At 40.7% G+C, this 72089-nt stretch overlaps 1 long non-coding RNA gene across 3 annotated transcripts; it reads left to right on the plus strand.

Annotated features, from left to right (window-relative positions):
* Positions 1 to 31338: 31338 nt before the first annotated feature.
* Positions 31339 to 43651, plus strand: LOC131821975 (uncharacterized). Of its 3 annotated transcripts, XR_009350037.1 has the most exons (4): positions 31339 to 31482; positions 36130 to 36202; positions 41586 to 41835; positions 43516 to 43651. It is a non-coding gene; the product is annotated as an uncharacterized LOC131821975 (long non-coding RNA). The 3 variants fall into 3 exon arrangements; XR_009350036.1 differs by lacking the exon at positions 43516 to 43651 and having other exon boundaries at positions 41586 to 42082; XR_009350038.1 differs by lacking the exons at positions 41586 to 41835; positions 43516 to 43651 and adding an exon at positions 40293 to 41461.
* The last annotated feature ends 28438 nt before the right edge of the window (positions 43652 to 72089 follow it).

Here is a 72089-nt window from a genome sequence, read left to right on the forward strand (position 1 = left end):
TGTGGTTCTTTCTGACTTCTCATGAAGATGGAATTATTTCTGAGGTTGGTTGTCAGGAACCGCATATCAAATCGAGCTATCTTGCTAGCAAATAAATAAATAAATAAATAAAAGCTCAAGTGTTGGTATAAAGCTATTATGCTTTTCAAAACCCCGAACTATAATTCATGTATCGTGGTCATTCTTTATCATCTCAAACAGGAGAGAGGTGGCAGAAACGCACTTTCAGGTTAATTTTTTTTACAAGGAAGATTGACTTATGAACCTACTTTGTTATTCCCTTTCATTCAATTTCCCTGTACCTCCTTTTCTATGAATTGTAACGGTAACCCATCATTATTTTTATTGTTGGCACATGCTTTGTGAACCATAAAGTGTACGCTATAAATGGGAGTGCTTTTCTTTTTTTGCAGTTTACGAAAAACTAATTTTTTTAATTTATTTTTTATTTATTTTCAGCATAACAGTATTCATTCTTTTTGCACCACACCCAGTGCTCCATGCAAGCAGTGCCCTCTCTAATACCCACCACCTGGTACCCCAACCTCCCAAACCCCCGCCCCTTCAAAACCCTCAGATTGTTTTTCAGAGTCCATAGTCCCTCATGGTTCACCTCCCCTTCCAATTTCCCCCACCTCCCTTCTCCTCTCTAACTCCCCATGTCCACGAAAAACTAATTTAAAAACATTCATCCACCAGAGTACCCAAAGGGCTCCCATATAATCTATCTGTCGTTACATTATATCATTCTGCTTTCGCTTCTATTGCTGTCCAAACAATGTTTTAAAACATTCTTTAAAATGGGCCTTTTTAACAAGATTTTTACAAAAGATTTTATTTATTCATTTGTCAGAAAGATAGCACAAGCAGAGGGAGAGGCAGGCAGAGTGGGAAGCAGGCTCCTGGTAAGCAAGAAGCCTGATGGGGGACTCGATCCCAGGATGCTGGGATTATGACCTGAGCTGGAGGTAGACAATTAACCAACTGAGCCATCCATGTGTCCCTGAAATGGGCATTTTTGACATTTCCTGATAGCACCTACACACTCATGAATCTCAGACTCATGATATATGGGACTAGTGGACTTGACAATCATGGAGTCAAGCATGCTGGATTTGACTCACGGACCTGTCACTGTGAATTTGGGTGGCTTACTAAACTTGCTACATATAAACCCAAGCATGTAAGAATTTGCAGGATTGTGACAGTGGTATAATGTATAATGTGACAGTTCAGTGGTATAATGTATACATAAAAATACCTAAACCAGTGTCTCTCACAAAGTAGGTACAAATATACCAGCTCCCTTCCTGCCTTCCTTCTGTCCTTGGAATTCCGTCCCTTGGGAGAAGTTCCTACTGCCTTTGTTACAAGAAATGAATGATATTTACTACACTGTTGGTGCATAGCATGGATCAATACATTGAGTGATAGTATTAACATACTTCTTGAACTGCCCATTGCCCCCCAAGCACCAAATAAAATGTCATGCTCTGGGGAAACCAAAGGGAGAGGTCCCCAACTTTCAGGAGTTATGGACAGGAGAGAGATGCAAATACTGTGTCAGTGTAGAACCAGGGAAACTAATGTTTAAACCAGGAAGAGAATGTGTGTGGAAGAAAGGCACTGATGATGTATAAAGCCATTTGGCTGGGTGGTGACTACCCTCAGGCTGACAATTTGCCATGAAAGCTTCCAGGCAAATTTGAGATGTTTATTAGTGACAATATGGCTATAGCCTTAAGGGGAAGAAAAAAACCAAAAACCAAAAACCAAAACACACATACACACAAACTGTTGGTCTTGTGTCTTTTCACAAATAATGACAGTTATCAGAAATTTTATCTTTAAATGGGGAAAACAGCAACTGAAAATGTATTTCATTTGATTCATCACAGAATATGGTGTTTTTGTTCATTTCACACCATTTTTGTTAAGTTTTATTTAAATTAATGCAATCTGAGATAAAATGTTAATATTCCTGAGGGTATGGACATTGTATACAAATGAACCCACCTAAGTGGGCTTCTGGATAGGGTCTGATCTATTTATAAAATTAGCTGGAGCTAAGTGGTTTGTTCCAGAACAAGACAACACCTTCCCTCCGCTGCATTTGCTTGCTGCAGCCTAAGTTCACTTGTCTCCTTAAATTTTGTCCACAGTGTGTTAAAGCAGTCATAGGGGACCTGGGTGGTTTTGCTGTCTGCCTTCTCATAACAATGCCCCAGTTTTCTCCTGGAGAATCAACGTTCCCGCTTTCAGTCCATGCAGTTAGGTGGCGGCAACTTCACCCTGGCTCCTGACTCTAGCAGTTGGCATGTCACCCACTAATGGCCTTTGAGAACATCACTGAGTGAGCCGTGAGTTTAGTCGATGCACGAGACCTTTGCTGGGTCGGTGAGGAGGTGGGTCTCTGAATAACTAGCCCGAGATCCACTTGTGTGTGGTGGAACAAATGAGCAGAGTGATGTGTTGGCCAGGGTGCCCATCCTAGAGAGCCCTGAATGCCAGACAAAAGCGTTTGAGACTATTTTTTTCAGGCAAGAGGAAGCTAGTTTTGAAAAGCAGCACATGAAAATTGGTGTTTTTGGAGGATTAGTCGGGCAGCTGTGTGTAGGACAGGGTGGAGGGAGGAGAGAACGCAATCCCTGAGTGCATTTAATCTTTATGATGCACTGTAATTTATTATGAAGTTGAATTTGCATCCTTATCCAAACGTGAGGGAAACTCCTGTCCAAAACTGTAAATGTTTTTTGGTTGCCTTTTTTTTTTAAGATTGTATTTATTTATATGCCACAGAGAGAGATCACGAGCAGGCAGAGAGGCAGGCAGAAAGAGAGAGAGAGAAGCAGGCTCCCGGCTGAGCAGAGAGACTGATGCAGGGCTCAATCCCAGGACCCTGAGATCATGACCTGAGCCAAAGGCAGAGGCTTAACCCACTGAGCCACCCCGGTGCCCCTGGTTGCCTTTTTAAGCATTCCTTGTCTCACATGAAGTGATTACAAATTTGCAGATGTGCATTAAAATGATGTATTCCAAAATGTTAACAGAGGAATTAAAAAACTTATTAAGTAAAATATTATCATTTTTGTTGATTTGAAGCCTATTTGACAAGGGACATAGCATTCTGGTGCATATATGTAAACATGAATAATTATTTTTTTAAAAAATATTTATTTATTTATTTGACAGAGATCACAAGTAGGCAGAGACAGGCAGAAAGAGGGAGGGGGAAGCAGGTTCCCCACTGAGCAGATAACCTGATGTGGGGCTTGATCCCAGAACCCTGGGATCATGACCTGAGTCGAAGGCAGAGACCCACTGAGCCACCCAGGTGCCCCTGGACTTGCTATATTAAAACCTGAACCCCAACTATCTAAAGTCAGCCAGAGGAGATTTTGTTGTTTCTGCTGTTAGAAGAGAATAGAGAAGAAAACCCGGTGTTATCAGTGACAAGCTAAAGCTTATATGGTAAGCACCCCACAGTTTAGTTTCCTGTGTTGTGTACCCCCAGAATGTGGAACACAGGCTCAGGTTGCTGACTTGGATATCTACAATGTCATCCATCATTAAATAAGTTATTTTAACAACCTGTCCTTTAGAATTTATTCGGAGCTAAGACAATAAGGTAGGCTTAGATCCAAGTGAGTCAACTGAGAAACTATTAGAACATAAGTGAGTTCATTTTGGAGGAGAGAGAAAGCTCAACAAATGGAACCCCAACAGCTTTCTTATAGACCAGCAATAACCAAGGGGGGAGGGGAAACAATCCCATTTATAGTAGCCAATAAAGGGGCTCCTGGGTGGCTCAGTGGGTTAGGCCTCTGTCTTCAGCTCAGGTCATGGTCTCAGGGTCATGGTCTCCGGGCCCTGGGATTGAGCCCTGCATCAGGCTCTCTGCTCAGCGGGGAGCCTGCTTCTCCCTCTCCCTCTTTCTCTGCCTATTTGTGATTTCTCTCTCCATTAAATAAATAAGATTTATTTAAAAAATTATACAGTAGCAAATAAAGCTATAAATTTACTGGAGATAAATTCAATAACATTGTTTAAAAATTGCAAGAACTGAGATGCCTGGGTGGTGCAGTTGGTAAGCGCCTGACTCTTGGTTTTTGGCACCAGTCGTGATCTTGGGGGCGTGAGATTGACCCCCACAAAGGGCTCTGTGCTCAGCACGGAGTCTGCTTGGGACTCTTTCTCCCTCTGCCTCTGCCTTTAAAATAATAAGTAAATCTTTTTAAAAAAAATTGCATGAACTACAGAGCTTTCCTGAAAGCCATAAAAAGGAAATCTGACTAAAGAGAAAGCTATACCAGGTTAATGGGCAAGAAGCATCAATACTGGGGCCCCGGGGTGGCTCAGTATATTAAGCATCTGCCTTTGGCTCAGGTCATGATCCCAGTGCCCTGAGATCTAGCCCGGGAGCAGGCACCTGGCTCAGTCTGCTTCTCCCTCTCCCTCTTACCCCCAACCCCCAACTCATGCTCTCTCTCTCTCAAACAAATAAATAAAAATCTTAAAAAAAAGAGGCTTCAATATTATAAAGACACTCATGATTCCCTAATGAATCTATCGAGTTAATAAAACACAATCAAGCTAATAAGATTTTCTTAGAACATGAAACTGCTTGCAAATGTATATGAGAGGGTGAATAAAAAAATTTTGAGGAAGAATAACAAAAAGGGGGGATTTGCCCTACAAGATACCAAGATATTATAAAGCAACAGTAAATAAAACAGTTGGTGTGAAAAAAAGATTAATGGGAGCAGAAAAAATTTCAAGCACAGACTCTTGTATCTTTTGGGAATTTGCTGTATGACAGATATTTAAATGGTGAGGGGCACCTGGGTGGTTCAGCTGGTTAAGGGACAAACTCTTGGTTTCTCCTCAGGTATTGACCTCATGGGTCTGTGTGGTAAGCCCCACCTCAGGCTCTGTGCTCAGCAAGGATTCTGCCTGGGTTTCTCTCTTTCTGCTCCTTGTCCCACTCACATGCATGCAGGTACACGCTCTCTCTCTCTCAAATAAATAAATATATTTTTTAAAAAAGCGGTGAGAAGATGGATAGTCCAAAAATAGTATTGGAATATTTGGATTGAGATGAACAATGCAATTTATATCCCTACCTCACCTTATACACAAAAGTAAGTTTCAAACAGATTAAACATCTAACTGTAAAGCATTTAATCTTAAAATTACTAAGAAAGACTAAAATTACTAAGAAGGAGAGAATGTCTTAATAACTTCAGGAGCAGGAAAGGCTTTCTTTTTTTTTAAAAAAAAATATTTATTTATTTATTTATTTTTTTGCGAGAGAGAGAAAGAAGGGTGGGTGGGGAGAGGGAGGGAGAGTCTTAACCAGACTCTGTACTGAGTGTTGAGCCCAACGTGGGGCTGGATCTCTTGACCCTGAGACCAAAGCAAGAGTCAGTTGCTTAACTGACTGAGCCACCCTAGTGCCCCAGAAAGGCTTTCTTAAGGCCAAAAAATAAGCAGACATAAAGTCTAACTGAATATAAATTCAAATTCTGCACCAGAAAACAATAAAAAATTATAAAATAGGGATGTTTCTAGGAAAAAGTTTCTATGGCTGGGGTTGAAGAGGTTGCTGCCTGTTTTCTCTTCAAGGGTTTTGATGGATTCCTGTCTCACACTGAGGTCTTTCATCCATTAACTGAGGGGTTTCTGGGGAGCTGGGAGGGGAGAGATAGGGTGGCTGGGTTATGGATACTGGGTAGGTTATGTGCTGTGGTGAGAGTGATGTGAAGCATATAAGACTAATGATTCACGGACCTGTACCCCTGAAACAAATAATATGTTACATGTTAATGAAAAAGAAACAAAAATAAAAACAAAAAATTTTAAAAAATTTATACAATAAGGGCAAACTAAGAGAAATTAACTATGTAATATTCTATTTTATAACTAAGTAAAATATAAAATAAAATTTAAATATAAAATATATTTCTTTTCTAAAACTTTTTAAAAAGATTTTATTTATTTATTTGACACACATACACACACACACACACACACACACACACACAGAGTTCACAAGCAGGCAGACAGGCAAGCAGAGAGAGAGAGGGGGAAGCAGGCTCCCTGCTGAGCAGAGAGCCCAGTGTGGGGCTGGATCCCAGGAACCTGAGATCATGACCTGGGCCAAAGGCAGAGGCTTAACCCATTGAGCCACCCAGGTGCCCCTAAAATATTTATATTTCTAATTATAAAATAGAATAGTATATAATATATATTTATGTATATAAAATAAAAGGCGAGGATGAAAGTTTTCAGCATTCATTTAAACAAATTAAAGTATGTTAAAAAATAATATAAGGTTAGATAAAAACTAAGAAGAAAATTCCTAGGAGAAACCAAAATGACCAATAAAAATATGATAAGGTGCTCAACCTTGTAAAAATAAGAGAAATACTGGGGTGCCTGGGTGGCTCAGTGGGTTAACACCTCTGCCTTTGGCTCAGGTCATGTTCCCAGGGTCCTGGAATTGAGCCCCACATAGGGCTCTCTGCTCAGCGGGGAGCCTGGTTCCCTTCCTCTCTCTCTGCCTGCCTCTCTGCCTACTTGTGATCTCTGTCAAATAAATAAATAAATAAAATCTTTAAAAATAAATAAATAAATAAATAAATAAGATCTTTTAAAAAAGTAAGAGAAATACAAATTAAAGTATTAGTGAGCTAGCAGACTGGCAAAACGTTAAAAGCTTGCCAATATCAAATATGGGCAAAATTGCAAAGAAACAGGTCTTCTTACAGTGTGGGAATGTAAAGTGATAATGGTCACATTGGAGAGCGTTGGCCTAATATTGCTAAATTTGCTAAAATTGACCTAAGATATCCGTTACATGTGGTACAAGGAGGAACGCATAAGAATGTTGTTTGCAGCATTGTTTGTAACAGCAAATATTAGAAACAACATAAATGGCAACCAATAGGAGGATGAATAAATATATAATATAATCATGCAAGATAATATTTTACAGAAGTTAGCAAAAATAAGCTAAATTTTTTAAATGAAAAAAACAAGTTGCACAGTGATATGAGGGGTAGACACAAGCCAATCTATGTTCTCTATAAGTACATGTACGATTTTTTAAAAAATGGATGTATGTCTACTTTGCCTTATGACCAAGGTAGAGTAACAGGAAGCAGATTTACCCTTTTACCTGAAATAAGAACAAAAACCCCAAGTAAAATATATGAAACAAGAGTTTTTAAGGCACTACACAACAGATAAAAAATGTCAATGATTTCTAAGAGCCAGGATATAAGCAAGATGATTCTTATAATTGTCCCAGCTTACTGTCTTAAGGGAATTTCCCAGTTGCAGTGCAGAGAACGGGAATGCAGACAAATCCCTAGGACTCCCTAATGTGAAGAGATGAAGCTAGAAGTCACAGGACAGAATGCTATAGAGACTTCACAGAAGGTTCCTCAGAGATCCATGGAATGTCCCTCTTGACTACTCAGCATAACATTTACTGATGGGGGCATTCATGTTGGAAATGACCCAGAGTTGGAGAAAGGATGATTAGAGGGACGATGTCAGACAGTTAGAGGGGACAATAAGTGGTGCTCACTCAGAGCCACGAATAGTGCTTAGTCCTACCAACAGGACTGGAAAAACCTTCTATTTCATAGGAATTTGGCAGAGTTCACACAAGAGTCTTGCCTCAGTAGTAGAGAAGACTTAGGAGAATAATTATCCCTGGACTGATGGAGCGCTGCCCCATTTCCACCCAACAAATCTTAAAAGCAAGACCCAAAAGGATCAAACTCTTTTCAAGTAACTTAGCTGCATCCTGAAAAACTCAATAAACACAAATATAAAATATAGAAATATAAACATATCCAATACCCAACAAGGGACATGCACAGACTATGACATAAATATGAACGTAATAATTGATTTTGTTTATCCATTTTACACAATTAACTGGTGGTTAGCATATTTGAAATAGATATGAGACTTTTCCTGTCTGAGATTATATACCAACCATTCCTTTGTGTCACACTGTTTTGATCTCTTTTAAAAGGAAAATAGTTTCATGCTATTGTCAATTATTTTTATCCAATCAGGCTTTCTTTGGGGAACTGGGGAGCATTAGGAAGAGAGGAAATAATGAAGAGGAACAAGGAAGTGCACCGAGAGGGAAGGTAGAGGGCACCAAAGGCAACCCCAAGTACAGAGGACCTGTGCATGAGCCATCTCAAACCAACATCTGTTCCAGCAGTTTCAGGGGGAGAAACGTGTACTTTTTTGTTTTAATTGAAAAGCCAATTTTATTTCTATGATAGACAAAACATTATACATAACAGGATAATATAAGGCAAAAGCTGCCTTTTGAGAGTTTTGGTGACATTTATGTGTCTGAAACGTGTACTTTTCTATCACTAAGTTACAGTTGACACAATTAGCATGGAGAAAAACTTAATTCAGTTGAAAGAGAAGGTGAAGCTTAAGTTGCACATTGTAGAATATAATTTCTCATAGATTAACAGAATTTAATTGACCTTCCTTTTGTGATTATTAAGAACTTGCATTTTAGAAATGCATATCACCAGCATTTCCATACAAACTTTCTCAGTTACAGGACTCCTTACTTCTTCCTCTTCTTCTTCTTCTTTTAAAGATTTTATTTATTTATTTGACAGACAGAACACAACTAGGCAGAGAGACAAGCAGAAGGAGAGAGAGAAACAGGCTCACCGCTGAGCAGAGAGTCTGATGTGCGGCTCAATCCCAGGACCCTGGGATCATGACTTGAGCCGAAGGCAGCAGCTTAACTGACTGAGCCGCCCAGGAGCCCCAAGGACTCCTTACTATTCAGTTGAGAGAATGGGGTGTCACTTAACTTGTTTCAACAGGCAACTCCTTATGATACTCAGACATTTTCCATTTCAATCAGTGCAAAGACTTGGAAGTGTTGAAAGAGGACTACTAATCCTCATGTGTCTCCTCCCCCAACCTCCTTTCCCAACCAAAAGATCCAATCAGTCATGAATATTATAGTCATTTTCTTAATCGATTTTGGGATTAGGGGTTTATAGATGTGAACTTGGATATAAAAAGAAAATAATCCAAAGAAGAATAATTTCAAGTGCGTGAAGATAATCATTTCAGCTGAAGTATAACTAAGAAATAAAGGAAGAGTAGATGCACCTTCGTGTTCAATAATAGAGTGGTTGAATTATGATACCTTAATGATGATCACAAAAGTATACTGATACAACAATAAAATCATTATTTTGCTTTCAAATACTTAAAGCTTTATAATGGCCAGCATGGAGCCTGAAAGTCATCCCCACTCCTCCCTGACAACAAGTAAAATGCTCAACAAACTGGAAAGTCAATAGCCCTCCTTAGATCCATCAGGGAAGTGGGGTCACAGGGCAAAGCACTGCCTTCAAACATTGGAGAAATCAGCAGGCCCGTATAGAAGATTACAATCTACCAGAACAGAAAGCCACACACAGAAACCCTCACTGGAATTTGTAGGAAGGCAGGAAAACCTGGACTGTAATTGTTCAGTTGCTGAAGGCTCAGTGTGGGTTTCTGAGCAATAAAAACTCCAGGGGGCAGGGGGATGGGGAACCACACATTTTTAGGAATTTTATCTCATGAGTTTGACCAGGTTCTCACAGTGACTATCAGTAGCAAGAAGTGAATTGGAATCATTTTGAAATACTCAGAGCATTCTGTTACTAAAAAGGCTTCCCTCTCAGAGGAACTATTCTACCAGAGTCTAAACTACTGGTGTTTTATCACAGCCTAACCAAGCCAGAGGAAGGAAATGTCCAACCTCAGCTGGCTCTCACCTTCCACATGGGGGAAAGGAAAGACCCAAGTCCAACCTACTCTAGCAATTTTGTCTCATCTCGGGGCAAAAGTGGACTGAGAAGTATTTGTGAGGTTTACAGTCCAGAGACACAGACTCACCAGAAGACTGAAACCAAATAATTGGACTACAGAATGCTTCCTCTCCCCGTATGAGAGGCCTATGTGCCACAGTTCCTTTTACCTGGTACATCATGTCTGGCTATCAAGAAAAAGTTACAAGGGGCAGCTGGGTGGCTCAGTGGGTTAAAGCCTCTGCCTTCGGCTCAGGTCATGATCCCAGGGTCCTGGGATCAAGCCCCACATCGGGCTCTTTGCTCAGCAGGGAGCCTGCTTTCTCCTCTCTCTCTGCCTGCCTCTCTGCCTACTTGTGATCTGTCTGTCAAATAAATAAATAAAATATTAAAAAAGAAAAAAAGAAATAAAAAGTTACAAGGCATACTAAAAAGGCAACACAATTTGAAGAAACAGCAATGGCAAGATTGTTGGAATTATCAACCAGAGAACTGAAAACTCTGATCGATATGGTATGGGCTCTAATGGATACAGTAGACATCAGGCAAGAGTCGATTGACAACTTAAGTAGGAAGAAGTAAATTCTCAAAAGAAAAATTTTTTTAAATGCTAGGGGAAAAAAAAAACACTGTAGCAGAAATAAAGAATGCCTCTGATGGGCTCATCAGCATATGGGATATGGCTGAGGAGAAAAATTCAGAGCTTCAAGATAAGACAGTAGAAGATTCCAAAATGGAAGAGAAAAGGTAAAGAAGATAGAAAAAGAAACTAGAACAAAATATTCTGGAACTGAGATGTAGCTACAAAAGTTTTAACATACATGTAATGGGAATATCAGAAGAAGAGGGAAAGAAACAAAAGAAATATTTGAAGTGATAATGATTGAGAATTTTCCTAAATTAATATCAGAGACCAAACCACAGATCCAGGACTCTCAGAGAACACCAAGCAGGATAAATGACAAAAACCAAAACCAAGCAAGACAAACAAAACTATACTAAAGCATAATATATTCAAACTTCAGAAAAGCAATGATAAAGGAACAATAAGCGAGAGAATAAAAACACCTTACTATAGATGAATAAAGGTAAGAATTACATCCAACTTCTGCTCAAGAACCAGGCAAACGAGAAGACAGTGAAGTGAAATATTTAGTGTTGAGAGGGGAAAAAAATGCCAACCTAGAATTCTGCACCCTGAAAACTTAACTTCCTAAAGTGAAAGAAAAGTAAATATTTTCTCAATTTAACAAAAATTGAGGGAATTAATTGCCAGTGGACCTGCCTTACAAGAAATGTTAAAAGAAGTTCTTCAGAAGGAAAAAATAGAGCTCAAAAACTCAGACCTCCATAAAGAAAGGAAGACCATCAGGGAAGCAATACATCAAGGTAAAATAAAAGCTTTTATTTTTCTTGCTTTTAGTTGATCTAACAATAACTTGTTCAAAATAATAATAGCAACAATGTGCTTAGTTATGTATGTTTATATACATATATATGTTTAGTATGCTTATTGTATAAGTGAAATGAGCAATGATACAAGGGATATATGGGAGGAATTAGGATTACTTATGTTATTAAAAGGCACACTATTTGAAAATGGCTTGTATTATTATATTGTGCAAGTCTAGGACAGCCACTAAAAAAGTTTTTTGTTTTTTTTTCTAAAAGTAATATAACAGATATGCTACAAAAGAAAATAAATGGAATCCCATGAAATGCTCAATTGAAACTACAAAAGGAAAAAATAAAAATAAAAGAATACAACTACAAAAGGTGGGGCACCTGGGTGGCTTAGTTGGTTAAGCATCTGCCTTTGGCTTAGGTCATGATTCCAGGGTCCTGGGATCAAGACCCACATCAGGCTCCTTGCTGAGCAGGGAACCTGCTTCTCCCTCTGCCTGCTCTGCCTGTTGCTGCTCCCCCTGCTTGTGCTCTCTCTCTGACAAATAAATAAATAAAATATTTTTTAAAAACTACAAAAGGGAAAGGAAGATAAAAACAGGAACAAAGAACAAAGGCACTGAATGGAAAATAGTAACAACTATGGTAGGTATCAATCCAAAAATATCAATAATCACTTTACATGTTAATTGTCTAACTATACCAACTAAAAGAGATCATTAGAGTGGATCAAAAAACAAGATCTAACTATATTTTATCTATAAGAAACTTATTTTAGGGGTGCCTAGGTAGCTCAGTCGGTTAAGTATCTGCCTTCAGTTCAGGTCATGATCTTGGGGTAATGGAATTGAGCCCTACATCAGGCTCCCTGCTCAGTGGGTGGTGTGCTTTTCCTTCTCCCTCAGCTCCTCCCCCCATTCATCTCTCTCTCAAATAAATAAAATCTTAAAAAAAGAAACCTATTTTAAATATAAAGACACTTATAGAAATTAAAAGTAAAGGGATGGAGAGATATATACCATGTTGACACTAATAAAAAGAAAGCAGGAGGGGCGCCTGGGTGGCTCAGTGGGTTAAAGCCTCTGCCTTCAGCTCAGGTCATGATCTCAGGGTCCTGGGATCGAGTCCCACATTGGGCTCTCTGCTTGGCAGGGAGCCTGCTTCCTCCTCTCTCTGCCTTCCTCTCAGCCTACTTCTGATCTGTCTCTGTCAAAGGAATAAATAAAATCTTTAAAAAAAAAAGAGAGAGCAGGAATAGCTACATTAATTTCTGACAGAGCAGACTCCAGAGCAAAGAAAGTTTTCAGAGATAAAGAGGGGCATTACATAATAATAAAGCAGTCAATTTTCCAAGAAGACTTAACAACTCTTAAAATATATGTGTCTAACAACAGATGTCAAAATGCCTGAGGCAAAAACTACTAGAACTACAGGGAGAAATAGATGAATTCATTATTACAGCTGAAGAATTCAACACCCTCTTCAGAAATCGGAGGATCTGGGTGCCTGGATGGTTCAGTTGCTTAAGCAACTGCCTTTGGCTCAGGGCATGATCCTGGAGTCCCAGGATAGAGTCCAAGGATCGAGTCCCATATGGGGCTCCCTGCTCAGTAGGGAGTCTGCTTCTCCCTCTGACATCTCCATTCTCCTTCTTTCTCTCAAATAAATAAATATAAATAAAATCAGAAAAAAAAAAAAAAAAGAAATGGGCAGAGCCAGTAGAAAACCAGTAAGGACATAGTTGAACACCCTTAGTCAAGTGGACCTAGTCAACATTTATCAACTATCTCATTCAAACACAACAGAATACACATTCTGGATAAAGAACATATACAAAAAATCCCCCATAATTAACATTACACTTAATGGTGAGAAACTATAAGTTGTCCTGCTAGATTAGGAACAAGACAAGAGTGTCCCTTCTCAACACCATATTGGAGGTCTTAGGTAATGCAATAAGACAATAAAAGGAAATAAAAATTATACTGATTGGGAAGGATGAAATAAAACTGTCTTTGTTTGTAAATGACATGATCATTTATGTAGGGAACAAAACTGTCAAAAAATTCCTGGAAACAATAAGCAATTATTGCAAAGTTCCAGTATACAATGTTAATATACAAAAGTCAATCACTCTCCTGTATACTAGCAATGAAAAAATGGAATTTGAAATTTAAAACACAATACCATTTACATTAGCACCCCTAAAATGAAATGTTTAGTTATAAATCTAACAAAATATTTATAACATCTATATGAGGAAAATTATAAAACCCAAAGGTAATATGTCAGAACAGCTAAATAAATGAAGAGATATTCCATGTTTATGGATAGGAAGACTCAATATTGTCACAATGTCAGTTATTCTCACCTTGATCTATAGACTCAACAAAATCCCAATAAAAGTTCCAAAAAGTCATTTTGTGGATATCAACAAACTGATTCTATATTTCATGTAGACATGTCAAAGACTCAGAAAAACCAACACAATACTGAAGAAGAGCAAAGTCTTACTGATAAAAATCAACTTCAGGACTTACTACAAAGCTACAGCAATCAAGACAGTATGATTGGCAAAAAATAGACAAGTAGATCAATGAAACAGAATAAACAGCCCATAAATATACCTACATAAATATAGTCATATAGTCAACTGATCTTTGACAAAGAAGCAAAAATATTCTTTTCAACAAATGGTGCTGGAACAACTGGATAACCACATATATTTAAAAAGAAAAATCTAGGGGCACCTTGGTGGCTTGGTGGGTTAAGCCTCTGCCTTCAGCTCAGGTCATGATCTCAAGGTCCTGGGATCGAGCATCAGGCTCTCTGCTCGGCAGGGAGTCTGCTTCCCCCTCTCTCTCTGTCTGCCTCCGCCTACTTGAGATCTCTCTCTCTCTCTGTCAAATAAATAAATAGAATCTTAAAAAAAGTAATCTAGACAGAGCCCTTACACCCTTCAAAATTAACTCAAAATGGATCATAGTCCTAAATATAAATCCAATTATAAAACAGATGACAACATTGGAGAAAACCTAAATGACCTTGGATATGACAAAGATGTTTTTTTGTTTCTTTTAGATATACACCAAAGGCACACTCCATGAAAGAAAATATCAATAAGCTGGGCTTCGTTAAAACTGAAGGCTTCTGCTTCACAAAAGAGATTGTCAAGAAGATAAAAAGATAAGCCACACACTGGGAGAAAAAAAATTTGCAAAAGACATACCTGATAGTGGACTGTTATTAAAAATATATACGAGATTGGGGAGGAGTCAAGATGGTGGAGAAGTAGCAGGCTGAGACTACTTCAGCTAGCAGGAGATGAGCTAGATAGCTTATCTAAAGATTGTAAACACCTACAAATCCAATGAGAGATCCAAGAGAAGAAGAACAGCAATTCTAGAAACAGAAAATCAACCACTTTCTGAAAGGTAGGACTGGCAGAGAAGTGAATCCAAAGCGACGGGAAGATTGACCACGGGGGGAGGGGCCAGCTCCCGGCAAGCGGTGGAGCAACGGAGCACAAAATCAGGACTTTTAAAAGTCTGTTTCGCTGGGGGACATCGCTCCAGAGGCTAAACCGGGGTGAAGCCCACGCGGGGTCAGCATGGCCTCAGGTCCCGCAGGGTCACAGAAGGATCGGGGGAGTCTGAATGTCACAGAGCTTGCAGGTATTAGAACAGGGAAGCCGGCTACAGAGAGCCGAGAAGTGAGCTCTCAGCTCGGTGTTACCTTGAACCGGTCGCAGGCTGGGTGAGCTCGGAGTGCAGCCGGAGGCCAGGGAAACAGGAGTAATTGGGCGCTGTTCTCTGAGGGTGCACTGAGGAGTGGGGCCCCGGGCTCTCAGCTCCTCCAGGCAGGGGACCAAGAGGCCGCCATTTTCATTCCTGACCTCTGGAACTGTACGGAAAGCGCTCAGGGAACAAAAGCTCCCGAAAGCAAACCCAAGCGGATTACAAAGCCCGGTGCCTGGCAAGGGTGGAGCAATTCCGCCTGGGGCAAAGACACTTGCAAATCACTACAACAGGCCCCCTCCCCAGAATATCAACAAGAAATCCAGCCACGACCAAGTTCACCTACCAAGGAGTGCAGTTTCAATACCAAGGAGAGCAGCGGAATTCCAGAAGAGGAGAAAGCAAAGCACGAAATTCTTGGCTTTCTGCCATGATTCTTTAGTCTTGAAGTTAATTTAATTTTTTATTCTTTTTCAATTTTTTTCCCCTCTGCTAAATTTTTTTAATCTTTTACCCTTTTCTTTTTTAACGTTTTTTTAACTAGTTTATCTAATATATATATATATATATATATATATATTAGTTTTTCTTTTTTATAATTTTTCTTCATTCGTTTTCTTTTTTTAACTGTTTTTTCTTTTCTTTCTGAACCTCTTTTTACCCACTTTCTCCCCGCTCATGATTTGGCATCTCTTCTGATTTGGTTAAAGTATATTTTCCTGGGGTTGTTGCCACCCTTTTATTATTTTACTTGCTTCTTCATAAACGCCTTTTTTTTTTTAAGATTTTTATTTATTTATTTGAGAGAGAGTGAGAGAGCATGAGCGAGGAGAAGGTCAGAGGGAGAAGAAGACTCCCCGTGGAGCTGGGAGCCCGATGTGGGACTCGATCCTGGGACTCTGGGATCATGACCTGAGCCGAAGGAAGTTGCCCAACCAACTGAGCCACCCAGGCGTCCCTCCTTCATATACTCTTATCTAGACAAAATGACAAGGTGGAAAAATTCACCACAAAAAAAAAGAACAAGAGGCAGTACCAAAGGCTAGGGACCTAATCAATACAGACATTGGTAATATGTCAGATCTAGAGTTCAGAATGACGATTCTCAAGGTTCTAGCCGGGCTTGAAAAAGGCATGGAAGATATTAGGGAAACCCTCTCGGGAGATATAAAAGCCCTTTCTGGAGAAATAAAAGAACTAAAATCTAACCAAGTTGAAATCAAAAAAGCTATTAATGAGGTGCAATAAAAAATGGAGGCTCTCACTGCTAGGATAAATGAGGCAGAAGAAAGAATTAGCGATATAGAGGACCAAATGACAGAGAATAAAGAAGCTGAGCAAAAGAGGGACAAACAGCTACTGGACCACAAGGGGAGAATTCGAGAGATAAGTGACACCGTAAGACGAAACAACATTAGAATAATTAGGATTCCAGAAGTAGAAGAAAGAGAGAGGAGAGCAGAAGGTATATTGGAGAGAATTATTGGAGAGAATTTCCCCAATATGGCAAATGGAACAAGCATCAAAATCCAGGAGGTGCAGAGAACCCACCTCAAAATCAATAAGAATAGGCCCACAACCCATCACCTAATAGTAAAATTTACAAGTCATAGTGACAAAGAGAAAATCCTGAAAGCAGCCCAGGAAAAGTAGTCTGTTACATACAATGGTAAAAATATTAGATTGGCAGCAGACTTACCGACAGAGACCTGGCAGGCCAGAAAGAGCTGGCATGATATATTCAGAGCACTAAACGAGTAAAACATGCAGCCAAGAATGCTATATCCAGCTAGGCTATCATTGAAAATAGAAGGAGAGATTAAAAGCTTCCAGGACAAACAAAAACTGAAAGAATTTGAAAACACCAAACCAGCTCTACAGGTAATATTGAAAGGGGTCCCCTAAGCAAAGAGAAAGCCTAAAAGTAGTAGCTCAGAAAGGAACAGAGACAATATACAGGAACAGTCACCTTACAGGCAATACAATAGCACTAAATTCATATCTCTCAATAGTTACCCTGAATGTTAATGGGCTAAATGCCCCAGTAAAAAGATACAGGGTATCAGAATGGATTTAAAAAAAAAAACAAAAAACAAAACTCATCTATATGTTGCCTACAGGAAACTCATTTTAAACCCAAAGACACCTCCAGATTTAAAGTGAGGGGGTGGAAAAGAATTTAGCCTGCTAATGGACATCAGAAGAAAGCAGGAGTGGCAATCCTTATATCAGATCAATTAGATTTTAATCCAAAGACTATAATAAGATATGAGGAAGGACACTATATCATACTCAAAGGATCTGTCCAACAAGAAGATCTAACAATTTTAAATATCTATGCCCCTAATGTGGGAGCAGCCAACTATATAAACCAATTAAAAACAAAATCAAGGAAACACATCAACAATAATACAATAATAGTAGGGGACTTTAACACTCCCCTCACTGAAATGGACAGATCATCCAAGCAAAAGATCAACAAGGAAATAAAGGCCTTAAGCGACACACTGGACCAGATGGACATCACAGATATATTCAGAACATTGCATCCCAAAGCAACAATACACATTCTTCTCTAGTACACATGGAACATTGTCCAGAATAGATCACATCCTTGGTCCTAAATCAGGCCTCAACCGGTATCTAAAGATTGGGATCATTCCCTGCATATTTTCAGACCAGACTGCTCTGAAGCTAGAACTCGATCACAAGAGGAAATTTGGAAAGAACCCAAATACATGGAGACTAAACAGCATCTTTCTAAAGAATGAATCAGTCAACCAGGAAATTAAAGAAGAATTGAAAAACATTAATGGAAACAAATGATAATGAAAACACAACGGTTCAAAATCTGTGGGACATAACAAAGGCAGTCCTGAGAGGAAAATATATAGCAGTTCAAGCCTTTCTCATGAAACAATAAAGGTCTCAGGTACACAACCTAACCCCACACCTAAAGGAGCTGGAGATAGAACAAGAAATAAACCCTAATCCCAGCAGGAGAAGAGAAATCATAAAGATCAAGGCAGAAATCAATGAAATAAAAACCAAAAAAAAAAAAAAAAACAATAGAACAAATCAACAAAACTAGAAGCTGGTTCTTTGAAAGAATTAATAAGATTGACAAACCCCTGGCCAGACTTATCAAAAAGAAAAGAGAAAGGACCCAAATAAATAAAATCATGAATGAAAGAGGAGAGATCGCAACTAACACCAAGGAAATACAGACAAGTATAAGAACATATTATGAGAAACTCTACACCAACAAATTTGACAATCTGGGAGAAATGGATGCATTCCTAGAGACATATAAACTACCACAGCTGAACCAGGAAGAATTAGAATGCCTGAACAGACCCATAACCAGTAAGGAGATTGAAAGAGTCATCAAAAATCTCCATACAAACAAAAGCCCAGGGCCAGACAGCTTCCTGGGGGAATTCTACCAAACATTTAAAGAAATAATTCCTATTCTCCTAAAACTGTTCCCAAACAATAGAAATGGAAGGAAAACTTCCAAACTCATTTTATGTGGCCAGCATCACCTTGATCCCAAAGCCAGACAAGGATCCCATCAAAAAAGAGAACTACAGACCAATATCCTTGATGAACACAGATGCAAAAATTCTCACCAAAATACTAGCCAATAGGATTCAACAGTACATTAAAAGGATTATTCACCACGACCAAGTGGGATTTATTCCAGGGCTGCAAGATTGGTACAACATCTGCAAATCAATCAATGTCATACAACACATTAATTAAAGAAAGAACAAGAACCATATGATACTCTCAATAGATGCTGAAAAAGCATTTGGCAAAGTACAGCATCCCTTCCTGCTCAAAACTCTTCAAAGTGCTGGGATAGAAGGCACGTATCATCAATATATCATCAATATCATCAAAGCCATTCATGAAAAACCCACTGCAAATATCATTCTCAATGGAAAAAAACTGAAAGCTTTTCTTCAGGAAAAGGAACACGGCAGGGATGTCCGTTATCACCTCTGCTATTCAACATAGTACTAGAAGTCCTAGCCTCAGCAATCAGACAACAAAAGGAAATTAAAGGCATCCAAATCGGCAAAGAAGAAGTCAAACTATCACTCTTTGGGGATGATATGATACTATATGTAAAAAAACCAAAAGACTCCACTCCAAAACTGCTAGAACTTGTACAGGAATTTAGTCAAGTATCAGGTTATAAAATCAATGCACAGAAATCAGTTGCATTTCTCTACACCAACAACAAGACAGAAGAAAGAGAAATTAAGGAATCAATCCCATTTACAATTGCACCCAAAACTATAAGATACCTAGGAATAAACCTAACCAAAAAGGCTAAGAATCTATACTCGGAAAACTATAACGTACTCATGAAGAAATTTAGGAAGACACAAAGAAATGGGAAAATGTTCCATGCTCCTGGATGGGAAGAATAAATATTGTGAAAATGTCTATGCTACCTAAAGCAATCTACACATTTAATGCAATTCCTACCAAAATACCATCCATTTTCTTCAAAGAAGTGGAACAAATAATCCTAAAATTTATACGGAACCAGAAAAGACATCGAATAGCCAAAGGAATATTGAAAAAGAAAGCCAAAGTAGGTGGCATCACAATTCCGGACTTCAAGCTCTATTACAAAGCTGTCATCATCAAGACAGCATGGTATTGGCACAAAAACAAACACATAGATCAATGGAACTGAATAGAGAGCCCAGAAATAGATCCTCAACTCTATGGTCAACTAATCTTCCACAAAGCAGGAAAGAATGACCAATGGACAAAAGACAGCCTCTTCAATAAATGGTGTTGGGAAAATTGGACAGCCACATGCAGAAAAATGAAATTGGACCATTTCCTTACACCACACACAAAAATAGACTCAAAATGCATGAAGGACCGCAATGTGAGAAAGGAATCCATCAAAATCCTTGAGGAGAACACAAGCAGCAACCTCTTCGACCTCAACCGCAGCAACATCTTCCTAGGAACAATGCCAAAGGAAAGGGAAGCAAGGGCAAAAATGAACTTTTGGGATTTCATCAAGATCAAAAGCTTTTGCACAGCAAAGGAAACAGTTAACAAAACCAAAAGACAACTGACAGAATGGGAGAAGATATTTTCAAATGACATATCAGATAAAGGGCTAGTGTCCAAAATTTATAAAGAACTTAGCAAACTCAACACCCAAAGAACAAATAATCCAATCAAGAAATGGGCAGAAGACATGAACAGACATTTCTGCAAAGAAGACATCCAGATGGCCAACAGACACATGAAAAAGTGCTCCACATCACTCAGCATCAGGGAAATACAGATCAAAACCACAATGAGATATCACCTCACACCAGTCAGAATTGCTAAAATGAACAAGTCAGGAAATGACAGATGCCGGCGAGGATGTGGAGAAAGGGGAACCCTCCTACACTGTTGGTGGGAATGCAAGCTGGTGCAAGCACTCTGGAAAACAGTATGGAGATTCCTCAAAATGTTGAAAATAGAACTGCCCTATGACCCAGGAATTGCACTACTGGGTATTTACCCCAAAGATACAAACGTAGTGATCCGAAGGAGCACATGCACCCGAATGTTTATAGCAGCAATGTCTACAATAGCCAAACTATGGAAAGAACCTAGATGTCCATGAACAGATGAATGGATAAAGAAGATGTGGTATATATACACAATGGAATACTATGCAGCCATCAAAAGAAATGAAATCTTGCCATTTGCGACAATGTGGATGGAAGTAGAGGGTATCATGCTTAGCGAAATAAGTCAAGCGGAGAAAGACAACTATCATATGATCTCCCTGATATGAGGAAGTGGAGATGCAACATGGGGATTAAGGGGGTAGGAGAAGAATAAATGAAACGAGATGGGATTGGGAGGGAGACAAACCATAAGTGACTCTTAATCTCACAAAACAAACTGAGGGTTGCCGGGTGGAGGAGGGTTGGGAGAAGGTGGGTGGAGTTATGGACTTTGGGAAGGGTGTGTGCTATGGTGAGTGCTGTGAAGTGTGTAAACCTGGCGATTCATAGACCTTTACCCCTGGGGATAAAATATATATCTTTATAAAATTATATATATATATATATATATATATATATATATGATAATAAAACTCAAACATAAGAAAATGAACGACATGATTGAAAAATTGGGAAGGACTGGAACAGACACCTCACTGAAGAAGATATAGAGATGGCAATAATGATATGAAAAGATGCTGAGATGATCCACAGCATGTATAATTAAGGAAGTGTAAATTAAAAGAAAGATGAGGGGCGCCTGGGTGGCTCAGTGGGTTAAGCTGCTGCCTTTGGCTCAGGTCATGATCTTAGGGTCCTTGGTTCGAATTCCATGTCGGGCTCTCTGCTCAGCAGGAGCCTGTTTCCCTTTCTCCCTCTCTCTGCCTGCCCCTCCGTCTTCTTGTGATCTCTCTCTGTCAAATAAATAAATAAAATAATTTTTATAAATAAATAAATAAATAAAGCAATGATATATCACTACACATCTATTAGAATGGCTAAAATCCAAAATAGTGACTACATAAAATGCTTTTGACGATATGAAACAAGAGAAACTCTCATTCATTCTGGTGAGAGCACCAAAATGGTGCTACCACTTTGGAAGACAGTTGGGCAGTTTCTTACAAAACTAAACATATTCTTACCATATGATCCAGTAATCGTGCTCCTTGGTACTCAACCAAAAGAGCTGAAAACTTTGTGTACACAAAAACCTGCATATAAACCTGTGTTTATAACAGCTTTACCCATAAGTGCCAAGAGTTGGAAGTAACCAAGATGTCCTTCAGGAGGAGAATGGATAGATAAACTGTGGTCCATTGAGACAATGGGATATGATTCAGCGATAAAGAGAAAGGGCTATCAAGCAATGAAAAGACATGGAACAAACTTAAAATTCATCATAATAAGTGAAAGAAGTCGGGGCGCCTGGGTGGCTCAGTGGGTTAAGTCACTGCCTTTGACTCAGATCGTGATCTCAGGGTCCTGGGATCGAGCCCCGAATCGGGCTCTCTGCTCAGCGGGGAGCCTGCTTCCTCCTCTCTCTCTGCCTGCCTCTCTGCCTGCTTGTCATCTCTCTCTGTCAAATAAATAAATAAAATTTCTATAAAAAAAATTTTAAAAAAATAAGTGAAAGAAGTCAATTTGAAAAAGCTTCATGTTGCAAGGTTCCAACTATATGACCTTCTAAAAAAGGCAGAACTATGCAAATGGTATAAAGGTCAGCGTTTTGTAGCAGTTAGGAGACGAGGCGGATGAATAGGCAGAGCACAGAGGATTTTTAGAACATTTTGAAAATGTTCTGTATGATATGTATGATATTTTAGATATATATCACTACACAGTTGTCAAAATGCATAAGGTACTATACCAAGAGTGAACTCTATGAGAAAAGTTTTTTTTTTTTTAAGATTTTATTTATTTATTTGACAGGCATCAAAGCAGGCAGAGAGGCAGGCGGGGAAAGCAGGGGTTGGGGGAAAGCAGGCTCCCTGCCAAGCAGAGAGTCTGGTCTGGGGCTCGATCCCAGGACCGTGAGATTATGACCTGAGCCGAAGGCAGAAGCCTTAACCCACTGAGCCACCCTGGTGCCCCACCAAGAGTGAACTCTAATGTAAACTGTGGACTTTGGGGAGATAGTGATGTGTCAGTGTAGGGTCAGTGAGGGTGACAAATTATCACCGTGCTACAGGATGTTGATAATGGGGAAGGCTGTGTGTATGTGGGGAAAGGGAATTTTACTTTGATCCCCAAACTACTCTAAAAAATGCAGTCTTTTTTTTTAAAAAAACTTTATAATGCAATACAATACAAAACAAGATTGCATATCAAGACGGAAATAATGTTTAAAGGGAACGAAGAACTTCAGTAATGTGTACCTAAGGATTTTGATTGCACATTTGTAGGAAGTTCACATTGTCATTAGCAATTGTTTATCTGTGAAGTAGAAGTAACATAAATAGTGATGAAAACTCAAAAACGCAACATTTAAAAATGCCATCTATGGGCTCTTAAAAAATGGAACAAAATTTGCTTGGCTTTTTAAGCGTTGTGGCGAATGAAGGGACAGAATTTAAATTCAGCTTTATGATTTTTAAAAGATTGGATAATATGTTTCTACAAAGAAGGCTCCTCTGAGTAACATAGAAATGAACATGGTAGCAGAAAGTGGAAAATAGGCTACATCTCTTGTGAGCTCACGTTCTCTGAAGCCCTGTCACTTAGTGGAGACAGTAACTATTCGATGAATAGCAAATAGTAGTCTTTCAGATTCCCGAGATTTTCACTAAGGATCGTGAATGGGTCTTTTTTTTTTTTTTTTAATATGTAAAGAATGTCTATAGTGCAAGTACCTGCAAATAACTGAGATTGTGGAGAGAATATTTTAATCAGCAGAGAAGGTCAAAATGACAAAGTTCCAGGATCAGAGTAAACATATGGGATTAAAAAATAAATAAATAAATAAAAGATTTTTTTTTAAAAGGACTTTTTTTTTTTTAAAGGACTTTAAACAAAAGTCCTTTTTAAGAGACAGTTGGCTGTTTAAACCAAAAGTACAACTCACTGAGAGAATCACCACATTATTTATTTGGGTAGAAAGGACCTGGGGGCCCATTCTGCAGAGGAAAAAATAGAATCACTAACAGGCCTCATTCCTTGCACAGCCAGTGGCTAGAATCCCTGCCTCATGATACCCTGTGCTGGAATGCCGCTAGAACCATCTAGAACTATGTTAGTCTTTCTATGAAGCCACCAAGTGTGTTTGACCAGTTAAGAGCACAGTAACAATAAGTCATGTTAAGTTATAATGATTATCGATATCTTTAAAAGCCTTGTAAAGTTCCTTTTTGAGTAACCCTCACCCCACCCTTAGAGAAATTTATCTGTGGTTCACCTCTTTGAAATACCTCATTGTTGTTACACATTTGCCGTAGCCAAAAAAAAAAAAAAAAAAAAAAAAAAAAAGGAAAAAAAAAAGCTTTTTATTAACAAAGTGTTCAGAAGAGGGCGCCACTGAAAATAATGAGAGTTTTCGCAGCCGGGACAATTTTGTTGCAGAAACAGCTGATAGCAATCAGGTCAGACAGAGCAAAGGGCTGGAGGGATTTTTAAAATTACAAAAACCAAACCAAATCAAACCAAAACAAAAATCAAAACCAATGGCCAAGATTTCAAGTTTGCTACTAAAGGTATGACATTCTCCTAAGACATGCGAGTGACTTGATCAATATATTTATATATTTATATTTGAAGAAGGAACTATTTGATGCACCAAATCCACGTTGATTAAAAATTACCAGGGCTCCTGGGTGGTCAGTGGTTTAGGCCTCTGCCTTCATCTCAGGTCATGATTTCAGGGTCCTGGGATGGAGCCCCACATCGGGCTCTCTGCTCAGCAGGGAGCCTGCTTCCCCCCTCTCTCTCTGCCTGCCTCTCTTCCTACTTGTGATCTGTCTGTCAAATGGGTAAATAAGATCTTTTTAAAAAAATTACTAGGTTTGAAATACATCGAGAGTCTGGGAAGGAAAATGATTTCACCTGATCTGACTAGGAAGTGGTTGAAGCCTGAATTAAGTGATATAAAAAGAGTAAAGACCTGGGAAATATATGGGGAAAAATCCCTAGAAAAACAGAAATAATAACTGGCTGCTATTTATTGATCCAGATCCTGCGGTAGGCAAAGAAGAGCTGGTTTTAGCCAGAGGATGATCTCCATTTGTCTTCATGATCCGGCATTTCCTGCAAGCCAGGCATGGGGCTCTGCACTAGAGCTGCAAATGCTAGGGGGACCTCACTGTCCCTTTTCTCTTCTCAGGGGGACAACGGGCATGTCCATGGTGCAGTGTGACAGGCTTTACCACATGGAGATAAAAGACTGCCAAGGGTAGGTTGGAGCTGGGAAAAGCCACTTAGGAACAGATTTTCAGGGGAGGTGATACACAAGGGCAAAGCAGAAGAATGAGGATGAGTGTGTCAAGTTTCAAAGTGCCAGGAGGCAGTACAGTGCATTTGGGAAACTACAGCAAGTTCATGACAACCGACAACTGATCTGGCAGCATCACCTGGGGATGGAGGCTGAGCCCCGGGGTTAACATTGGGGGTGAGATGGTTTGTATACTATGCCGAGGAGGTGAGGTACTACACTGTGAGGGCACAGGGAGCTACCGGAGGATTTAAAATATCAGAATCATAACCATAATAGAGTATTTAATTGCATCCTAGCTTTCATCAAGGGTAAGATGCACTATAGTTTATGTTCGACTAAGAAAGAGAAATGCTGTCAGTTAAACTAGGATATGTCATCAAGTGCAAGGTGAGTGCCACCTTAAGAGATATTAAAATTGGGGGGGGGGACAAATCTTAGAACAAGTAAATTGTGGTACTAGAATAATTAAGGAAGGTTGAACACTTGGATCAACAAAAAAAGTGATTATTGCTTACCATGTGCCCCAAACTATATTAAGTCTTAGAACAAGAGACATTCTCGTCTTGATGCCCCGCAGCTGTTAGACCCAAGGTACAGAGGGCAGTAGCCAACTACCAGCAGGCCCCAAGTGCCATGTGCAGACTCTAAGAGCAACTGCCTTTGAGAGAGGAAACGGTTGAGAGTGGCCTTTCTTTTTTTTTTTTTTCTTTTTTTTAATTTTTAATTTTTTATTTTTTATAAACATATATTTTTATAAGAGTGGCCTTTCTGAGGTAAAGAATTACTAGCTGGGAAAGTAGGAAAATTGACACAGAATCGGAATTGATGCCACTACATGACAGAGTTGGTGAAACTTCCCTTCTCAGAGATCTTGAGGCTCCTCAGAAATGTATTTTTCATTTTGGACAGAACATTCAGAATAAATATGATCTGTTCGAGTTCCTGGTTCTCTAATCAGGAATGTTTCTTAGGCTTCACGGGCACAAGAAAAGGGTTTTGATAGTCCAGGGTAAATCCTGACAAAAGCAAAGCACAGTATCTATGACAAACTAACCACTCAGAAGAGAACAACAGATAAAAAGCCAGGCCGACCTGACCCTGCAGGATAGGTAAGGTTGGTCCGGCAACAGGGGTAGATGGGAAGTGCCCATCTCCTGCTAGAAGAGCTAGAGAAGACCCCTCCCGGAGAGACCACCAGGAGAGGAGAGCAGTAGGTGCTGATGATGAAGTCCCAGAACCTAAGTCAGGTTCGGTGGGGTGAGGTTCGGAGCCGACGGCTAAGAAAGAATTCTTAAGACGTCTCTGGTGCAAAAAGGTTGTTTATTAAAGTACGGGGACAGGACCCATGGGCAGCTGCCCCTGGTTGTGAGGGATGGCAGGTTATGTACCCTGCGGTTGAGGGAAGGTGAGGGGAAGGAAGAGGGCCTACAAGGTGCCAGGATGTCCCAGGCCTACCTGAGGCCTTGCCCTTGCGGCTTGATCAATGTTGTCTTGAGACCAGCCATTAAGATTAAGATAGTTGGGAGAATTTTTGTTGGGATGTCACAATCCTGCTATCAATCGTCTTTGTTAGTGAGATTTAGGACATTTGTAAGCCAAGGGAGACTCCTGTCTAGCAGGATTGTGAGCTCTGTAAGTTAACTATTTGCTTATTGTTCATGGAAGTCAGGGCTGCCTGAGGGATGCTACACATAGGACTGAGGGGGAGCGGATGGAGAGTGGGGTGAGGGGGGTGCAAGGCGCCAGCTTTTGCTTTGTCTTCAGCCAACCTCATGCTCCCTCATCACTGAGAGGCACTAAGGACTTTGCCTGTAGGACCTGGGCCTGAAGCTGGCACCAGGGAATTGCAAGGGAGTTGAGCAACCTCTAGCTCTTGAGAACTGGGCTGGAGGGAAAATTCCTTCAAGGAGAAGATCCAAAACTTGTGTAGGGGCTGCAAGAAAAGCAGCTGGGACAGTGGTGAAACCTGGCATCTTACCGTAAGGAGTTCCCTGTTTGAAGCTTGACAGACCAGTGAGGAACCATGCCAGGCATTCCACTTCCAGAATGACCTTGTTATTGTCCCCCATCAAAGGCAGTGAATCTTCTTTAGGAATGAGGAACCATGATGGATTTTTGGACTCATTAGCTCACACTCAGTGGGAGACAGCTTTTTTTTTTTTCCTTAACAATATGTGTTTTAGTAATACAAAAGTAACCTGAACTTGTAGTGAAAGATTATTGATGTGAAGGACAGGATTCTAAAAAGAAAATAACATCTTAGTATATTTAATTTTAAAACCATATGGACCATCGATTTTTAAGGGAAAGAGTTGATGAAGTTCTAGAACCTAGGTGAGGTTCAGTGGGCTGAGGTCCGGAGCCGATGACCAAGAAAGAATTCTTGAGACATATTTGCTGCAAAACGGTGGTTTATTGAGGCATGGGGACAGGACCTGTGAGCAGGAAGAGCTGCTGCCCCGGGTTGTCAGAGATGGCAGGTTAAGTACACAGTGGTTGGGGGAAGGTAAGGGAAAGGGAGGTTTCAACAGAGTTTTCATATGCTAAAGTGGAGTTGTCTTTTACCAAGCCATTAACATCACGATAGCTGGGAGATGCCTGTCTTGCAGGACTGTGATCTCTGCAAGTTAACTCTCTGTTTCTCATTTATGGCAGTCAGGGGTGCCTGAGGAATGTTACACATATTACCGAGGGGAGCGGGTGGAGAGGGGGTGCAATGTGCCAGCTTTTGCTTTGTCCTCAGTCAGCCTCCTGCTCCCTCATCAAGTTCCAAACCTTAGAGGGTGTTCGTGGGAGTGAGGGAGTGCGAGAGAGCGGGAGGGCCGGAAGGGCAGCGGGCCTAAGGGAAGGCGCCCAGCCTGCTCCTGCTCTTGTTTTGGAGATTCACGTGATCCTGCCTAATTGGCCGCCATAGAGCCTGAGTTCCCAGGGAGGCAGAAGCGTCCTTCACAGCTGTAGTTCCCAGGTTCTTCCAGCTGCCAGCCCCACCTTCCGCAGGAGGCTGGAGGCCCTGGGGGGACCACAACTCCCACAAGGCCCCACACTCCAACGGAGCCTGGCTGATAAAGGGGCGGGGTCTGCGTGGAGGGGTGGGACCATGATGCAGGGGCCTTGGGGCTCAGCGTCCCCAGGCGGCTTTCTGGAGCTCACGAGCTTTCTTATCGCTGGATTGGCATCTGGCAGCTGGACTCATTGGAGTCCTGGGGCGTCGCCTCGGACCGGCTCTCGATGGGTAGAGTGTAACGAAGTGTTAGCTTAGGAGGCGCAGTGCTAGGGACTGGGTAGCGCTGAAGCTGCTGGTTGTCCTGGGATTCCTGAGGAGGCTGTCTGAAAAAGTCACAGGTGCTGGTAGGGGAATCCTGGGGGAAAACTGGGGCCCAAACCAGCACTTTGAGCCTCTGAGCCAGAAGCCAACAATAACTGGGAAAAAGTCCAACTGTGCTGAGGTGCTTTACTTTTGGCTGAGAAGATAAGCAGGAAAGATAACAAAAATGGGATGTCTGTAGACCTCTACTGGAACTTTTAGGTCTGTCTTCTGTAATTCCTTACCTGTCATTCAGAGCTTTTTTCTTTTTCTTCCTTGGGTTGCCTTCTTAGAGAATTCCTTAGCTTGATATTCCATCTCTCTGGTTTGGTTTTAAGCAGTGCTCATTCTGCTATTCAACCCATCTCTTTGAAAGGTTTCTTTTTACTGCTGTTGCTATTTGTATTTCCAAGATACCGGCTAATTATTTTTATAACAGCCTGCTCTCATTTCATGATAAGATATTCTGGCTTATCCATATGATTAATTTAATTACATTGATGTTAATGTCTAACACTATTTTCCCCCCTTAGGTGCATATTCTCTCTTGAAAGAAAGGATAAAACATATTAAAGCTGTTCTTTTTTCCCGTGGCTTGATTTTTCTGAAACGTTTGTGATTGTTGGTTTATGTCTCACTCATTTTTATGTACCTCGAGAGTCACTGCTTTGTACTCTCTTTGCAGGAGGGAGGGGCATGAAGAGGATGAACTGCAGGGTATTTTTTTTTTCTTTTTAATGAAAATGGGTAGAATCAGGGTTTGTAACCTACTGGTCACCTGGGTACCCCACCCCATTCCTCCAGAGCCTCGTGATCATCGGGATTTTGCTTGTTTCTTTTACCCAAGCTCCCATACTGTCCAAGCTGGAAGCAAACATCCCATTTTCTACTTCCTGGAAGGCTATACTTTGGTGAAGCTTCGGTTCTAGTCTCTCAGCCAGTTCCCCTTTCATTTTCTTTCTTTTTCATTTTCTTTCTTTCCTTTTCATTCTGGGCTCCTCCCTCCAGGTTTGCACTGCCTTTCCTTATGTACAAATGGGGATAGTAGGAAAGAGTGACTGAGGAGCCCTTCCAGTTTTTTAAAAAGATTTTATTTATTTATTTGACAGAGAGAGCACAAGTAGGCAGAGCTTCAGGCAAAGGGAGAGGTACAAGCAGGCTCTCTGCTGAGCAGAGAGACTGAAGATGGACTGGATCCCAGGATCCTGGGATCCTGACCTGAGCCGAAGGCAGCCACTCAACCGACTGAACAACCCAGTCACCCCCAAATATTTTTTAGTATCTTCTTTTCAGTACTTCAAGGGGAACCAAACATCTTCACCAGGACTCTCAAAGATGAATGAAAAACCAGTAATAATTTGCTACAAAAGTGACAAACATCTGTTTTTTGTACTGCATCTAAACAACTAAATTTTAAAAATTAACATTATGGTAAACATAAGAATTTGCTGGACGTAATCCTTTGAAAGCTGGTGCTTGTATACTTTTACATCTCGGTCAGGCAAGGCACTATAGAATCATGGTGACCATCCATATTCTATACAAAAACTCTCAGTTCTATTAAGAACATGAAACAAGTGGTGCCTGAGTGGCTCAGTTGTTAAGTATCTGTCTTAGGCTCAGGTTATAATCGCATGGTCCTGGGATTGAGACCCACATCGGGCTCCCTGTTTGGTGGGAAGCCTGCTTCTCCCTCTCCCACTCTTTCTGCTTCTGTTCCCTCTCTTGCAGTGTCTCTATGTTAAATATATAAATAAAATCTTTTTTAAAAAGGACATGAAAGAAATTCTCCAGGGAGAGGGAAGAGAATAAAGTTCAAAATTAGAATAAGTTCAAATTTAAATTTGTACATCAGAAGCTCTTTCTAACTGCCTCTCTTACACATAATTCTACTAAAATAGCAAACCCAGTAGAGGACAAAATTGTTTGTTTCAAAATACATAGGCTTGGACTTTTGTGATGTCGATAGAAAATTACCCAGTTGCCTCCATTAATTGGTTAGAATTTTGAGAGGAAGCTTGTGTATAGAAACGGGGATTTCTAGTGAAAGACCCGCGGATCCCCTTACCCAAGAATCCAACACTGCCACTGGATGCAAACAGCAAGAGGTTTATTGTCACGCAGGTACCGGCGGGTGGTCGGCAGCTCCAGCTAACTGAGCACACCAGGCTGGGGTAGTGCAGGATTTTTATGGACAAACAAGTTTCGGGAGGGGCTGAGCTGACTGATTGATAGTTTGAACAGGCATACTTGGCGTCAGTGGAGTGGATCAGGGGACCCACGTGCGAAAGCAGACAAAGCAATCTTACAGAAGCAGAACTGGCCGGTTAGCCCACGCATGCGAATGAAAGCACTATCAGGATATTGAAGGCCTGGTTACTATCAAGCCAAGGCCATTTTCCCTTTAATGAGGTCCTAACATAAAGACAATTGGGAGTCTCTCCTGGTGAAATGTTACATTCCTGCTATCAAACGTAAGGTAACTTCTTTGTTGTAAATCTCAAGGACATTTGCAAACCAAGGGAGACTCCTACCCTGCAGGACTGTGATTTCTGCAAGTTAACTATTTATAATGCTACACATATGGAGGGGAGCGGGTGAAGGGGGGGGGGGTGCAAGGCGCCAGCTTTTGCTTTGTCCTCAGCCAGCCTCTTGCTCCTTAGAGTTGAGGGTTTAAGCAATTTTTCATTTCTTAGCAAAGCATTAGAAGCATTATTATACAGAAGCCAGAAACAGCTGGGTTAAACACAGATTTTCGCTATTCGTTATCCTGTTATGCTGCTTGCTGACTCCCTTATCTATCGTCAGCTAGCTACAGTTTCTCAGTTAGCATAAGCTGGTTATAAAAAGAATGTTAAAACTTATAGGCTATAGTATAATTCTGACCTGGGGTCCTTCACTAGCACCGAGGGGCCAACAAACTGGAGGACGCTAACACTGCCTGCAATCTAGCAGCAAATCTCTGAGGTCACACGCTGATTTTGGATGGTCGCCTTTTCCCTCGGGGAGGGTACGACTGTTCAAAGTGAATGTGTGGGGGGAGGGACAAGATGGCGGGGGAGTAGGAGGAGGCGCCTTTTCAGCCTGTACCCCAAAGTGAGCTGATTACCTACCAAAGAACTCCGATCACCCATGAAATCAGCCTGAGATCAGAATTATACACGTCTGGATCTCTATAGGGGCAGAAGACACCAGTGGGCAGGTAAAGCGAAATGGGAACGGTGGCGGACTGATACCGGAAGATAATCAAAAGGGGGAGGAAGCCACCAGAGGCGACCGGTTGGAAAGTAATACCCCAATACAAGCGAGAGTGCCCTGTGTCTGGGGACCAGCGTTAACATGGAGACTGGTTGAAAGCACTCCAAAAGAGCAAAGGATCGCGGGGGGGAAATTGTGGGAATCTGGGCAGCTAGGGACAGGGGCTTAAGTCCCCGGTCCCAGGACAGCCTCCCTGGCGCTGAGGCAGAGAGAGTGCGGCAGAGAAACCAGCTCTTGGTCCCTAAGCCACCAGCGCGCCCGAGAATGCGTGGGTTCTAGTTCCTGTGAGGGGATGGGAGCCACGCCGGTGGGCAGAACTCGCGAGCCCTACCACAAAGCTTGAGATACACGCCCATGTCCCTCATGCTCCCCTGAGTTACAAAGGCCCAGCCGGCGCTCTTTGACCCGCGCCATTGTTTCAAAGCCTAAGCCGAGAGCCCCAAACTCTCCCGACAGAGGTGCGAAAAAGCCCAGCCTGGTGCTTACGGACCAGCACCCCGTTCTCAGTGCCCGAGATGCGCGCCCCCTCTGAAAGAGGTGCGCGCAAGCCAGGCACTCCCAGCCCGGGCCAGCGGCAAAATCTCAGTGTGGGATCACTGCTTGGAACCTCTCTGGCGATTGGGAGCTCCCAGACAGCTGCCACTGCCTTGGCTTTGGGTACAAGCAAAAGACCCTGCGCCCCCAGGGGTCTGCAACTTGGAACCTGTTCTGCCAGTGGCCAAGGGGGAACTTATTTAGGCTCTGCACCCAGACTGATGCTTCTCTCTGAGAGGGAGATCAGGGTGTGGTTTGTTTTCCTCTAAAACTACAAAAACCATCAAAGGCGGTCAAGGTGAGAGGGAAAAAAAAGTGAACAAGCATTAAAACCGCCAGAGAACAAAAGCCTGAAAAAAACCAGTTTCCTCAGTGCCCACCCCCTTGAGGGGGGTGGGAGGACTTAACTCAGGAAACATCATTGACTGACAACCCACGTGTCAGGCCCCTCCCCCAGAAAACAAACCAAGAAAGAAAAAATAAGAGGAAAAAAAAAAAAAGGACTACAAGAGAACAACCACTACTTCATGGGAAAACTTGTATTGTTCACTTGTTCCCACTATTCCGGTTCATTTTTTTTTTTTTTTTTTACACATAGGTAATTTTTTTAACCTATTTACCATCACAGCGAGTTGTACAGTACATCAAATTCCATAATACCTTTCTAACCTGAATTTTTTGATACATACACCTATGTTTTTCTTTTGCATTTTTATTTTTTGAATTCCTTTTTTTAAATTTAGTTTAGTTTATTCCTTTTTATTTTTATCCTCTAATATTCATATAGAGTTAAACTTCAAAGTAATCCCCTTTCCCCAATCAATACTACCCCTATAGGTAAACCAATTTTTAATCCCCTTTATCTTAGGAAAGTTGAGTCCTTTAACAAAGATATCAAGATACATCCAGGAAGAATCAAAACAACCTTCCTCACACACACTGAGAATTTATGAGAACTCTCCCATCTTCTTCCACCAGTGTTTCTGTGTTTTTTGTGTTTGTCCTGATAGCATATAAATTTTACACTTGTGGTTCTTTTTGACGAGGTTCTTTCTTTATTTGCATATATATATATATACACATATATATATATATACATATACATATATATATATTTCTCTTGTCATATACTTGTATCGGTCTTTTTATCTCTTTTTGTTTGTCTACTTCATAAATCTTACCTTGGGGCCCATCTGGGCTGAAACTTCTTTTTCATCTTCCCTTTCTTTCCTCTCTCTCTCTCTCTTTTTTTCTTCTTTTCTTTTTTTTTTTTTTTCTTTTGTCTCTCGTTTGGGTGGGAATCCTGATTGCTCAAAGTGAATGTGTATATTTGAAGAGAGGACCTCAAGACCTCTGGAAGTCTGCATGCCTCATTCACTGGGCAGGGGACTTCCTGCTTCAGGTATTTGCACAATAGACTCCAGTTAAAGTCCACCTTCAGCTACGAGTCAAAGCCATGATTGTTAAGAACACAGAATAGGGTCCTACGTAGCATACACGATGTGACCAATAGGCATCAATGGTCACTCAAGGGTTCTGGTACATTGTTATCCTCCAGTAGATTATAGAGGTAAAAAACATCTGAAAGAAGGATGAATACCCAACTTTTGTAGCAACATGGATGGGACTGGAAGAGATTATGCTGAGTGAAATAATTCAAGCAGAGAGAGTCAATGATCATAGGGTTTCCCTTATTTGTGGAGCATAACAAATAGCATGGAGGACAAGGGGAGATGGAGAGGAGAAGGGAGTTGAGGGAAATTGGAAGGGGAGGTGAAACATGAGACTATGGACTCTGAAAAACAATCTAAGGATTTAGAAGGGGTGGGGAGGAGGTAGGGGGGACGAGGTGGTGGGTATTGGGGAGGGCATGTATTGCATGGAGCACTGGGTGTGATGCAAAAACAATGGATACTGTTACACTGAAAAGAAATAAAAAATAAAAAAAAATTTAAAAAAAAATCTGAAAGTTTCCCAGGAAGCAGTGGGTTTTGTTTTGTTTTGTTTTGTTTTGTTTTTTAGAAAGAGGAGGAGGATGGGTCACTAGACTTTAAGAGGTCATGAATAAAGCAGGAGAGATAGGAACTGAATCATAAACTTTTGTCATTAGCTTGGCAGGAGTTGAGGTATAGGGTCCCAAGTCTGCATGGAGGTGGGTAGGTCACAGGGAGATAGTGAGGTTAGTACTTCGAAGGGGAGCTGGCATGTGGGCTTGGGTATCAAGAAATCACCAATGTAATTAAGTGGGATAACCATGTTTGTAGTGTGTGTGTGTGTGTGTGTGTGTGTGTGTGTGTGAATTCTTCATAGCTGGGGATACTGAGTTAGATGGTTATTGATCCCCTATCCAATTCCAACATTCCTAGTATTCATGACTTCTCTGGCTCAAATATTAGCAATGGCTATGGAGAGAAGGGTTAGACCCAAAAGCATGGAGCACAGTGTATAGAAAGTTTCTCCCAAGCCTGAAAGAAGGCTTTATCAGTATATTTTTGTCTACTCAGCCAGCTATACCAAACACAGGCTGGGGGGCTTAAATGACAGAAATATATTTTCTCACAGATCTGGAGGCCAGAAGTTCCAGATCAAGGTGCCAGCAAGGTTGGTCTCCAGTGAGCCTTTTCTTGTTGGTGTATAGATCACTGTCTTTTCAACTGTGCCCTCAGGTGACCTCTTCTCTGTGGGCCCCCAGATGGGAGGTAGGGGGAGTGCTTTCATGTGTTTCCCCCTTATGAGGACACCAGTCCTAGCAGATTAGGACTCCCGTGACCTCACCAAGCCTTCAGTACCTCCTTCTAGGTAGGCCCTATCTCCAGATGCAGTCACACTGGAGATTAGGAATTCTATATATGACTTTTGTGGGGACACAATTCAGTCGATAACAATTAGTACAGGAGAAAAACCATGGAGAGAATTCTAGAGGAGTCACACGGTGATGTTATAAGGTAAGTGGGTATAAAAGAGCACCTCTGAAGTCCAATAGGTCATTAGAGCTAGAGGCCGACAGGAAAGTCCCGTACGTGCCACAGTTTTGAGTTTGATGCAAGCGCAACTCTGAAGGGAAGATATTTGGGAGGCCTTAGCCAACCACTACTTCTAGCCAGGGGTGATTCTGGAGGGAATATCTCTCAGAGTGCTGCCTAGAATCAAGACTTTGGGGTTGGAAAAGTGCCACTCCCAAAGCTGGAGAAGGATGGTGCTGTAAGTTACTTGAAGAGTACTGTTCTGGGAGATAGGAGATCTGGGGTGTCCTCTTTGTTCTGCTGCTGACCAGATGTGAAAATGCAGGTTAACTCCCTAACCATCTCAGTTCTACCACCATGGGCTGCTGTCATGTGTCCCAAGCCCCAGAGTTAGTTTTATCCATAACCAGAAGCCGGTCTTTTAGTTCCCAATCTCTTAATCGGGCTGATCGTCATAATATATAGCGGACACGTGACAGCCACAGGGGAGAAGTAAGGGTTGTCTTCCCCTCAGGGAGAGTGGAAAGGCTCTAGGAGAGGGCATACCAGTAGGCCAAAGGCAGCCAGTGCCGGGGAGTGGAGCCACGGGGAAGAGTGTGCTGATGACAGCCTTGTGGAGGGAGGGCAGAAAGAGCCACCACCATGACACTTGAGTTATATAGATCGAGCTTGGGGACAGAGAAGGGATCAGGGCACGGTAGAGCAGCAGCTGGCAAAGTGATTCCGTTGAGCTTAAGCTCATAGTGCCTTAGCGAATTAGAATGGGAAATACCTTGCTATTGTCTGTGACTCTGTGATTGTGTGAGTATGAGTGACAGAGTGGGGACAAAGAGAGAGGGAGAGAGAATACATTAAATTTTAAAGAAGGACAATAAGGGATGCCTGGGTAGCTTACTCAGTTAAGCATCTACCTTTGGTTCAGGTCTTGATCCCAGGGTCCTGGGATTGAATCCCATACCAGGCTCTAGTGGGGGGCCTGCCTTCCCTCTGCCTGCTGCTCCCCTTGCTTGTGATCTCTCTCTTCCTCTGCAACAAATAATAGTAAAAAATAAACAAGGGCGATAAGTTATGTTTACTTTTGTTTCTGATGCCAGACATAGGTTCAGAGGATTGAAGAGGGAGATCCAAGGAGCTAGCCTCTCAAGAGGAGTGAATACCTAGTCACTGGTAAGACCCCTGGTCCTGCAATACAATATGGCTCCTGTGATCTGGGTCCTGTTAAACGCCTCTCGCCATCCTTAACCCGATAGTTTGATTCTTCATTGCGTTCAGTGTGGGGAACTGGGAGAAGCTATGACACTTGGCGCTTTGTGGGGGAATTTTAGTAGTATAAATAGCAATAGTCATCAGTTCTGGAGCACTTCCATGAATCTGCTGCAGGCACTGTGCTGTGACCTGGGTTTAGAGCAGTGAGATAAACATAGAAATAGATGTGGGCTCTGTTTCCAAGAAGCTGAAACCCACTATTCTCCTTGTCCCCTTCCCATTCTGTCTTCTTCAGCCCTTGTGCAATCCCACCAAGCAGGAAGCTTGCTTCTCCCCCTCCTTCTGCTGCTCCCCCTGCTTGTGCTCTCATTCTCTCTCTCTATGTGTCAAGTAAATAAATCAAATGTTTTAAAAAATTATTTAAAAAGGCAAAACAAATAACCATTTTGCTAGAGTGATTTTCTGAATGCAGTTATGGGCAGTGCTGGGTACTGAAGAAGATGCTCTGCTGACCAGAGGAGTGGGGAAATTACAGAACAAATTCCACAGGTCATTGAATATATCACTTTCATCACCCCACCCATAGCACTCATTAATCTCTATCCCAGCCAATCTGTTGGTTATAAAAATGAGCTTTCTCCAAACTGACAGGCAGTTCTCATTTTAGCAATGTAAATCATTCTGATCTTTATCACTAATGTGATCTAATCCTGTCTAGTAAAGAAAGCTTGAGAGTTCTATAGCTCTGTAAACATTTACGAAAAACAATGGACTCAACTCTAATTACTTTTTAACTAACTTGACTTGCCAAGGGAAGGAGAAAGTAAATATTAGAAATCCTACCACTAAGCTCAAGTTGCAAGTTATACCTGCCAAGATGTGGTTCAAAATATAAGTAGCCAGTCTCCTTAGAAGCCTTTTACCTTCTTATATCTGTTATGTTGGGTAAATGAGTAGTTACTAGAACAGTGATCGCAATTCAGCTTACCCTCAGAAGTATAAATAGATTACATGTTTATCCCGGTAACTGGACACTGATATAGAATTATTCACTGGCTGATTCCTAGATCAGAAACCACAAAAAATTTTTCTTTTTTATGGAAGTATGGCTGTTACAATAGTCTCACCTGTACCACATAGTGATTGACTTAACTACTCTATACGTTACAGCTCTAGATGTAACATTTTAATAAAACAACAATATCCTTGATGGTATCATGGAAATGTAAATGCCTTGTGCACTTTTCTTAATGTGTATAATTACCTAAACATCATAGTAAGTGAATCAAGGCCATTGTCAAGCTTCCGTCAGGAGAGTCCTTAACTAGAGGGATTTCCCATTGCTCTCAGGATGATAAGCTCTGAGTTACAGGTTCCATTAGTTGGCCACACACATTTGGAGCCTTGTGGACTTTCTGACAGCTGAGCAGCATATCTCTGTTTCAAGCATTGTGATCCCTGTTCTTACTGCAACAGTGACAGTTGTCACTTTTCCTGTGACCCCTGTCTTTAGGAAAGTGTCTGACTCAGAAATTCGAATCAGTACCCCCCAAAGGGATTTTCAGGAGAACCACCTCAAAGATGATCACCTGAGATACTGTCAAGAAAAAAAAAAAACTGAAATTCTAAGCAACATCCATAATAAGTCTTTTCATGTTGATAAGGAAAGATTTTCCCCTAAATACCAGATAGGCTCCATGAAAGTGAGATCTTTACCTGTTTTGTTCACCGTGTCACCAGTCCCTAGAAGAGAGCCCAAGACATCACTCAAGATTAGGTTGCTTTGAATGAATCAAATGAATTAATGAACTGTGGCCTTTGATAGTGAGGTAGTTTATGGTCCTTAGGCAAGAGATGGGATTTGTGTTGGGATTTCAAGAATGGAAGGGGCCCAAGAGAAAATGGAGAAGCTAAATGTGAAAGTATGCAATTTATTGACTGGAGTAGGTCTGAATACATTTCAAACATAATTAAACTATGGCTGTGGGTCTATATGGGTTTTCATAATTTTCCCTTGAAAATGTTAGGCATACAGATGTCATCTCCAGTGAATTCTCCTTGTCCGTATACAGAATCACCAAAAAAGAAAAAAAAAAAGGCATTCTGACTGTCCTCAACCCATCCACTCCAGGATTGTAACTCTTTTTTCCCTTTTTCTTTCTGACATCATGGACTTTCCAGTTGACCTCTCCCATCTTGGGTCCCACTTTCATTAGCTGTAGAAGTCATGCGATGTTTGCGATGTGAGGGTGGCAATATTCTCTGACCTTTGATTACAATATGTCTTTGAAAGCCAGTGTTTATTCTGCTTTTACAGTATTTCTCCATTTGAACTGGCCACCTTTTAAGTGGTCATTAGCCACATGTGGCTACTAGCCATGGGACTTGGACAGCAGAGGTGTGGAAAGTCGCACATTCTTCCACTCAAAGGATATTGTGAGTTATGCTACATCTTTTTTTTTAAGTGTCTTTTTTAGGTATTTAAATTCAATTAACCATTAGATAGTACATCATTGGTTTCAGAGAATTTAGTAACTCATCAGTTGTGGATAACGCTTGGTGCTCATCACATCACGTGTCCTCTTTAATGCCTATCACCCAGTTACTCCATGTCTCCCACTCCCCTCCCCCCCCAGCAACCCTCAGTTTGTTTCCTATAGTTAAAGGTGCCTCATGGTTTGTCTACCTTTCTGATGACTCCCATTCAGTTTTCCCTCCCTTCCCTCTGATCCTCTGTACTACATCTTAATCTCAACAGTAAAGTCAAGCAGTGGTAGTAATTCAGTCATGGAGTCATGCATATTCTAAATCTGATGAGATGGATTCCTATACCGCCTTTGTCTCTGCTAGAGCGCTTACATTTGTTATATTATTGCTGCTATGTTCATGTTTCTCGTTCACTGAATGTCTGATAAAAGAATTAGTAAAATGTATGACTGCAGAAAATACAATGGTCATGGATGATGAAGATTTTCTCCTTGACCAGACTTGAGTCAAGTTCCTCTGAGTCCTCTTTCTGTGAGCCTTGATCTCAGGCTCCGCCCACTTAGCCCAGTTTTAGCAAGAAACCTGCTTAGTCAATTTTTCAGCAATCTCCTATCCTACTCTTGATATCTGATCAAATTCCTTATCTCTCACCCCTGGTTTCTTACCACTCTTTTTTTTTTTTTAAGATTTATTTATTTTGACAGAGAGAGAGCCTGAGCTGGGGGAGTAGCAGTGGGAGAGACTGAACCAGACTCCCCACTGAGCAGCAAGCCCAATGCCAGGCTTGATCCTGGGATCAGATCATGACCTAAGCCAAAGCCAGAGAGTTAACCAACTGAGCCACCCAGGTGCTTCAGTATCTATAACGCTTAATATCTGATCAAATCCCTTATTCCCAGGGCACCTGGTTGGTGCAGTTGGTTGAACGTTTGACTCTTGGTTGTGCTCTGGTCATGATCTCTCAGTCCTGAGATTAAGCCTCACCTCAGGCTCTATGCTCAGTAAAGATTAAAATTAAAATTAAAATTTTAAAATTTTAATTTAAAATTACAATTAAATTAAATTAAATTAAATTAAATTTAAATTTAAATTTAATTAAAATTAAAATTCTCTTTCCCTCTCCCTCTACCCCTATCCCTGCTCCCTCTCTCTAAAATTTATTAATAAGTCTTTTAAAAAATTCCTTATCCCCTACTCTCAATAGTTTATGACCCTAGCCTTCCTTCTACAATATTACTGTCCAGATGGTTTAGCCAGAATCCCTTCACCCTTACCCTTGATGTTCCATCTTAATTTTACATTCAGTCACCCCCACCATGCTCTTTAGCTATAAATCTCCATTTGTCTGAGCTGAGCCAGATTTCTCTCCCATACTATAAAATAAAATCCCATCATAGTAGCATCCCTTGAATAAAATCTTCCTTACTGTCTTTAATGGGTGTCACAAATTTTTTTTTCTTTAACAGTCAGGAGGGTGCTAATGGAGTACCATGAAAAAAGGCCTAACTTCCTATAATGGACATTTCCTGGGTTTATCTGACAAATACTCTTTTTCTCTTCTAAGGAAAATTTCCAGTTCTCAGTATAACTGCCCACTGGCCCAGGGGTGGACAAGTGAGTCAGATGAGACCAAAATGAAAATTCTGTTGAGACACTGGACCTTGAGGATTCAAGCCAAGGACGAAAAAGTGTTGGTACTCCATTATTCTGATGGTCCATTAACTCTTGCTTTTTTGGTTCCTGTGTCTATCACAGCCCCTGCCTTTTTGAAGATAATGACCACTCATCTGAGTACACAGTTCACAGAATCCCTTTGCAGTGGCCCATGCGGGCCAAGGTAGTAGAGCATAATAGATCTCTGTAAGTTTTTGAAAAATGTCTTTGTCCCTGTTGCCCATGGCCATTAAAAACAAAAGGTCGGGGGTAGGCGAATATTGGAAAAGGTGAAGTTATGGCTACTCACTGATTTTGTGATTGGTAGAGAGAAAGAAACACCTACATACAGGGCCAGTGGGTGAGTGGAGGAAACATCTTTGGCTCTAGGAGGAATGGGGGAAGGAGAAATATTAATAATCTTTGTCTTTGGAACTGCCCCTGAAGACTTCCCCACACAGGAAAATGACCTATTGTGACTCTCCTAAACTTCGGCAAGCCCCTTAAATTTAACTGACATCTAGATCTGATACTCCCTGCTGGATAACTCTGATCATTATTTGGTTGTTACTTATTTTATTTTAAAATTATTTTTAAAGAAAATTTTAATCTAAATACAATTAATTAACATATAATACTAGTTTCAGACATACAGGTTAGTGATTCATCAGTCTTTTATAACACCCAGTGCTCACTGTATCACATGCCTTCCTTAATGTCCATCACCCAGTTACCCCATCCACCAATCCCCCTCCCCTCCAAGAACCCTCAGTTTGTTTCCTGTGATTAAGAGTCTCTTCTGAGGGGTACCTGGCTGGCTCAGTGGGTTAAAGCCTCTGCCTTCAACTCAGGTTATGATCTCAGGGTCCTGTGATCGAGCCCCACATCAGGCTCTCTGCCTCCTGAGGAGTCTGCGTCCTCCTCTCTCTCTCTTCCTGCCTCTCTGCCTACTTGTGATCTCTGTCAAATAAGTAAATAAAAATATTTTTTTTAAGTCTCTTCTGGTTTGTCTCCCTCTTTGACTTCATCTTGTTTTATTTTTTTCCTTTCCTCCCCTATGATACTGTTTTGTTTCTTAAACTCCACATATGATTGAGATCATATGATAATTGTCTTTCTCTGACTGACTTATTTCGCTTGGCATAATACCCTGTACTTTCATCCCTGCCGTTGCAAATAATTGCCATTTATTTTAACTCGACAGAGAAGGCCACTAGAAACAGCAGGCTCCTGTCCCTCCGTGCAGAACATCTGTCAACAACTATGGACATCTTTTGCTCCCCCATTCCTATGAATGTTGCTCAGTTGTTACATGGCATGGACAAATGCTGCTGGCTGGTGGCATGGACACACTGGACAAGCTTGGCCTTCGGTAAAACAAAGACTGGATTCAATTACTCAAACTGAAACAGGAATGCTTGGATGAACAAGCCTGCCAGGAAGTCCCACTGGAGGTACTCAACCTGTGCCCCTTCCCTCTTTGGACCAAGAACCTGACCTTGAGAGATGAATGGCTTATCCAAGGTTATGGCAAGGTTAAACAGAGCTGAAACTAGACACAGGTGTACATGCTTATTGATCAAGGCTGGCTGTGAAGTCGAACTGCCTCAAATCTTGATTCTTTTTGCCACTTCTTATTCTCTGACCCTGTTTTCCATAGTTTAGGATGTAGGAATAATAAAAATATCAGCTAATGGGGTATCCTGACTTTTTGATGTTTTAGTTCTTGTCAGACATTTACCATAATGCTTAGCACATGGATATGTGTGTGCACACACATGCACATGCTTGACACTCAAAAAATTGTTCCCTGATATTAACTTTATCAGTGCACTTTGCATCCACCACCAATTGGCTGTTTTGTCACAAACTGATTAAAGCAGAACTGTCAAGTGAGGAACTTCAAAGCCAAAACATTAAGTGCTTTGAAAAACCAGCACCTGGGAGGATTTGTCTCAGCATCTTTGATTAGAAGGCAGCAAAAAGAGACTTTGGGGACTCAGTTCACCCCTTCATGAAGCAGCCATTCAGAACTTTCTCAGAAGGGCTAATGCCTAATCTTCCAAAGACCAGCAAGAACAAGCTTATGGTCTGTTAAAATCAGATTTTTAAAAGATTTTTATTTATTTATTTGAGAGAGAGAGAGAGAGAGAGTGAGAGAGAGCATGAGAGGGGAGAAGTTCAGAGGGAGAAATGGACTCCCCATGAACCTGGGAGCCTGATGCAGGACGTGATCCTGGGACTCCAGAATCAAAATCAGATTGATTGACTCAATACAGTCAGGGAGGACATTCCCCAGGAGTCACAGAATGCTGGTTGCCATGAGGGAGGAGTCTTTTACAAAGTCTGGGCTCTCACAGAAGGAGTCTGAAGCACGTGTATGGAAAGCAGAGGTCAGTTCTGGTTTAGAAGCTCTTTCTGAGGGGAAATGAGTAGAAGCAGGGATTAACCAGGACTTGGGCTCTGCCTTATTCAGTTCAGGCTGCTGCAACAAATGATAACAGACTGGGTGGCTGAAACAGCAAAACATGTACTATTCCTTGCAGTTCTAGAGGCTGAGAAGTCCAAAAGCAAGATCCTGGGAGATCTGATATCTAGCAAGAGACTGCGTCATTATCTATAGATGCCCATATTTCTGTTGTAGCCTTGCATGGCTGACAGCTGGCAGAACAATCTCTCAGGTTTTTTCTCAGAAGTGCTTTTATCTCATTCATAAGGGTTCCAATCTCATGACCTCATCACCTCTCAAAGCCCATACCTCCTGATGGCACTCCTTGAGGGTCAGGGCTTCACCATCTGAATTGGGACAAGACACAAACATTCAGTCCATTAGCAAGTGTTGTCATGAGGATAGTGTAGCTTACCAAATGGGTATCCCCAGGAATCCATGGGACTAGCAAAGCAGAATCTGGGGGCGTCACTGGTAGGAAAGCAGGAGTTCCCCAAGAGAGAGTCCTCATAGCATTTTACAGAGACAGCATGACCCTTGAGAAACAATAGTTTCCGTGACTCATACACCAGCCTTTATCTATGCCTGTCCTCCCTGCTGGATTCACAGCAAACCTGCTTCTTTCTTTTCCAGTATAAATGGATTTCCACTCTCTGAATCCTGATGAATTTTCGCTCTTTTGCAGTTAATAGGTTGTCCCTCAGGATTCTGCATGTCTGGATTTGCAATCGTGGAAACTGCCAAAGGTCTAGGGACCTGCGTGGCAGAACCCGGCCTCTACCACTACTGCCCAAGGTAGGGACTCTGGTCCCTTCAGCGTCCTGTGCTGCTGTCAGAGGTCTGTGCATTGGCTTGTTGTTTTTTAAAAAAATATATAATTGCTTATTCATGTGTTTGATCATGCTCAAAGGGCAAGGGCAAGACCTGAGAAATCCCAGAGATTTCAGCTTGCCACCCAGAAGGAAACCAGGCTATTTGGAATGCTGGAAAGGATTAAGAGTAGGGGAAATCGGCTTGGACATCTGAGACCACCCCCACATTCAGCGGTCCCCTGGACACAAACCCAGACCTTGATACTGATCCTGAACCATGCTCTCAACTCAGACCCCTGTGATCCTCACCACAGTGCTTTCATATCAGTGCAGCCATGCCCATAGGCACAAACTCTTAAGCCTAGATTCTGTCCTGAGAGGTGTGTCCCCAACGACCTGGCTCCAAAGCCTCAGAGATTGGGGAGAGTGAGGAACACCATAGGACTCACCCTGCCACCCCGAAAGAAACCATGCCATTTGGAACTCCAGAAAGGATTCAGAGGAACTGAAATCTGCATTCCTACCTCTGGACACCCCCATATTCCGCAGGCCCCTGGATGCAAACTTGGAGCTTGACACTCACCCTGAACCAATCCTGCCACTGCCCCCCCCCCAGAAAGATGGACAGAGTGCTGGCAGATCGGGCCTGCCATGTGGTGGGCCCTAACCATAACCTTTGGTTTGGTTCTCAGGATTCTGACCCCAAAGGCCTTGCAGTAGATGCCCTACAATTTGGGGACACCTGGGCAATCCCAGAGGACTCAGCCTGCTGCCCAGAAGGAAACTGTGCCATTTGGAACTCCAGAAAGGATTCAGAGGAGCAGAAATCTGCATGCCCAGCTGAGGACACACCCACACAGAGCTGACTCCTGGACACAAAGCCAGAGCCAGACACTCACCCTCACCTACACTGTCAACTCAGCCACCCAGACAGCTCTCCATGGGGTCTTCAGGTCAGTCCTGCCATGTCCCTGGTCCCTAACACTAACCCTTGGATGGGTTCTGTAATGATCTCCTCATTTCAGGTTATGTGGTGGTTCTGCAGGACATTGTCCTGGTGTGGGGTCAAACACACTGAAGCATCCCGTGTGAAGTGGCAAACGTGGTAAAGAAATGATGGCTGGGGAATCTGAGTGTGGAGACAGCACGTATTTGTGCTGCTATAACAAGCTGACTGCACTTTGAAATCACCGCAGAGGAAATGACTCTTCCAAATATCCATGTTAGCACGACGACACGGAAGCAGAGAGGACATCAGACTTTGGGATGGAGGCCAAGCCCTCCCAGATCCAGGTCACCCAACATGGAGAGGACACATGTTAGCAAGAGACTCGTGGGAGGATTAAATCATGGGCCCCTGTGTCTCAGGTGCAGTAGAGGCAGTGGATTTGGAATTCCAGTTTTCCACAACGTTCCACCACAAGCTGGTTAGAACTGTGCAAAAGCAGGAAGGGAAGCCCCAGTAAAGTGGACTGGGGATGCCAGAAGGGGAGGCTGGAAGGGGGCGCCTGGTGCTCAGTGCCCATTACAGACCCCACATTGCAATCCCCCACAGGAGAGACTCACTAATTCCAGGCTCCACAGGGGAAGCTGGAGGTTCATCTCCTGACTTTTTTTATTATTATTTTTGAATTTATTTATTTATTTGACAGAGAGAGATGACAAGCAGGCAGAGAGGCAGGCAGAGAGAGGGGAGGAAGCAGGCTCCCTGCTGAGCAGAGAGCCCGATGCGGGGCTCGATCCCAGGACTCTGGGATCATGACCTGAGCCGAAGGCAGCGGCTTAACCCACTGAGCCACCCAGGCACCCCGATCATCTCCTGACTTTTTGTAGGAGCTTTGCAGCTCAGCTGGTGAGAATTCTCCATCACCCTGCCTTTCTCCAGGGGACTTTCCTTCCAAGAACCCCTCCCAACTTCTTCCTCCTCCATGAAATAATGTTCCTCTCCCTTGTTTCTCGCACTTGCCTGTGATGGGACCGTAGCTTGCTCAGCCCAGACTGCCATTCCCTGCTCTTCCCAAATAAACCCATGCTGCTGATCAAATAACTGGCAGATTGAGTTTAAGGCAAATCGAACTAATAAATTCAAGAACTTGCAAGGAACAAAATCAATATGCACAAATTAGTGGCACTCCTACGTGCTCGGAAGGAACCATCAGAGACTATGGAGAACAATCTCATTTACACCTGCATCCAAGAGAGCAAGATACCCGGGAGGCCCCTGAACCAAGAAGGTGACAGACCTGTCCTCTGACAGCCCTACAACAATGACGATAGACAGGAAGGGGGACACACGGAGATGGGGAGGCACTGTGCTCAGGGAAGAACCTACACTGGGAAAATACATACTCCCCCCAAAACCGTCTACAGAGTCCTCACTGTGGCTCCTGAACTTCCGGACTCGGCGCCAGCCCGGAGTGGGTGTGGACATGGGAAGGACCGCGCAGGGCTGAGGTGGGGGGAGCACAAGCACCGAGGCAGGCGGACGCTCCCTGACTGCAGACCATCTGAGGAACCCCAGGAACCGAATCCGCAAGCACACAAACACAGACGAGGACCGAGGAGCACCCAAGCCCAGAAAGGGGGGACCCCACAGCCCCACACACAGCACAGCAGGAGGCCACATCTCCTCACACAAAACGACGGAAGCCCCAGTGTCTACACAGGGTGCCCTTCCTCTGTGGGGTCCTGAGACCACGAACCCCTTGACAGTCCACTCAGGCGGCTTCTTCTCACCTCCTCCAGAATCTGGTCCTTAGGAGGTTGGACTGCTGTCAGTGTGGGCGCGTCCTCCACAATGGGTCCGGTCAGTGTGGATGCAGAGCCACACCCTTCTCAGCTTGTCCTGTCAGGGTGGGAGCCGCCCCACATTCTCCGGAAGTCTCCACAGTGGGTCCTGAAGAGTCAGGGCTCCGGTCCCAGCTGTGGCTGCGCAGCCTGGGCTCAGGGCGGGAGCTGAGGTCTGGAGCCCTCTGCAGGCGGTGGAAGGCAGTGCAGGACTGTGGGAGCTCACCCTTCAGTGGAAGGTGCTGCTCCCTCCCGGGGTCCAGCTGACGCCATTTCATTCCGGAAATTCGAGCTGCATGGAGCCCAATATCCCCCAACTTCCCCCAAAATAGCTAAGGAACAATGAATTGGAAACAATGTGGAATTAAACAGTCCTTGACCCAAACAGTGGCACTGAACATGGCCCTGATGCAGACCCACACTCTTACCTCAACTTGGTCTCAAGCCTGGACCCTACCCTAATCCAAGACCCTAACCCTAGCCCCCAACCCAAACAATGTTCACAAGAATCAAAAGGTAGAAACTGCAAATATCCATCAATGGCAGGTGCATAAGCAAAGTGTGGTGAAGGGTTTGAATTTGGGTTCAGGTTCAGGTTTTAGTCAGAGTTCTAGATCAGGCTTTGGGTTTAGTGTTAACGTGAGGATTTAGAGTGAAGGACAAGGGAACAGAGTGATAGTTTAGGGCTTTAAGTTTATGATTTAGGCTTTAAGACTCAGGGCGTATGGGATAAAGTTCAAGGTCAAATTTGGGGTTTGGCTTCATGCTGAGATTTGGGTTCAGGGTTCATGACTTGGAGGTCTGGTTTAGGGTTTGGGTTCGTGGTTCAGGGCTTGGATCCAGGGCTCAGGTACAGGCTTTGGGTTCCATTTCAGGTTTGAGATTCAGGGTTCTAGTTTGGGCTTTAAGGTCAGCTTAGGTTTCAGCGTTGTTAGGGATTAAGGTTAGGTTTAGGGATGACACATTTTCTTCAGTTGTCATCATGGACAAAAAAATTCTATCTGAAGTTTCTAATTCAGAAATGTATTTCATCTGGGGGCGCCTGGGTGGCTCCACGTGTTAAGCCTCTGCCTTGGGCTCAGGTCATGATCTCAGGGTCCTGGGATCGAGCCCTTCATCAGGCTCTCTGCTTGGCGGGGAGCCTGCTTCCCCATCTTTCTCTCTGATCACCTCTCTGCCTACTTGTGATCTCTGTCTGTCAAATAAATAGAATCTTAAGAAAAAAAAAGAAATTTATTTCATCTGGGTGTCAGGAGCTTGTTTGGAATTTAGGATCCCAGTAACTCCCTACCAACAGTATTCTGATCCTAGAGTCTCCCAGTCCCCAAGAAGCGGCTCTTGTCTTGGCTCAAACTTGGCTCTCTGCCCTTGACAGAGAAGGGAAAGTTGGTGCCAAAGTTGGGATTTCACAATGGTAGAGGTGTGAAACCAGATATTGTGGAACTATCATGGAAAATGAGACAGGACACAAATAACTGGTTGACTCCTGATTCTTCCACAAAAACAAAGACCAAGTTTCCAATAGAATCTGATAATGTTCCCTAGGAAGGCCTATGGTACTCATTACCAGTACCAAAAGAGGACCCTTCCCCTGGTTTAAATTAAGAATCACAGCAGGATATTTCCTACTTAGTGTCAAAAATAAAATTTTATTTTTTGGCTGTTCCAGTGGACAATTTGTGGAAGCACTGACAACCTTTTCATGCTCAAATTCCCATCAATGCAATGCAGGCAACGTTGTAATGCATTGTTTCTTGGAATACCAAGTACAAAGAGGGCTATTAGAAGTAGTAAAAAGATACCAAATATGAAATTCAGAAAAAGCACCATTTATGGGCACCTAATGTAGATCCCTAACCATAAGATCTAACATATCATCCTATAGATTTCACTTACAAAAATCATCAATAACAGTAGTCTACTGACCACTGTAACCACCCCACCATTGACCTCTAGGCCTGTAATACACACTCCAACCACTGGAGACACAATTCTCAGCAGCAGAATGGGACTTGCCCAGTCCGGGTGGACCAACTCTTAATGTAAAGCCAAAAAATCCTGCTCCTTGGAAATCCCAGCCATTAGGACACAGTCACAGAAACCATACCCAGAACTCAATAAAGGACAGACATCCCATGGGGCAGATGCTTCAGACCACCCCCACTCCCATGAAGTAGCTCTACAGCAGACTCCAGGTCTGTTCTCTTCCCGGGATCACACGTGGCACCACTCCCTCCTCAGAACAAAACCGTGAACTGTCCTCATCAGGCCTGTGTGCAGGTTCACAGAAAGGCAGATACTTTCTTGAGAGCACTCAGCCTCTCATGCCTATTCCAGCAGATGAAGGGTACTGTCTTACCGACTTCCGTACAAACTAGAGAAGACTTGGAACAAGTCTTGCAAGACTCTATGCAAAGGCATATTCTCCATCTGCAAAATGATGGATGGTGAAACACCAAGGATTCCCTGCACCTTCTTGAACCTAGGTAAGTTGGAGCTATAGCTTGCCCAGAGCTATTATCCCCAATCCCCTAAACACACACACTTCTCTTGTGCACTCTGGGCCAGTTTCCATCCACTTTGCTCCTCAGCCATTGTCTCTGCAGAGAAGTACATCAGTACTGAGGTGCTGGGACTGAGGTGCTAGGTGCTAAGCCAGCACCTTGGACCCACTTACTATCAGAAATTAATATTCGTTTTATTAACAGATGCATCCCATAAGATCTTGCCACCACAGCCATTAGAAAAGTCATTACAACAGAGGTCCTAACAATATGTGCCAACCTCCATGGCTCCACTCCCTGGCTCCAGGGATTGGTTCATTCATGGGCATGTGACCTGGTCCCAGCCAATGAGGTGGGAGGAACCTTGGGTCTTAGCCTGCAGGGCCAAGGATGGGGTGAACTGCCCAGGCCAGGGGGGTTTTCCATCATGACTGCAGAAGTGGCCTCAGCCAGGCTTGTGCCAGTGCCACAGAGAGCTCAGGAAGCCAGATGCTCTATTACATTGCTGAGGGCTGAATCAGACTTGCCCTGAAGCCCACACATGCTACAACCTCTGCTAACTCAGGAGAACCCTAAATGTACTCATGGTCTTGGCCTGAACCAGATGACCATCTATGTGGTATATAACCTGCAAGATATGCCCACCAGGCAATGGGGACTGTCTCAGCCAAACAATATCTACATGGAATTCAACCACAGACAAACGTCTTGTGGCAAACTTGAGGCCTACAGAAAAGGCAGGAGAATTCCTGAGGCCTTCATTGTTGTCCAATCTCACTATCATCTTTTTTTCCTTTAAAGTGAAGGGGCCAGGGTCATGCAGTGTACTCCCACTCTGCTACTAAAAAAGAAGAGCCCTCTCCCCCATCATCCATCATGTTGCAGATCTGGAGTGTGGAAAACTATCACCCATGGGCCAAATGGGACCTCTCCCTGTATTCTGTCAATAAAGTGTGGCTGGAACATGAGTTATGGATGGTCTGTGGCTGCTCTCAAGCCACAGTGCAAGAGTGGAGTCATTGTCAGAGACACCACATGGACAGCAAACCTGACAGAAAATTTTTACAGAGACCTTATGGAAAGGTCTGTGTCGATCCCTGGTCTCAAAGGTCCTAGGATCATGTCACTTCTTTGAACAGAGCATAGCGCCTTCTGGGTAAAATGTAATTTCTTCACCCCCAGAGGCAAGGACTTCCATCCTTTAAGCCAGAACTCCATCTCCATCCTCCTCTATTTAAACCTTAAATGGCACATCTACATGTCTGCAGCCCAACAGGAATTCACTGTACATGATAGTGATGCGCAGAAACAAAGGTGTAAGTGTGAACTTATGAGGGTGAGTGTGTGCTTCCCCTTTGTTAGCCACAGTGTGCAAGGAGGATATAATACAGTAGCGTGCTTTCTGTCCCACAGGAGTGGCAAAAAAATTAACTCTAGCACAACCCTAAACCTACTCCTACCTCAACCCCTGACCCTAACCCTACCCCAAACCCCTAACCTTAACCCCTGACCTTAACCTGTGACCCTAAACCCTGACTGTAAACTTGACCCCAACCCTGACCCTAGGTTGGGCTCAGAGGGGTCTGTTCCCAGAGACCTGATGCCAAAGCCCCAGGGACTAAGGACACCTGAGCAAATCCAGAGGATTCCACCTGCCACCCAGAAGGAAACCATGCCATTTGGAATTCCAGAAATGGTTCAGAGCAGGAGACATCTGCATGCCCACCTAAAGCAACCCCCATATTCAGTGCTGGCTGGACTCAAACCTGGAGCCTGACACTCACCCTGACCATGCCCTGAACTCAGCCCTTCAGTAGTCTTGCCACACAGCTGGCAGATTGAACCTGCCATGATCCTAGCCCCCAACCCTTACCCTAGATTGGCTTTTTAAAGGACCATGCCCAGAGGCCTGGCTCCAGATCCCCAGGGAATGGGGGCACCTAAGCAAAGCAGAGGGCTCATCCTACAACAAAGTCAGAAATCATGCCTTTTGGAACTGCAGAAAGGATTTAGAGAAGAAATCTGAATGAAATCTTGAACCAATCCCTGCTTATTTATAGTTCCAAACCATACTGAATGCAAAGCCTGAGCCTGATACTCTCCTTAACTCTAGCCCTCAATTCAGACATCTGTGAAGGTCTCCACACCTAAGCAGATCACATCTTCCATGCTCCTTGGACCACCCCTATCCTAGATTAAGACGTAGGTATAAACATGAACACAACTTTCTACCAAAAGGATATACAAGAGATCAAAAGACCCATGAAAAAGTGCTCCGCATCACTTAGCATCAGGGAAATTTTAAATATATGTGGTTATCCAGTTGTTCCAGCACCATTTGTTGAAAAGAATATTTTTGCTTCTTTGTCAAAGATCAGTTGACTATATGACTATATTTATGTAGGTATATTTATGAGCTGTTTATTCTGTTTCATTGATCTACTCGTCTATTTTTTGCCAATCGTACTGTCTTGATAGCTTTGTAGTAAGTCTTGAAGTTGATTTTTATCAGTAAGACTTTGCTCTTCTTCAGTATTGTGTTGGTTTTTCTGAGTCTTTGACATGTCTACATGAAATATAGAATCAGTTTGTTGATATCCACAAAATAACTTTTTGGAACTTTTATTGGGATTTTGTTGAGTCTATAGATCAAGGTGAGAATAACTGACATTGTGACAATATTGAGTCCTCCTATCCATAAACATGGAATATCTCTTCATTTATTTAGCTGTTCTGACATATTACCTTTGGGTTTTATAATTTTCCTCATATAGATGTTATAAATATTTTGTTAGATTTATAACTAAACATTTCATTTTAGGGGTGCTAATGTAAATGGTATTGTGTTTTTAATTTCAAATTCCATTTTTCCATTGCTAGTATACAGGAGAGTGATTGACTTTTGTATATTAACATTGTATACTGGAACTTTGCAATAATTGCTTATTATTTCCAGGAATTTTTTGACAGTTTTGTTCCCTACATAAATGATCATTTCACTTACAAACAAAGACAGTTTTATTTCATCCTTCCCAATCAGTATAATTTTTATTTCCTTTTATTGTCTTATTGCATTACCTAAGACCTCCAATATGGTGTTGAGAAGGGACACTCTTGTCTTGTTCCTAATCTTGCAGGACAACTTATAGTTTCTCACCATTAAGTGTAATGTTAATTATGGGGGATTTTTTGTATATGTTCTTTATCCAGAATGTGTATTCTGTTGTGTTTGAATGAGATAGTTGATAAATGTTGACTAGGTCCACTTGACTAAGGGTGTTCAACTATGTCCTTACTGGTTTTCTACTGGCTCTGCCCATTTCTTTTTTTTTTTTTTCTGATTTTATTTATATTTATTTATTTGAGAGAAAGAAGGAGAATGGAGATGTCAGAGGGAGAAGCAGACTCCCTACTGAGCAGGGAGCCCCATATGGGACTCGATCCTTGGACTCTATCCTGGGACTCCAGGATCATGCCCTGAGCCAAAGGCAGTTGCTTAAGCAACTGAACCATCCAGGCACCCAGATCCTCCGATTTCTGAAGAGGGTGTTGAATTCTTCAGCTGTAATAATGAATTCATCTATTTCTCCCTGTAGTTCTAGTAGTTTTTGCCTCAGGCATTTTGACATCTGTTGTTAGACACATATATTTTAAGAGTTGTTAAGTCTTCTTGGAAAATTGACTGCTTTATTATTATGTAATGCCCCTCTTTATCTCTGAAAACTTTCTTTGCTCTGGAGTCTGCTCTGTCAGAAATTAATGTAGCTATTCCTGCTTTCTTTTTATTAGTGTTTAGGTTTTCATAAATGTCCTTTATCATATTAAGGAGTTTCCTACTGTTTCTGGTTTGCTGAGTTTGTTGGGTTTTATATCAAGTGCTTTTTCTATACTTCTTGAAATTATTGGGTGAGTTTCTCATTTAGTTTAATACAGTGATTTCAGTTGTAGATGTTTAAATATTAAACCAATATTGCATTCTTCAGGTGAATGCTATTTGCTAATAATGTATTATCTTTTGAATATATTGCTGAATTTTGTTAAGGTTTTGTGTGGGTATGTGTGTTCATGAGGAATATTGGTCTATAATTACTTTTCTTATACTGTCACTTTCAAATTTCAGTTAGAAGATTATTCTGGCCTTATAAAACACATTGAGATGCATCCCTTCCCCCTTATTTTCCAGAAAGTTTTGTGTGATACATATTTTTTTGTTTTAAATTTTGGATAGAATTTAACCTGAGCCAGGTATCTGAGTAAGGAATTTTCTTTGAGGAAATTTTGAATTACAAATTGAATTTCTTTAACTTAGATACTTTTCTTCAGATTAGATACCTTCTTGTATGCACTTTGGAAATATTTCTCAAAGAATTTTTCCACTTAATCTATGTTATCAAAATTGTTGGCATAGAGCTTTTCATAGCTTATTTTCTTATTTTCTTTCTAAGGATCTGTGGTGATAGTCCCGCTTTCATTCTTGATTTTGGCATTTACAAAAATTATTAGTTTTGATAGAAGTTTATTAATCTTATTGATATTTTAGAAAAACCAACTTTTGATTCTTTCAAAGTTGTTAATTTTCTTATTATAAGTGTGTATTCATATTGGTAACATACATTTCAGTCTTATATTATTATTCATTCTGATAATCTGTTTTTTATTGCCATTTTTAATACAATCATATTTAATATAGGAATTAATATAGTTCAATTGGGTGCATTCTGGTTTTTTTTCCTTTATCTTTCCATGGTAAGTTTCCTTTTGTCATATATTATCTAAATAGGTTCCTAGGTGTCATCTTCTTGGCTTAGGCTGCTTCTCCCTCTCTCAAGAAAAGTAGATCAATACAACACGTATGTCTTAAATATAATCAAATAAGTAGGTAAATGAAAAATAAGTGAATTAGGAACTTAGTCTAGGCTGGATCACACAACTCATGGTCATTTTGCAGAGAGGACTTATCAGTGGATCAGTGTCAACATTGGTGGTACTACTCTGAGGCCAACACCAGCCCTGACACTGCTAAATATGTTCCTTGGTGATTTGTGAGAATAATAATTATGGCAGTAAATTATTGCTGCCAGGTGGAAAGGTTTGTTAGTCCATGGCTGCCCAGATTATAAAAATAAAACAATACGTTGGAGAAATAATATGTAGCAAACAAAATGAATGTTAATTAGATATGTCTTTAGCTGATACACATAAAAACAAAGTTGAAAAAATTTAAAGTTTAAGGCTGAGGGAGATTATCAGGAAAAGGTCCACATGGATCTTAAATAATTCTTTCACCCTTTACATCCAATAATTTTAAAATATTATGAGACCAGGATTCAGAGATAGTAATACAGCATGCCACAGTGATGAACTAATTTCTGTATTCAGCACCAGCATGCTGTGTCCAGTTGCAGCTTCCCTAACTAAGATGGACAAACTAGACAGATTTCAGGGAAGCATCAGAAATTTGGTTTTAGAGATGGATGAATAGTTAAAGGTAATTGTGTCCAAACTCCACATTTCACTGATGACAAAGCTCAGAAAGTGGAAGTACATTATCCAAGGGCAGACAGTTAATTTGTGGAGAACTGTGACCACAGACTTACCTCTCAATTTCTTATCTGTTGTTCCTTCCAATTCTCAGAGTGAACTAAGGAGTTCTGAAATGAGAGTAGATGAGGAAAGATGCAGGGAAGTGAGATTGTTTATTGTAGAGAAGAAAATGTTTAGATTATATACAACACCTATCATCAAGCCTATGAAAATTTCTTATTTAAAGGTTGGTAACTAGACACTCTTCATCTCCTCTAATAAGGAGCTTCATTTGTTACTGAGGACTAAATGGGAGAAAATGCACAATAAAGTGCAACTGGAAGAATTTAGGAAATGCATAAGAAAACTATTTTATGCAGCGAGAATCATTACTTATTAGTGTGGTAACTGAGAAAATCTGTTACAGTCCAACATCATTCCCAGAGTGAACTGACTCCCTGTTGAGCCTTTATTTTATGATTTCAGCTTTCATATTCTACTGTGAACTACAAGGCTGTGGTGTTAGGTGAGACAATTTACCTAAGTGCTCCCCTGGTTGCTCAAAATCTGTTGGCGAATATGACACTGCCTGTGAGCAGCCAATGGAATTATTGATGGATGCTATAGCAAAATTTTAAATTGCCAAGATTTGAATTGTTCAAAATAATAATTTGTTGCCAGTTTACTGAGGAAATGGAAAAACAAACAAACAAACAAACAAAAAACCCTAGATACTACAAACTACATCAAAAAGTACAATTAGAAGTCATTACCTGTGGTGGATTTTGCTTCTGAGACAAAGTTTTTAAATGGAAAGCAGGTTCAATTAACATTAAAATCTGTATTATTTAAGTTCAGAATATAAATTTGGAGCAATCATAAGGATCTTAGAAATTCAGAGAATGTTTTTTGTTGTTATTTATTTTCTTCCCCAAAGATCCTATGCTACAAATAAAATAAATTTCTCCCCTTCCCCCTTTCTTTTCTTTTTATTTTATTTATACGAGATGATGGACGTTAGCTGAACCTATTGTGGTTATCAATTCATGGTACGTGTAAGTCAAACCATCATATTGTAGGTATTAAATTTATACAGTAATGTATGTCAATTATTTCTTAATAAAACTGAAAGAATATAGCATCCTTAATAGTTGAAAGTGAATTGAAATTCTTTTTTAGGCATGTGCTTTCAGTCAAGAAAAATAACTCTGTTTTAGTTTATTTCAAGGTTGCTTCTTTTCCATTATGGAAGAGTGTTTACAAATGATTTTAACAAACATCGCACAACCCAAATCATTATTTTTCTTTCAAGAATGTACCTCTATAAGAGATAACAAAATAAGAACCAGCCAAGGAAAGTAAATACGTTTGTTGACTTCTCCTGAATATACATGAGGACCATTCGACTGGTCCACCTCCCAGATAATTTAAGAAGGAAGGAAAACAGTTACACGCTAATATGAAGCTGTTTGAAATCGCTTCAGTGTTTAAAAATATCTCATATTTCAGGTTGTTTTACATTGGGTAACATGCACCCATTATATGATATTATGAAGCATTTTGTTAGGCCATGGAATCTGTGGCACAGATTTTGTATGCTCAGTCATAGACTTCATGTAGCTAGAGGAGTTATGTGTAGTGGATGGGTAAGAGCATGGACGATGTAAGTCAAGAGACTGGGTTTCAGATTTTGACTATTTCTGGGGGTATAGCTCAGTGGCAGAGCATTTGACTGCAGATTTTGACTATTTCCTGTGAATGAGCACAGTGGGCAAATCACTTAACCTTTAGGTTCTCTGTGCTTGTGGATGATGACTCAATTACATTCTTTTGGTTCTAGTAATTATCTCTGACTTCTGTAAATGTTTTCTGTTTGTCTCTATGCTTACTCGCATGAAAGAAGGCAGAACAACCTCTGCAAATCCAGGAAAGTTGGTCCTGACGATGTTATAACTGCACAGCTCTCCTACAGTGTTCTCAGGCTGGAGGGAGCAGCTCTCTCTATCTTGGGCAAAATGAATCCTAAAGAATCCTCTTCAGTGGTGGTGAATAGACAGACTGGGCCATTGTTTAGTTTAAAATGATGCATTTGGTTTATGTTCCTGGAATATTAATCCCACAATGTCTTATACTAATTAGAGCTATACCATGTTTAGAGCTTCCTTCTGACCACCCAATAAAGTGATTTTTTAGAGGTCCATGTCATGATTTACAACAGCCAAGCATTCTAGACAGAACCACATGACAGCTATTCTGAAGGCTTGGGCTGCCATAACAAAACGCCACAGACTATATGACTTTAAAGAGTAGAAATTTATTTTCCTGTAGCTTTGCAGACTGGAGAGTCTAAGCTCAAGGTCTGACAGGGTTCTGTTTCTGATGAAGCCTCTCTTCCTCATTTTTAGGTGACCATATTCTTACTGGATCCTCACATGGCCTTCCCTCTGTTTGCAGAGAAAGACAGAGAGAAAGAGGTCTCTATCTCTTCTTCCAAGACTATCAATCCCATCCGATTAAGGCTCCACCATTATGATGCCACTACCTCCTTAAACACCAATCTCCAAATACAGTCACATGGGCCATTAGGGCTTTGATATATTACTTTGGGGGGCATAATTAATCCATAGGCAATAATAAATATGGAGATTTATTGACATTGTCTCAATTTCTTAATGCGTTTTTCTAAAGAAAAACAATTATTTAAATTCATGGCTAGATATGGTTTGACTTTTTTTATTTTACTGGATTTTTCTTAATGATAAAATACTTCTGCATCTTTGCTTGACAATGCTAGTCTTATACTTACAAAGTATATTTAGATACATTATAAATCTGAAGGTCAGCTTTGTTACATCACCAGCTGTTGAGGTCAAAAGATCACCATAGTTTTATAAAGTGCCATTAAAAAAAAACTGTATGGGGAGCAAGAAACAGGAGCACCATCTTGTAAGGCCAGAGAAATTGAGTTTGGTACCTCCTGAAAACTGTAAAGCTTGTGAACCCGAGGTCCAAGGAAAATCACAGACAAATAAGTAACTTCTGCAAACTTGATCAGCTTTCAGACTCTCACTGAACTTTGCCTTCCTCATTAATTCACCACAATCCTTTCTCGTACCCATGTTCTTTCATGGTCAAGAATTAAATGTAAAACCCTTCCATGGAATGCATCCAAAGCATAACCTGAGCCTCTAGCAGGAGAAATTCTTGTGCTGGGAAGTAGTGGAACAACTTTAACCTTATATATTGATCCAATAAATCTGAACTTTTAGGTGAGTAAAGATTCTTAGGCACAAGATGGGTCACAAGATGACCTTATTTAGAAGAACAAATAATGTAATCATATGCAGCCCTGAAGAGAAAGACATCAACTCTGGACTGAAGCAAGTTATTTAATACTTGAATTGCTGGCATGTTTAACACTCATCAGATAGACCAGAATAATGAGAAAGTATTATAGGGGTTATTTTATAAAGTACATTTCTAGCAGTTATCTGATCGATAATTGCTGTTGATGGAGTACCTACTAGGAAAAAGTATCAAATAGAAAAAAGCATAGATGCTCTGCTTTCCACATTGAGACAACCTTCCAAGGTCACTTAAAGTATTTTAAACTAATATGAAACATATATGCATTGTCTTATAAACAAAGGATTTCATAAGAAGGGCAAAATAATTAAAATGTTACTTATTTTTTAAAATGTTTTACTTACTTGAGAGAGAGGGGGCCTGAGAGGGAGAGAGAGCATGAGTGTGTGGGGAGAGGTAGGGGGAGAAGCAGAGGGAGAGAGAGAAGCAGACTCCCCACTGAGCAGGGAGCCTGACATGGAACTTAATCCCAGGACCCTGAGGTCATGACCTGAGCCAAAGGCAGCTGCCTAGCCAACTGAGCCACCAAGGCACCCCTAAAATTTTAAAATGAAAATCATAGACAGTGATATTTTATTCCATCCCAAATTACTGAGTTCCATTGTAGTGACCGCTGTCAATTCACTATTCAGAATAGGTCAAACATGGGGGTGAAGAGGTACCAAGGGAAAAGAAAGAGCTCTAAATAAATGCTGTCCTTGCTAAAGAGTTACTCAGGTCTCTCTTTGGGGTGCTGAAATCCACCTGCCCCCACCATACTCTTTCCCTTAACTGCCATTTGTCTCTTACCTCGGTTTGAGTGCCTTGGTGAGAGAGTGGAGAGAAGTAACTCTGGGGATTAGCTGTGTGTTGTAAAGTACTTTCGCTAATAGTGTAGATAAGCACCTGGTTCAGAGGTGGTTAAATCAAGGCCATGGAGCATTCTTGCTTTGCGTGGCAGAAATCTCCAAGTTGTTACTGAGCTTAAATGTAATGTAAACTGCTAAAAATCAATAATTAAACTTACACCTTTAACTGTTAAGTGACTGATCTAAAAACTCCACCCCTCTCTCTGAAAAAACATAAATTAAATAGCAGAAGTCTGCTGTTGGCAACTGCAGTGAGTATATGGGACATGCAGTTTTGGAGTATTTGGATTAGGAATAAATTGTATGGTCTACGGCCATACCACCCTGAACGCGCCCGATCTCGTCTGATCTCAGAAGCTAAGCAGGGTCGGGCCTGGTTAGTACTTGGATGAGAGGAATAAATTGTATGCATGGAGTGTTCAACCACTGAGAAAATATTATGAGTCTTCTAGGACATGTTCACTATTAAATGATATGAATATATATCAGATAAAGCCAAAATCTCCCCAGAAAGGAAACAATTCACAATTCACAAGACTGTACATCCAAAACAGTAAGAAAAAATTAAATGTGCTTTCTTTTGGGTCCTAAAATAATAAAATTCTCTATTACAAAATTTCCTTTAATGCCACTTGGAAGGAAAATATTATCATAAAGGCCAAGTGGAGGGAAAGTCAAGATTTATATCCAAACTATATTGAACTGTATTCAAACTATACTAAACTATATTAAAAAGTGTTAAGTTTTTTTGTAATACGAAGGCAACAAACCTCACTAGAACACCTCAAGAAACCAAAGAAACAGAGACCTCATTTAATCCAAGAGAGAGATTGATGGATAACAACAGTCAGGTGTTCCATTCAACACCTTCTGTTGAGGGTACAGAGTTGGTAAAGAAGAATCTATGGCCCTGTGTTTTTCCTTCAAATTCTGGCTAAATCATATGTGTATGTTCGTGCACAATGAAGAATTTCATTAGGCCTCAGATTCAGCTCCTGCCTCCTTCCTTTATATGGATTTGTCTTTTAATGTAGATTACAAAATTCTCTCTGGCAGACACCCTAGAACTTTGTGTGCTGTGGTACACACTTCCATTGAGCACTCAGTACACCAGACCTGGTTATCCATGCGTACCTTCTCTCTGGAAGCAAGAGTGCCCTCTACTACTTGATCTTTTCTAGAGCACTAAAGAGTAATCTTCCTGGGAGAAGTGATTCTACTCAACTAGGTGAGATGATTTTGCTGGGGAAGAGTTTGCCCTCCGTGCTTCTCCGCTGGCATGGCATTAACAGAATTCTTTGAAGGCCATGGCCTCACCAGTGCTCAGTCACCCCACGTTCTTTAGATAATACCACACAGTCATCTAGAGGCATCTCAACTAAGTGAGCATGACTATCCCAAGTAGGCAAGGGTCCTCCCTATTAAATATTATTAGATGTAATTTGGTGCCCTGGGAAAGTCTTGAGGAAACCCATCCCACTAAGGACAGGGCATTGTAAAGGCACAACAACATGCTTGGAAAACACCTCGACAATCATGCTGAATAAGTCACAAACAAGATCCTTTGGTGACATGGTCACTAGATATATAGAAACATGAACCATGACAGCCAGAAGGAACTTTGGCAATGTCATCACATCCGACCCAATGCCAGTTTACAGATGAGGAAATAAAAGTCCATGGTAGTGTGGTGGACTAGTTAGGAGAAATGAGGCTCGATTGTAGGCTTTCTGACTCTTCCCGCCCTGGGCTTTTTACACAACACCAGCATGCATCCTAAAACACACTAGTGATTGAAAGCACATCTCTAAAGCTGTGATCTCTGAATGTTGTTGTTGACAGAGGAATTACAGTCCTTGGTTTTGCATTTCTAACCAGTGTTTTACCCTTGAGGAATTCAATCTGACTGCATCTCATTTTTAATTTTAAATTAGAGAGAATTTTGTCTCTCTCAAGGAGTTCTGGTAAAAACGTAACACATATTGCATGACAAGGTGCATTCTGTAAATATAATGTTAAAATGGAAATGAAAATTTTTCTTTGGAAGCTTATCTGTGACTTTTGTTTCCAGAAGGTGGGTTGAATACATGTTTTGTTCTATGCAATGGGCAAGCCTGATAACTCACTACTGTCTTAAGTATTAGTGGAATTTATCTTCTGTTCATGTGCTTATTAACCATTTGTATTTTTTATTCCTATCTTTAAATTAAAACTATTTTCTTATTTAGCTGTTTGTGATTTTCTTGCTGTTTTGTATTTTTTTAAATCTCTTAGAAATATTTGGGTGTTTTTTTATATATAAGTATTTTCACCCAGGCTGTTTGTCTTTTGTGTTTTTAATTTGTAAGTGTCACAAACTGCCTATGGATTATCAGAGAAGAAGTCATAGAGGGAAAAGAGCTGGTTTGTTATTTCTGAGAGTTATTTATTTATTTATTATATATATATATATATATATATATATATATATATATATATATATATTTTTTTTTAACACATCACGACCAGTGCTTTTTTGTGAGTCAGTCTGAAGGTACAGGAGTGGGCAGGCCCCACAGCATCTTGCTGGTGCTGAGGCTCACTTGGCACCCCCGCCACCTCAGATGGGAGTTCCAGGGCTGGAACCCTGTGGCAAAAGCCCCAAGGCAGGAAAGTTCTTAATATTTTATACACATCTGTTTGCCTTGACTATTGAATTTTTACTATATACGAATACTATATGACTCACATCTCATCTGCAACTTATTAGTATATATCACATTAAATTAAAAACAAAATTTAATAAAACTCTTTTCAGATTCCATTTCCCAAGCAAAAATTTTCAGAAGTTTTCAAGGATTTATCTTCCACAAAATGAGAGATGGGACCAAGAAAAAACAAAAGCATGAACTCAAGTGTATCCAAAAAGGGAGAACAGTTGAAGGAAGACCAAGAAGGGCAACTGCCTAGCAGGCTCACAGAGCAACCAGTGCAGATGGAAGGAAGAAGGACCTTCTCCTGATGTACGATGTGATTTTTTTTTAAGTATATGCATGTATTACATTCACTAGAAATACTTGAGAAAAAAAGTGGTATGTTTAATGTTGCTAACTTTAAGCACACAAAGCTCTACCTCTGCATTTTTATTTTTAGAACATTGTGTTTTTAAAAATTTAATCAAGTGTCGAAGTGCCTGGGTGGCTCAGTCGGTTTAGGGAAATGAATTTGGTTTTCACTCAGGTCATGATCTCAGGGTCTGAGAATTGAGCCTTGCATGGGGCTTTATTGTCAGCGTGGAGTCTGTTTGAGATTTTCTCTCTCTCTCTCTTGTCTATCTCTCTCTCCCTCTGTGCCTCCCACTCTCCCTCTCTCCCTCTAAATAAATAAATAAAATCCTCAAAAGAATTTAATTGCATGGCAATATCAGTCAATGCAAAAGTAAGTATAGGGAAGTAAAATCAAAGTCTCTGGCCACCTCCTACCTGCTCAGGAGTCAGTAACTATTTTCATTATGCATCTTCTCAAACTCTAGTATGCATACTTTTTATTAAGATTATGTTTTACTAAAAAAAAAAAAGATCATACTATCTATATTCTTTCACAACTGTTGTTTTCCCACAAGGCCATGTCACAGATATACTCCCTTATCAATGAATACATGATCAGCTTAGTCTTTTTTATAATTGTACAGATTTCTGCAGATGGACAGAACACAATTTATTTAACCTGCACCTTACTAATAGATATTTAGATTGCCTCCAATTTTTCACTAATGCAACAAATGCTGCCAGAAACATTCAGACACATGCTTTTTTGAACAAATATTTTCTTAAGGTAAATTTCAAGATATAAAATTGCTGGCTCAAAGGTTAGATGTGTTTTAAATTTTAATAGATTAGAAAGTGAAAATTCCTTCCTCAAAAAAGGGCTGTACTGTTTTACACTCACACTAAAAATAGATAAGTAGTCATTGCCCCACATTTTACCAATTGCTGATATGACTAATATTTTAAAGCTCTGTGTCATAAACCACCAAACATGATAAGCTCACTATTCTTTTCAAATTTTTTTTATTATTAGTGGGGTTTATCTTCTTTTCATATGCTTATTAGCCATTGATATTTTTAAATTCATATCTTCCAATTATTATTATTTTCCCATTGGGCTGTTTGTGATTTTCTTGTTATTTTATAGTTATTGGTTTCTTAGGTGTACTCCTTTTATTACATACTCTGCAAATATTTTCTTCCAGGCTATTGTCTTTCTTTTAAGTTTTTTTTTATCTTTTATTTTATTTTATTTTTTAAATTAAATTAATTAATTTATTTTCAGAAAAACAGTATTCATTATTTTTTTACCACACCCAGTGCTCCATGCAATCTGTGCCCTCTACAATACCCACCACCTGGTACTCCAACCTCCCACCCCCCGCCACTTCAAACCCCTCAGATTGTTTTTCAGAGTCCTTTTAAGTGTCCTAATATCACCATCCAGAGCTTGAAAAAGCTCAATTAAAACAGACTTTTCTCTTTTTCTGCATTAAAAATAACTTAAAGCAAAACTAAGCTATTGAGCAAATGTTATTGAAGGCCCAGTATATTCGGTAATCACAAAGGATACTAAGGTAGAAAGATGAGCCCTGATAATAAAAATCACCTATTACAAGGAGGAGATAGACCCGAAAATAGCACAAGTTCACTAAAATAAATTTATAACATAATATACATTGGAGACAGGGGAGAATGAATGCCAAAAACTACCTGTGGGTTATCATTATCAGAGAAGAACTCAGAGAGAGAAAAGAGCTAGTTTGTGATTTCTATGAGTTCTTAACTTTTTTGGACACATGAGTTTGCCTCAATTGTTGAATTCTTATTATATGCTAATAGTGTATGGATCAAATATATTTTGCAACACCTTAGTATATTTTATTTTTTAAAATTGTTCTCAAAATTTTAGTAAGCAAATTCTTCAAAGTGTATGTATCTTATTGCCATTAAATCATGTAGATTTTTTAAAGAACAATTAAAGAGTGAGTCATATGAATGTGAAACACAAAACCTATTTCACTTTTAAAGTATTCGTTCTACATCAGAGAAGGAGACAAACCATGAAAGGCTCTGGACTCCAGGAACAAAACTGAGGGTCACAGAAGGGAGGGATGTGGGAGGATGGGGTAAACAGGTGACAGGTATTAAGGAGGCATGTGCGAGGTGATGAGGACTTGGTGTTATACACAACTAAGGAATCATTGAATACTACATCAAAAACTAATAATGTCCCATATGTTAGCTAATTGAACATAATAGAAAATAAAATACTCTAATATTTCAAACTTAATAATTTTTAATAATCTGAAATTCTTCATATTTACCAAAATATGACCCATCTAGCAATATTTTCTAGGAACAATTTATCAAATCATGTTATATGAAAAATAACTTTCCCTCCCATCACCCTACACAGTCCCTCCATCTAAACATCTCCACTTTAAAGGAGGAAAGTATGATAAAGTGTTTCTTTTAAATCACTGAAAACTTTCTTTTATTGGCTCCCCTTCTCTGACTCTGGCATTTGCCTTGTCTTGCATGAACTATTCCACAACAAACTCATAAAGTAATGACTCCAACCGCTCATAGTATCTCAAAACCTCTTCCATTATTTGAGGTGTGAAATACAATTGGAAGGCTAGCCTACCATCAATAACAAGAAACCACAAGGCACTGAAACACTTACTGCATGGCAATCCACAGCCCTCTTCTGCTCCTGTGACCTTTAAGCATTTTCCATTCTTCTCTACCCCATCCCCTGCTTGGTTCAGTTCTTTTCCAGTATTCATCTGAAAAAGACTTTCAAGGAAACTTCTGCTGCATGTAGAAGGTAAAGTGCTGACCTTGGCAAGTTTTCTTTTCTAAATATCTCTCTTTTACCCATCCCTAGAAAGATGGAAAATAACCTTTGAATACCTTGAATTTTTTAATAATAATTATAAAAAGTCCAAGTAAACTTGCTCTACCTATACTTCTAATCAATGAGAGATTTGTTTCTAAACAGCTCTGGGGGATTTCACCATATGACTCCTATTAATTGGAAATTGCTGAGCTAATCTCTCCATGTGACATTACAAATATTAGCTTCCCATCCAACTTTGTTTGAAACTCTTCTGTATTTCTTTTGCTGTTAGAACAAGAACTGTAAACCTGGAAAGAATTTTTAAGGTCAATCCATTTAGTCTTCTAATATTACATATGAAAGAATAGATGGCTAGAGGTTGTTACTGATTATCAAATAGCTGTATGAGTTTGGGCAATTTGATCTGCTGACTTTAAAGACCAGCTTGGAATTGAGCAAGCTGTTTGTAGGCATCATCTACATAAAAGATAAGAAGTAAGGAAGCTTGAAGAACCATCTAGATGTTCAATTCTGTGTTGCAAGGGTTTTCTTTTATCCTACAAAGATTATTACTAATGATTGTGTCAATATTTGGAAGCAGTCCATGTAAAAGACTGTATTGGAAGAACATGGGAAGGGTCACCAGGTCAGTCAACTAAAGGGTGATTATTATGAATAGGGAATAACCTTGTGGAATGATCTTTCTAGAATATATTTTGCAATGGCTGCCTGAATTTTAAAAAATGCACATTGCAGCAACATCATAAAAGCTTAGTTTTAGGGGCACCTGTGTGGCTCAGTCAGCTAAGCGTCTGCCTTCAGCTCAGGTTATGATCTCTAGGTCCAGGCTCCCTGCTCAGTGGAGGGTTTGCTTCTCTCTCTCCCACTGCTTCCCTTCAATCTCTCTCTCTCTCTCTCTCTCTCTCTCTCTCTGTATATCTCTGTCTCAAATGAATAAATATTTTAAAAATCTTTAAAAAATATTTTTTAACGCTAAATTTTAATAAGCTTTGGTTGAGTGGGCTCCTACAGCATAGGTCACTTTGTAAAGCTTTCAAATGCATGATGAACCATTCACTCCATGGTGTAAGATGCTCAGTGGGTATTTTGCCTGCCAATAATTCTCAGTCACATTGCAATCCCCCTTGGGATTCTTCCACATTTATAGCTTCAGTCCTTTTATTTAGAGCAAATGAGATGCCTGTTTTTCTTTTGTGATATTCTGCTTCTACTTATTTATTTATTGGTTTTTGGTATGGAAGAAATAGGTTTTCTTCTGGTGACCTTTTTACAACTGAATATTTTCATACATTAGTCAGATTACACAGGGCATATGGCATACTTTACAAGCTATTGTTGCCTATTCAAATGTCTCCTCAGGTGGAGAGAAAACATTTGGCACTCATTCCTCTATGATTCATGATCTTCTGACCTTGTTTTTGTGGTGGCCATAGTGAACCAGGTGTGAAAAAAGGACAATTCGAATCTGACTCTTATGTTTGTCTCTTTAGCTTCTATTCCAATGAAAGTGGAATATTGTGAAAACCAATAATTCATGCAGTTAGTTTTTCCTCAGGGAAGGGCAAATGTCTGACTAATTAAAAGAAAGCCCATCAGTACTGGTGCTGGATGTTTAAACCTAACAATTTCTAGAAAAGATATATTTCTTGTATAGATATTTGTGTCTGGAAAATTGTTTGTTCATCAAAATATTTCTTCTGAATAATGAGTGATCCCATACTGAAAGCCACAAATATCACAATGTTACATGTGGACATTTTTTAGTGTTTTTAGAGACCTTATTTTCTCTCACTGCATACAAAACTGATGATTTTTATTTTACCATATATGGGGCTTTATCACAGTGGAAACATTATTTAGTAATTGAAGCATAACTCTTCACTTATTTCTACTTTGTAGTTCCTTAGAAATGGCTCATGACATGACACCAAATGACATCAAAGCCAAATTCTGCAATTAGAAGAGGGTTTGCATCAACTGGACTTTGAAAACAGAAAACAACAAAACCACCCCCAAACTCTTGAAATAACAAAAGAAAAAATGCAGCCAAAAAGGGGGGGAAATTAGTCTTGGCATTTGCTCATCTGTTTTAACCCTTGTTCCTTCATCAATAAAAACGCATCAGAAAAATTGTTGTGAACAAAGGGTCTTCATTGCAAACAACTCTTTAGGAATGTTTGCAAAGAAATGGCAGAGTAGCTGGATATAGTATTCTTGGCTGCATGTTTTTCTCGTTTAGTGCTCTGAAAATATCATGCCAGCTCTTTCTGGCCTGCCAGGTCTCCAACAGACACATGAAAAAGTGCTCCATATCACTCGGCATCAGGGAAATACAAATCAAAACCACAATGAGATATCACCTCACACCAGTCAGAATGGCTAAAATCAACAAGTCAGGAAATGACAGATGCTGGTGAGGATGAGGAGAAAGGGGAACCCTCCTACACTGTTGGTGGGAATGCAAGCTGGTGCAGCCACTCTGGAAAACAGCATGGAGGTTCCTCAAAGTGTTGAAAATAGAACTGCCCTATGACCCAGCAATTGCACTATTGGGTATTTACCCTAAAGATACAAACGTAGTGATCCAAAGGGGCACGTGCACCCGAATGTTTATAGCAGCAATGGCCACAATAGCCAAACTATGGAAAGAACCTAGATGTCCATCAACAGATGAATGGATCAAGAAGATGTGGTATATATACACAATGGAATACTATGCAGCCATCAAAAGAAATGAAATCTTGCCATTTGCGACAACATGGATGGAACTAGAGCATATCATGCTTAGCGAAATAAGTCAAGCAGAGAAAGACAACTATCATATGATCTCCCTGATATGAGGAAGTGGTGATGCAACATGGGGGCTTAAGTGGGTACGAGAAGAATAAATGAAACAAGATGGGATTGGGAGGGAGACAAACCATAAGTGACTCTTAATCTCACAAAACAAACTGAGGGTTGCTGGGGGAGGGGGTTTGGGAGAAGGGAGTGGGATTATGGACATTGGGGAGGGTATGTGCTTTGGTGAGTGCTGTGAAGTGTGTAAACCTGGTGATTCACAGACCTGTACCCCTGGGGATAAAAATATATGTTTATAAAAAATAAAAAATTAATTAAAAAAAGGAGAAAAAAAAAGAAAAAAGAAAGAAAGTAAGAAAGAAAGAAAGAAAGAAAGAAAGAAAGAAAGAAAGAAAGAAAGAAAGAAAGAAATGGCAGAGTACATTTATTGAGCCTGGATCAAACCCACTTATCTTCCATGATTTAGCTTTGATAGACTTAAAATTTTCATTGAGAATTGACATTATGGGACTCTTTCACATAGGCTATGTGCAGACTAGCAGTGAACACGAGGCACCAACCAACCAAAGAAAGAAAAGCATATTTAGAAGCACAAGCTGTGAGGCACATCTCACGCAAAGAGATTTCATCTCTAGCTATGTATGCCCTTGAAGGCAAGAATCAGCACCTGAAAGCCAGAGCCCCTGTGCTGTTAGGAATGAGCCTGGCTTCTGGCAGTGCCAGAATTCTTTTTTCCCAAAGTAGTTACTTGGTGTGGACAACCTAGTTTCAAACACATCAGACATGTGGAAAATTGGGGTCTTCTCCTTCTTGAACTTCACAGGGTAAAAATCTCTGTCCTTCCACTGCATTCTGCAGGCATAGCTACAAAGCTGGTCTGAACAACTTAGAAAAGCCTTAGTTTCATCGGCACCTGTCTTAGGAAGACATGGGCATGTGACTTAGCTGGACTTATCAGTATATGAACTTGAGCACATATTACAAATGCAAATCAAGTCACCTTTTTTTTTTTTTCAGCGTAAACGGCATGAACGTAAATTTCTAAGATGATCCCACATTAAACAACGTGGGATAACATTAGTATGTCCTTCTATGGACCTGTTTCTCCTCCCATACAACTTAAAACTTCTTTACCTCTCTTGAGCTTGTCAGCGCAAGCCCATATGCATTTACCTGTGTATCCTAACTAGATACAATACAATATAATTTGTACATAATAATGCATATAATATATAATAAATATAATCCTAATACATATAATAAATAAAATATAATTTTAATCCTTCCACAAGTAATTATATTGCGTATTATTCAACCCTTCACAAGAAATCCCTTTAAGATCTAAGGGATGACAGCCTCATCAAGTTTTCATTGCCTACCTGGATGCATTTCCATTCTCGGAAGTATCCTCTCACTTTCTGCTTCACATACAGGAACACAAAAAGAAATTCAAAGGAAGGCACCTTGAAAGAAGAACTTCACCAAATAATTATCAAATGAGAAAATTACATATCCAGATATCCCACACATTCTAATAAGATGAGATATACATGTGTTTGCATGTCTAGATGGGATATACAATCTCGGCATATAGAAATATGCATAATTTTCTCCTACAACATCATTAGAGCCAATTACATATCTAGCCAATTAGTCTTCAGAGCAATTTTCTTCATATTTTCTTTCTCGTCAGCTAAAATAGCTCTACAAGCACACGGCAACCTCCATGTTCAGCAATCTGACTCTTCCCCACTCCCCGCTGTCAGTTCTCCTCCACCATGCTTAATATTTTATGCCTTCCTTGCAGGGCCACCTTCCTCCTCCCTCTCCGCTTCTGTTCATTCTCCCACCCTCTTCTCGAGTCTCAGATACTGGGAAAGACTCCAGCTGTTTGTAGGTGGACAAAACAGTTACATAGAAATTCTAATAGAAACAAAGAAGACTCCCTGTCTGATGTCATGGATGGCCCCAGACCTCTGCTGGTTATCTCCATTTGTTTGTCCCTCAGTTACAAAGAAGAGACTATGTCATCACTCCATGCCGAATTTGGTTACCAAAGTGTTCTTCCATTCCAGCCTGCTTCTTGAATCTCTCCCTACCCCATGAAAAGGGAGACTTGCTGGTTCTGGAGAGAGAGAGCATTCATGGCTAAGCTCAGCATTGCACATTTGTCCCCAAGTACAGAGCAATATCGGGGAAACAAGCCCTGTCTTGTAAGCCTGAACTCTAATGCGGGCCCTGGGAAATTCCCACCTTCAAGTTGAACACACATTTGTAAGCTGGCGGAGCCTGCCCCTTCCTCATCTGAGGCTCAGCCAGCTCACTCCAGAGCCTGGGAAGACCCGGGTAGCTCATATCCTGCCCTCAGCTCTCTGAACACCTACCTTAGCCTTATCAGAGAAGACATTAAGTATCAGGACAGCTCTGCCTTGGCTCAGAGGATAGAATCAATGTGGGCTTACAGATTTCCCTGTCTCCCATGGTCCATTTCCACAGGGGCAAGTCTGAGGCTCCTATGCTTCTATGATAGTGCTTCTCAATCTATTTTTCATCCTTGTTCTCCTAAGGTGCTTCGTAAGACATGATTTTTAAATTTTCCTTAATAAATTAGTAAGTTAATTAAATTTCCCTCATGATACTTTAATACCACTGATATACCATTCTGTTTATATACCATATGTGTTTCTGTGTTTTATACATACCACAAATATGAGGCTTTTCCTTCCTAAGAACCAATCTTCACCCTTTGGAGGTGATATCATCCCCAATAATTGGCACACTCTGTGGATTTGTGTCTCCAAGTTACGACTGGCTCTGAGTTTGACGTAAGCAAGGGTCTCTAGCCTTTAGATTTTCTACTTGAGATATTCTCCTGTGTGCCTCACCCCACAGCCTTCTCAGCCATGGTGCATTTCACTTTATAACCTCTCAGCATTAGGAAGTACCAGGAATGTCCATGAGGTTTCTTGGCAGAGGTAGGGCTATGGGGAAACAATGAAATGTGGACAACATTTCTCTGCAGTTAACCACTAGACTAGCCAGAAATCATCTGCTGATACCAGGCTAATTGTCTCCTGGTTCCTTATCTAAATGCCTGGAGAAACAGATATGTGGCCCAGCACATGCACTGTTTATGAAACCCTCCCATTAGAATAGAATCAATGTTGGAGGGGCTTATCTGGACAGCCAGCACAGGAAAACTGGCTGGGGGGCCAATCAGAGTGAGGAAAGAAATGTGGGGCAACATAAAGACTAAGGAGATGACAGTCCAGTCCATTCCCCACATAGATCCTTCTGAAGATCACCTCCTCTTAACCCCCAACTTTGCACTTGCTGTGGACAATGTTCCTTGTGTTCAAGATACAATATGGTCAGGACTGCATTTTTAAAAACTCAACCTTTTTAACAAGCCATTTAATGACTTTCAATTATCTACAGATTGAAATGCATTCTTACTGAATCAGCATTTTTGACTATCCATAGAATGACTCTACTTATTTTTTGACTACTTTTCTCCGACCTGTGATCTACCCCTTCTAGAACACTAACTCCAAACTCATTAGGACCACTACCAGCTCCCACACCTTTGCTGGTGCTATGTCCTCTGCTTGTAATAAGCTGCCCTTCTGTTGCCACCTATGCAAATCCTGCCCTTTCTACTCTTTCAAGGAAAGTCTTCAAATAACTAATTTCTGAATTTTCCAAATAGATATGAATTCTTTGTCCTTCATACTCTCACTTCATCCCTTGTACAAGCACCAAAAACGAAATCCAATTACAACAGAAGATAGAAGAGCTAAGGTGTTTAGCTCTTCAGCTAAGCTGTGTGTTCCGGGAGAACAAGGACTCAATTACACCCAACTGTGGGCCTTATATAATGTCAAGCATCCTGAGGACACAATAGATGTATTGAATGTCTTGTGTTGATTAGGTTGTGCCATTGTTTCTTGGCCAGAATGGGGCAGAACTTTGCTGGAAACACCCACCCATAACATTCCCATAACAGATAATGAGACCTGAGCCAACTCTAATACCAGAAACATAGACCCATTTAATAAACAGAGACAAGGTGTATGCTTTATTGTCCTTCTCAGTCTTTTTGTTTTGATTTGTTTGCCTCACTTTCTTATGTTTTCTTTGAAGAAAAAAGAATTGGTAGGACCAATGGCCTATATAACCTAGGTGTTTTTTCCTCTCCTGTCTTAATATTTCCTGTTTACTACTAATATTCCCTTTCTCATGCCTTATTAGTCTCAGCAACTCAGTTCAAGGAATAATTCATTGCATTTCTTCATCTCGTTATTTCAAAAATCTTCTTAAATCACTTGTGTTCTTCCTAGGAGAGCTTCCTGCTGCACAATTCCCTCAGATTATTTAAAATTAAACAATATAGCTAGATGCAAAAATCTAACTTTTATTATGCTGCATGCAGAAGATATGTATTTTGTTATTTCTTTGCAGTATTTTTTTCATTGTTTTAAAAAATAAGTCATATCCAGAATCAAATGAGAAATACTGAAGCCATCCAGAAGACACTGCTCTGGTGAGGGTCACTCAGTGCTTGGGACTCAACAGCATAACAGTTGACATTTGAAGTATGCTCCCCCCCCACCCATTTGGTTACCATGGGAATAGCAGAATATCTTAAATATAAAGCTTATGGGAAGGAACAATGTTGGAAATTCTTCTACTGAAGAATGATTTAAGGCCTTCTCTGACACATGAATC

This window comes from Mustela lutreola, chromosome X (genome assembly GCF_030435805.1).
Source record: "Mustela lutreola isolate mMusLut2 chromosome X, mMusLut2.pri, whole genome shotgun sequence".
Lineage (NCBI taxonomy): Eukaryota > Metazoa > Chordata > Mammalia > Carnivora > Mustelidae > Mustela > Mustela lutreola.